We start from the raw sequence: 72,089 nt of genomic DNA on the forward strand, positions 1-72,089 counted from the left end.
CGTAGTCTTCCTTAGTTTTTTTTTCTCTCAGTGTTGGTGCTTGACACTTGAGAAATGCTCCACTTCTGGGGCTCCTGGGGTGAGTCTTACAGACTTTCTTGCTAGGCTAGCCTCCTTCTACAATCCTCCAATCTCAGCCTCCTGAGTTGTTAGGATTACAGGCTGGAGCCAGCAGCTCTGCAACTTGTTCTATTTTTGCAGTGGAATGGGACAGTTAATTTGAGGTACTGTACATGACTCATATTTACTTAAACTCATATTCTTTGGGCCCAATATCTTCATTTTATAGATGACTGAACACCTTTCTTACAGACAGAAGTGATGGCAGAAAAATAGTAGTGTACCAAATGTATAAAGTATAATCTCCTACACATTACACATATGCCCTAGAATGTAGATGTAGATCTATAATCAAACTTCTGTCATATTGCTTCCTGAATCTGATCTTAAAAGAATGACTGAAAGCTCCACAATGCCTAGGTAGCACCTTTTGCAATGAATATTAAAGTACACACACAATACTAAGTCTGTCCTTGATCAAGTTAACATGAAACAGTTCAAGAACAAAACAGTGCCAAACTATACTTATGTGCTATCTAAAAGTGTTAAAGAAGAACAGCCTGAAGTATTTGGGGAAGAATGTCAGTTTTCTTTTAGAGAGCGAGATTTCAACATTTGTTAGCCATAATATCCCTATGAGAAGCCCTGGGTGTTTGTATGGCATTTTGTTTAAATTTAATAAAAATGAAACTTCTTGAAAGAATTTTTTGTCCTGTTTAGAAGCCCAGTGGGGGATAGCCTGATAACAAATGGTTAGTTGTGAGCTGCTCTAAGGAGTTCTGCACTGACTGAGTTAACTTATTGTCATCATCTGCTTCCTAAGCTCATTTGGAGTCTCCAACTGTCAAGGGGAAGTTTTTCCATTTAACAACAGGAAACATGCATCTGGACACCAGATTTCATGTAGTTTTTATAGACATCTGTCATACCCTTTTAGAAAAGAGAAGCATTCATGAAGTTGCAGTTGTAAAATTGTTTCAGAATATTTATTATGAATGTATTTAATGTCTTTGTTTATGTGTCATGTCTTCACATGGATACATGTTATTGACTTTAATTTTACACTTAAATAACATCCTGCCCATAATTCAGAATAGTTTACTAAAATTTATATTAACAGATTTCTATACATGAAGGGCTATCTAAAAGTGATACTATGTAGGGACGGCCTTCTGTTCTTGAATAAAGAGTTAATCTTCTGCAGTGTGGCATTTTCTAATTAATATTTATATCATTGATGACAACTATCATTAATGTAAATACTTTAAATGAAGCACACACTGTGGCAGATCCTTGACATTTTCAGAAAATAGGTCATAGTACATTTGAAGTTGTATTATTTATCATGACTTTGGTGAATAGTTGGAATATCTGAATATTAAGATATATTCTAAGGGTTTTCCGTATTAACAATAAAAAAAAACAGTGTGACTCTGACTTGTGGTGCCTGGGGTCATTCCCTCTTTCTGGGTTTCAATTTAAATATTGATCTTGTTTACATTTTGTATTTCAGCAAAATGCTAAGTAATTACATAATATTGATCCTCAAACTCACTCTTAAATAATCAATTCTACAAGTGTTAAAAATAGAAGGGTTACTTTGATTCTTTCAAGTTTCTTTCCAAATGTTTCTTATTTTCTACAAGTTTGAGGTTATAAGGTCATAACTCCTAAATCATTAAAATTTTATTTCTCTAAATGTTTTTAGTGATCTAAAAATGCTTGATAGCATTTTAAATGTGAATTACTTTTGGGAAAGAGATAAAAAGTATAGTTTCGAATGCATTGCTATATGACTTGTTTAAAAGAAATACAACACAAGATGATCAGATTATCATGTATATTATTTGAATTATGATTAAATAAAATGGTAATTTTTATCTTCCATGGGAATCAAAAGTAAGTTAAAAAGTCTGCTTGGCAATGCATTTTAGTAATGTCTTACTCATTACAATTGCTCATTATAATTGCTAAATATTTATTAAGGGGAGTTATTAAATCTTTATCTTATGCTGCTTGATAGGATGACTTTAACACCCAAAGGAAATGAATTCATATTCTAAATTCAGAAGTTGTCTAGCACTGAAATTCTTAATTAAGTCCTTTAATTATCAGTTTTCCCAAGTAAACATGGAGGTTGTACTTTCAACATTAGTTTGATTAGTAATATGCTAGATGTATTATCAACACCTTCAACACTCTATTATCTGCTGATAAAATTTTCTATGCGCTACATCAGGTGCTTATTTCAAAAGAAATTTTTATTTTCTAGGAAAGGACTGGAACATTGAAATAATGTCATAACAATCTGACCAAAAGATGTAGAATTAGGTAATACATTTATCATATGCTTAGAAAATATATACAATGAAATAAGAACTAACATCTGTCTGCCTTTTGCATGCATATGACAACAATATCTTCATTTTAGCCACATAATTTGCTATTTGTAATAAGTAAAAGAAAAAATTAGTTCTCAGGCCAAAGATACATTAAGAAAGCCATCAGTAAACCAAAGAAAAGTAGGGTTATAATTCTCTCATCTTTCCCTGTTATATTTTAATTCTGACTCTTACTGTGTCATTCAATGCTGCAAAGTGAGTATTAACTCTAAATATTGCTGTTAAAATTGACCATCATCTAACCTGCTACCCATCCTTACTTGCAAGGTTCTGGAATTACAACATAGTCGTTGCTTTTGAATGATAATGAAATAAAACAGAAGCTATGAGTGGCCCTGTACCTTACTGTTATTATTTTGTCTCTGTATGTAAATTAATAGTGTGGTAGAAATGGCAAAATCTAGGAAGTAAGCCTGATTCTGCATCTCATTTGAAGCAGTCACTATGTGTGTATCTTCTTAGAATAAGTAATCATCATGATGAGACAATGAGTTATTGTACAGTATATTTCTGTCTATATAATATACTCAAATTATATAGTGAAAGTTACTATTTGTAACTGTCTAACATTCTAACACTCTATTAGGAAAGAATCTTGCTTTTAGTTTCATCAAAATTAGTTGAAGTCTTTATTTTCTTAAAAAAATTAATATATTTTTTATTGTAAAGATACTGTACAAAGGGATTACAGTTACATGAGTAAGGTAATGAGTACATCTCCTATGGAGCACAATTACTCCCTCCTTTGCTTTTCCCCTACATCCCTTCCCTCCCCACCTCCCCAACTGTGAAGTTCTATCTTGTAGATCTCATTGTTACAATGGGTCAAAATGTTTCCTTATTTCAGCATTTTGTTATTTCCCTTCCTCTCCCCAAATTAGAAACATGTATATACAAGACTCAGGGCACCAGAATCAAATGGAGTGAAAACAGGGGTTATGCTATGGGGGAAGAACATACAAAAGAAACAAAAAAATGCACAGTACATTATAATTATGCCAGGCATAAAGAAAAGTAGAAGTCTTTATTTTCATGTTACCTGTTGAGGAAGTTCTATTCTGCTTTCCATATGCCATGAAGTCTTATGGCTTGGTGGTGCAATATTCTTCTTTATAATAATTATAATATCTTTTGCCTGCCCAACATGTACCATAATGTTAAGCTAAACTCCTTAGCTGTGACAAATTATTCAACATATCCCAAATCTTAATTTTCTCATCTTCATACTATAGGTAGAATTACTGACTCAATGGATTATAATGATGGTCTACCACCTAAAACATTAGCACAGAGATACAGAATATATTTAGTCTACACTATATTATAGCTATAATTGTAACTCTATTATTATTATGAATGAGCAATGTAACATTTGTTAATCAAGTGCCAGCTCCATGTATCCATTTCACTCTCCATCCTTAGATGACTTAGCTCCCATCTAGAGACAAATCCTAACTTTCAGTAAAGTTTTATGTTACTTCTGTTTATTTCTTTATCTTAGTTACAGATATTCTTTTTCAGAACTTCTAGAATAATTTAAACTGTAATGTATCTTAATAAAAGAACGCATCTTGCATATTTGGGATCACTCTCTAATTCTGATGAGACTATAGAGTTATGTAATATGACCTTACAAGACAGGGGAATTTTGCCCTATGCTAGAGAAATGAGAGTTTATGAAGATAATTTAAGAATACTAAATCCTACATGAGAGCTCTCATGGAAAACTGACCTTCTTTTAAGTTTAAATTGTAGATAAAGCTTAGAATTTCCTGCCCATGAATCCTAATATATTCACCTTCATGTATTCTTAAATGTTCTCTTCTTTTGTACCTGACTGCAAGTCTCTGGAGTTCTAGGAGAGTTTTACTCTGAGAAAATGGAAGGAAGACGCAAAGGCATACATGTAGTTCTTTGATTAGGCTTGTGGTAAAATATCCGAATTATTTTACCACATAAGTTTTCAGAGAAGTAGTATATTCTTTCATCATTTTTATGTTTTTTTTTCCTACCAGAAAAAAAAAGCAGGTAATGTACTGTTGGGGCTTTTTTTCTCACGATACACTGACCAAAAATAATTTGAAATTAAGTGCTGGAGAAGAGTTCTTCTATTCTTTCTAGGGGCATATTTTTATAACTATATTTCTGTTGTACTATTAAAGTTATCAACCTGGCAGTGTAAGTAGAAAATGAAACAACATCAAAATGTAATGATGATTTAGTAATTTGGTGATGAAAGCAACTATCTGTCTTCAAGTGTTCTTTTCACAACTGAGTGAATAGCTCATTGTATCAAGTTAATACACCTTGACTTATAAGCTAATATTCTACCACATTGCAGTATAACACTAAGTAATCAAGATCAGATTGAATATAATAAATACCATTATTTAGAGATTTACTATGAAGATGCAGTGGATTTTGAATCTTATTTACTCAATGTATACCACATACAATGGGACTTGGTCTGTACAAACCCATACAGAGTAATACATCTCAACAGTACAGTTGTACTTAGTCAGTCAACTCTTTTAGGTGGATATAACACAACTTTAGCTACTAAAATAAGTTTTGGGCTGGGAATGTGGCTTAGTGGTAGAGTGCTTGTCTAGCATGCATGAAGTCCTGGATTCAATTCCTCAGTATCACCTAAACAGAAAAGGCCAGAATTGGTACTGTGGCTCTCAAGTGGCAGAGTGCTAACCTTGAGTAAAGGAAGCTCTGGGACAGTGCCCAGGCCCTGATGAGTTCAAGACCCAGGGCTGGTAATAAGTAAGTAAATAGATAAATAAATCTTCTTAATTAAGAAAACAGACATCTTTGACCTTCTATCCCACAATCATAAATCATATCATTTCAAGGAAATCTTGACATGTATTTAGAATTGAAAATTATGTTTAAAGTATTTATATAAATGATATATACTAATGGACATTGTAAACCTAATACATCCAAAATTCAATTTCTGACACCAGCCCCAGGTCTCCAAGCCTCTTCATCTCTTCATGGAATGACTGGCATGGTCCATGACTTCCACTCCCTCAGGACAAAAGAACTCTGGAGTCCTCTTTGACAGGTTGTTACTTTAACATTTCCATATCCAATCATTGAGAAGCTTCTGCTGGTTTAATCTTCAAATTCTGTACAAAATGTGATCATTTCTTGCCATTTATATCTGACCTAAAAATTAATCATCCATCAACTGTCTTGCTTTCATAACTTCCTAACGTATTTTCTCATTTCAAAATTGCTATCTATAATCTAATCTCCACACAGAAACTGAAGTGATATTTGTAAACTTAAAACAGGTGGTGTTATTCAAAATATTCTAGTGGCATTCCTTTCTCTCTAAATAATACTAAAACCTTTATAGTAGGCAATAAGGCCTAATATAGTTAAGATTTTCATGTTTCTTCCTACCATATTTCTAACTGTGAGTAAAATACGGTGACTTTGTTATTTCTTCAATAAATTACAGTGTCTTAGACATTACATAGAATCCATACATCCACATACATCCCATAAAACATGCCTATCTCACGTTTCCTTAGCTTTTAAATGTTACTATGTCAGTGTGGCATGTTATTGCTCTAGTCAGATGTTCTCTAACAAACACCAAATCCTATGATAATTATCCTTCTTTGCTGGAATACTCTCTCCCTACTTTCTAAATTTTTATTTACAGAGTTATTTGTTTGTTTGTTTCACTACCTCTTACTAGGATGTTAGTGTTATAATGCTAGAAAAAAATAACAGTAACAATTTCTGAGTATATAATTGACAGACTAGGTTAATGAACTCTTCCTGTTTAAGTGACATAGGAAAAGGGCTGCAGGAAATGGAATTGATAAAAAATTCTACAAGGATGTTTGTTGCCAATATTTATCTACTGAAATTAATTTTTAAAGTTGTGAATCATCCACAAACGTTGGGAAAAATAAAGCCTATCTTAGTGTAGTAATACTTATTTTGTAGCTATCTTACAAGCTTATTTTACCTAACTATCTCTGTTTTGCAGTATTTGTTTAGGCCCAGCATTTTTTTAGGGAAAAGCTTTTCAGTATTACAAAATGAATGAGTCAGGGAAAAATGACATTTTCTATATCTGACTTCATTAAGAATTCTGAAAGCAGTCTTTCTTTTGGATTATTTTTATAAATTGCTATTGGGAGAAGTGTTTGCCATTGTTGATGTGACTGGCAAGCAAGCACACTCCAAGATATTGTACAAGTAACCAGAATTGAATATAAAAGAGAGTTGATATGAATCAAATGTGCCAACAGCCACGCTCAGCTGAGAAGGCCTGTGGCTTGGTAGGGAAACCTCAATCCCTCTACACCTGACTTTTGCTAATAATGATAAGCTAGGTTATCCTCAGCATGACTGGGGCTTGCCAAGCGGGTAGAAATACAACTGTACAGTAGGTAAATCTATTCTGGGGTTTCTGAAAGAATTTCAACATGCTCCGTACTGACATCATTACAGTGATTTTTTTTTCATGTGTAGGATATATAAAAGGGCAAATTTCACTAAAAGTAGTGCTTTCCTCTTTGGAAGAGTTTAGGAAAAATATTTTAAACTCTGAGAGTAAAGTCCACAGTGGACCACATGTGGTCAGAGGGGAAAGCAGCTCCATACTGAAATATTACACTTCATAGATTTTCAGAATTTCGTGGACAATCCTATCATTTGAAACCCTTCCCAGAATCAAAGTTTTTAAGTTAAAGAAATATATTGCATGTATGATTAAAGCTTGTGAAACTGAAAGTAAAAGACTATTTTCGGAATATATTTACTAGAGTGAACACTTATTTTTCCTAATGTGCACAGTGAGCACCAAGGTTAATATGAGCAAAGAAAACCACTTTCATCACAGAAATGAGTTTTGATGACATGATAAAGAAAGTAATTACTAGACTTCTTACATTATATGTCTAATTACTAAATATTTAGCATTTCCAATAGTAGTTTGTTTCCTACAAAACTGTTTTAAAACCTAGAGAATAGGGGGGCTAAAACAAAGAACAAACAAAATAGGGCATACAATTTTGCATTTGAATTTGTGTTATCATTACCTAATCATTTTGAAGAAGTTACTAAATATTTCATAGCTGCATTCTCCTTATCTCTTTATCTTAAAAATGTGTCCTAAAACTTGAATTAACAGATCAATCGAATGTAACATATTAAGCACAATGTCTAGTTCATGGCAATAGGTATCTGAGAAATAATTACTAGTATGCATTAGTATTTGTAAGAAAATACAATCATTTGTAATTTTTAATGTCATTGATTAAGATAAAAACAAATGCATGGCTGATGTTACATGCTATTTAGTGGATCAGTAGTTTTAAAATGGATAAAATTCATGAAGATAAAAGGGAACGTGTAAGTAATTAACTTGAAAGTCATCCATATGCAGAATACATCCGTAGTCCTTGTTCCAGACTCTCACCACATCCTCCATCTTCCAGCCTCTCTTTCTGAAGACGTTCACAAGTCTATTTTACAAATGTTGTTAGTCATGTTATTTGTAAGCATATATGCTTTGCAATTAATTTACCTAAAATCACAATTTAAAAAACAAGACGTTGGTAAACACAAAAACAAAAATATGCTATTGGTGGTTGTAAATACGAGTTAAAGAAACAGATGTAAACATGCATAATCAAGACTCACATTTGAATACCCCTATTTGAACATATACTAAAGTGAAAGGAACAAAAAGATTTAGCATGGCCACTGAACAGGGACAGAAAGCACATTTTCAGATTTCATGCTTTTGAAATCTAGATTTTAGCAAAAAGAACATGAACATAAAAAGGGGATGATTTAGTGGAGAAAACAGTGGAAAAGTGAAGAGGAAAAGATAGGATGATGGGAATTGAATATGACTAAAGTTACTTATTTATTCATATAAAATGCCATAATGAAGCCCTTGAATAATAGTAAAAATTTTAAAGGAGAGGAAGATAAAAGGAAACTTAAGCACCTTAAATACATGTATGGACATAACTTAATAAAACCTCATACTCTGTACAATTAATATACATGCACAAAAACATTATAAAACCAAAAAGTCCCACTTGAAGTGCATATAGTGTGTTGGACCAGAAAGGTGTAGAATGACTCTGGCAGACAAGAGTAAATATAAAATCTCAATAAATAAATCTTAAGACATATTTTACCATACAACAAATTTAGGAGAAAACCTCTGCAACATTTTATTGATATGTATAGATCATAACTGAGGTTGAATAACTTCAAAATACTATGTAACTTGTAGGAATATGATATAATGAAGCTCAATGAAAGTTGTTGATCAATAAGGCATTAGGGAGCAGGGACAGAGTAATGGGGAGTGTCATTCTGATTAAAAGATAGTGTATGGATATCTTAAAAAGGGACGGTAAAATGTTTGGTATAATTAATACAGACTTTAAAAAGAAAAAGGAAAGAAAAACAGGCTCTGTTGGAGGTGGGTAAGAGTAAAAAACAGGAGGGTAGATGGAAAAGTTGAATGAGAATAAATATGATCAAAGTAGTTTGTTGACATATATGAAGATAAAATGAGAACTGCTGAAGCCATTTTACAAGTGGCGAGAAATTAAAGGAGAGTGATAAAATGGATGATTCTGATTCAGAGATATCATTTGCATGTACAGAAAGTCACAATGAAGTGTCCCCAATACTACTAACATATACTATTATCAAAACTATAAAAAAGATATTCAACATAAAAATGGTACTATTTGGTGGAGAAAACTTTTGGAAGGGTTGGGAAGGAAGAGAGGGTGATGGAGTGAATATGATTGAAGTACTTTGTATACACATATGAAAAGGTCATACTGAAACAATGAAATCAGTGTTTAAAAGGAAGAAAAGGGAAAGGGAATACGAGTGACAGAGGGGTGAATATTGTCAAAGTACATTAAATTAATTTATGGAAATAAAACCTCTTGCTCTTTATAATATACACCCCCAAATGTTAAAAGTTCCAACTTCCACAAGGAAGGTAAAGAATGATGGACAGACAAGAATCATTCAGTCAACAAAGAAATCTCAAGACAATGCTTTTCTATACACGAAACAAAGAAAAAACATATCTTCTGTGACATTTTATTGATATGTAGGAATTGCAGCTTGGATATAAAGGTGTCCTTATAGAATTTAGAGAAGTTATACTGACAAGAATTCTTTTTTTCAGTTCTCATGGGCAATTAGCAAGAAATTAGCAAACATTTCCTATCCAATATCCCTAATTTGCATGTATAGTTTCCATATGCCACTGCCCCCCCACCCAAAAGCAATATAGAATAGATAATAGTATCCTGGGGTCACTTGTACAGTTTTCCAAGATGGAGATGGATTTTATAAGTATGACTTACTTTAAACCATTCACATAGTTCTGTAATAATTTTTATCGATTTATTTTATAGAATAAAAAAGCAGATAAAAATGAAATGTATAACATTTTTCAGGCTTCTGACCAAACCAAACAGAAGAATTCTGTTTCTGTCAAAGCTCCAAAGATAACAAATAACTAGAGCTCCAGGAATAACAGAACAATTACAAGTCTAGGAGTTAAAGGTGGAATTAAGTAGCCAAGGTTTTCTATCTACAGGTCTTACTTGATTAAATCTTTACAAATCAGGTTGACTGTAAAGGATAGGCCAGCTATCCATCTGAGCCTGTAAACTAGTCCAGGCTCTGCTGCTATTCTCCAGTGTTATGACAGAGGATTAACTTTTGACATTTACACATCAGTTATCAGATAAACTAACCTTTAAGACACTTTCCAGCACTTAAATTCCACGATCTTCTGATTGTGAGCATTGGAACCAGTGAATATCAAGGACAAATATCCCTTGAGGAGGCTGACATGCCAGGGAGAGCAGCTGCCTGCTCACTGATGGGTACAGATGTGGGGAGATGACCTCCATCTGGAAGTTCAGCAGGCCCTCTCCCCAACAGAGCCCTATCTAAATGACTGTCTGTTTGCATTTCTCACTTGCCTCCCTTAGCAAACCTTGAACAAGGTCAAGCAAAGACACACTTGATCATACACCCATCAAATTCTACTGCTAGCAACCAAGACGAGGAGATTTCTAAAAAAGAAATGTTGAGAGACAGGCTTGACAGTCACAGTCTGAGGTTATCCCAGAGCAGAGATACTTCTTATTTAGGAACATTCTATGCTGTTTCTTCCTGTCAGCTCTTGTATTCTATCACATTTATAATTTTGGATATGCTACCTGGTGTCATGAGAAGGGTTCCAACCTATCAAGACCTTGCCTAGGTATATTCTGCCAAATGATTGGTGGCCATCCAGATTTTCATTTCACTCTATCATATACTCATTTACTTGAGGCTATGCATATGTCAGGATCTGTGTTAAGCACATTTTGTCAGATCTTTTCTTATTTCCATATCTAATCATTTACCACACTCCCAAATGAGTTTATTCCTCTGTATGAGCTCTTGCCCATCCCTCCCATTTACGATTTTTTTCCACAAAGATTGTTCTTTGACTTTCTTTTATATTACAGGTTAAACCATGCCATTCTGGCACCAAAATCCTTGCTAGCTTCTTAATTCATTCAGGATAAAGTCTAAATTCCTTACTATGAAGTACAAAGCTCCATGTGATATGACCCTGAGCTTTTTTTCAGGCATATTTCATGTTTCTCCCCCTCCATGCTTATTCTTCTCTAACCTTCCAGATCTTCCCTTTACTCCCTAAAGCCAGGAAGCACTTCCCTATCTCAGGGTCTGCTTTAATGTGCCTATCTAAGAACTATACCTTCATTCACTATCTTGGGTTTTTGCCATGTTTTGTCCTTGTCTTTGCTCTGATGTCTCCTTCCCAATGTTAAGCACAGATATAAGTCTTTCTATCTCTTTTATCTTAGCTTTATCTTTTCATATAATAGTAGTAATGTACTCAAAGTCAGAAATTTAGGTTTTATTGTTGAATCTTACATGCTGAGTATAAGCCATGCATACTAAGCATTGAATTAATGTTTAGAACAAAAAAAGTCTATTTTCATATGTGATGCATTTCAGCAGATCAAAATGGAGAGAAATCAGTAATACAAACCATTGGTCCAAACTATACACAGGTGTATTTTTTCAGGCAGGACTGAGTTACAGAATTTAATCAACTTTGAGAAGATTTCATATATAGTCAGCCCTCCATACTCATGGATTTTGCACTTGTGAATTCAGCCAATCACTGACCAAAAATATTTGCAATTTGCTTTAGTGATAAACATAATCTGCTATCATTATTCCATAAACATTATGCGTATCTTATTAGCTATAAGTAACTATAGATGACTTGAAGTATACTGAAAGACATTTAGGTTATCTTCAAATGGTATACTATTTCTTATTTTATTTTATAATAAAGATTATGTACAGAAGGGTTACAGTGACAAGAGTAAGGCAATGAGTACATTCCTTGTTGAGGATTGTTATACTATTTCTTACAAAGCTGTTCGGTGGCCAATGGCTCACAGATTCAGATAACTAAAGTTGGTTATACAGCTATCTTACTATAAATTTTGTAATGATCACTTAAGCATATTTATCTATTCCACCCATATTGCTGTTGAATATATACTATATGTTGATTTTAATGTATTTCAGTAGCCACAGCAGGTATTTTACATGGAAAATGTCTCTCCCTTAGTAATGGGCAAATGGAGGCAAAGTTCTGGGGACTATCTTTTCTAGGAAGGAGGCAGAATTAACTACTGTTATCTGCTATGGGAATACAAGCTGAGAATGACCATTAGTAAAAACTTTTATATACAACAATTTACATCTATGATCAGAATTTGGCACAACATGGCCTTACAGCAACCTTTCATCTAACCTCAAACTATAAAACCTTGTCATAGATATTCAAAGATGTTTGTGATCAAAGGACACCTGAATTGTCATGATTATACACAGGAGAAAACTTGCTTCTCTCAGGACTTCATTCTAATAGGTTGTACATTTTTTTTCCCCAGGGCTGAGAACCGAACCCAGGGCCTTGCGCGCGCCAGGCGGGCGCCGTTCCGCTGGGCTAAACCCCCAACCCCAGGTTGTACATTTTTGAAAGGCCATTTTATGAAGAAAAATCTGATGTTCAAAACGCTCTTCAAAAGACTATTCTCCTGAGAGATATGCTTAAAATAATACCAAATAAGTATCGTGAATGATTTTGTTTTGTTTTGTTTTTTTACTTTATTGTTATTGTAGAGGTGATATACAGAAGGATTATATTTACATGGGTCGGGTCATTTGCTCCCTTGCTCTTTTCCACTTCCTCTCACCTGTTTCACTCACTAATCGTATAGTTCATTTTCATCAGTGTCCACTGCGCTCCCCCCTACTGCACTTTTTCACCATTTCTCCTCAGATTCTGTGCTCTTCCCTCCACCTTTCCTTTCGCTTTGTTTCACAGGAAGAAAGTTCAACAAGACAATCAGTGCAAGCAATTAATGTTCAAAACAACATAAGAAATCCTAGCACTTAAGCTTCTAATTCAATAGAATGATAAGGGTAAAACAAATGAAGTCAGCTCAAGAGGGATATATGAACATAAAAATGGATCTTGGGATTAGAGAAATCAGAATGGAAGAAACGAAGGACCAAAAATGAAACATTATGAAAACGTCTTTTTTTTTTGGTCAGTTGTGGGGCTTGAACTCAGCCTGAGCGCTGTACCTGAGCTCTTCAGGTCAAGGCTAGCGCTCTACCACTTGAGCCACAGAGCACTTCCAGTTTCCTGGTGGCTAATTGGAGATAAGAGTCTCACAAACTTTCCTGCCAGAGCTGGCTTTGAACCAGCTGGCTTTGAACCACTATCCTCACATCTCTGCCTTCTGACTAGCTAGGATTACAGGCTTAAGCCACTGGCGCCTGGTTTATGGAAACTTTTGAAGGATTGTTACAATGGAGATTCATTATCCAGATTACTTATCAAGTACATGTACTTCTGTAAAGACAGAGATGCCTGGAGAAAATATAGTATATTTAATTTCCCTATTTTAAATTATATAAAAATTATAAATGTTCTGTTAGATATATGTATAATGCATATATATAAGTATATATCCATACATATGAACATACAGGTATATATAGATATGTATATATCCATATGTATGTATATATCTATATAGATATGTGCATATCCATATAACTATGTATATGTATAAATATACACATACATATATACATACACATATATATGTGTATATATGTATATATGTATGTATACATATATACATATATACATGCATATATGTATGTAAGTATAGATATACATATATGCAGATATGTAGATATGGGCATATCTATATGTACATATAGAGATATATACATACATATATACATGTGTGCATATGATTGATACATGTGCATATACATGTATCTATGTATTTGTATGCATGTATGTGTGTATCTATATATACATGTATAACTATATACACACATATATGTTTAAAATTTTATATAAGGTAGACCATTCATAATTTATATATAATTTAAAGTATATGCACATATTTACATTTATATATCTGTACATATACATCTGATTGCATACTGCTATACATAAATACATATATTATATATAAAACACTATCTCAGAATTAATCATATGGAAAATATATAGTTCTCAACTAAGATTAAATTTCAAAAAAGACATATTCTCTTCACCAAACTTTAATATTGTCAAAGTAGGGCAAATATTTAAAAAGCAAAAGTCTTGAACTCTTAAGATAGCATTAAATATGAATATTGTTCCTGACAGAAAATTTAAAATTGAAAAAGGCTGTTATTGAACTTCTTACAAGTAAACAGGAAACTATGGTAAAAATACAGCAAACTCTTGACAGCAATCAGTACTGCACCAAAGTTAGATGAGATTCCTGTAGCTTCCAGGTGTTTTCATAATTAAAAGACTTTAAAAAATAAATCAAAATACCATATGAAAAGAGAGAACATTTCACAGTATAGAATATATATGAATGTATATGTTTATGCATATGTATATACTTTTCCTTAAATATTAGACATAGATACCTAGAGAAAGTAAATCAGAGTCAAGTAGCTTTTATAATGTAAGATTACAAAGTAATAATAAATAAAATATACAATATAAACTACATTTTTAAATTTAATGTATATATATAAGCAGAAAATTATAGAAGTCATTTAATACAGAATTTTCCTAATAGTGGCATCCTCTTTAATAGAAATTAAATTTCTAGAGATATGAAATGTAATGCAAAGGGGAAACTTATTAGATATAGAAACAAGCTGTGCAGTAAGCATTATCAAACCCCGGTTTTTCTGATTCAAAATACATACATTACTGATAGATTGCGATGGTTTAGACACAAAATTATCCTGCCTCCCCCTACTACATACACAAAAGATCCCCAGCTGGTGTTGCTCCTGAATTTATTGGCTCATCAAGGCTCTAATTTCATCAATGAATTAATCCATAAAATCCTGGTTACTTAGAAAGCTAAGATTTGAGGACCAAGGTTCCCAGGCAGATAAATCAGATTAACTAGAAAAAATAAAAAATAAATAAAAGTTAGAACCAGAGACATGGCTCAAGTGGTAGAAAACTAGCTGTGAACACAAAACAAGCTGGCTTGGCACTCCTGAGTTCAAGCCATGTTACAGACCAAAATAATTAATAATTTTTTCTTATGATAGTGGAATTAGGAATAGAGGGAATAAAATAGAAAATACTTCTTACAATGCCAAGTATTTTCTTAAATAAAAATAATTATTTTTGTTTAAATTTAGTTTTCTTAAATTACCTTTAAAGGCTTGACAGGTTAGGTAAATTCCAAATTTCCATAATCATAGTATGAGGAATTGTGATCTCTCCAGGTTAAATGTTTCAGAATAGGGCTGGACTGTCTTTAAATATTCTAAAATATGTTATTTTCAGTCACTGTCACTTTCATAAACTACTGTATTTAATGTTCTCCAACAAATTCTTTGGAATAGTGGATAAAGGTTTAAAAAAAGAAATGGGGCTGGGAAGGTGGCTCAGTGGTAGAGTGCTTGCCTCACATGCATGAGGCCCTGGGTTCGATTCCTCAGCACCACATAAACAGAAAAAGCCAGAAGTGGCGCTGTGGCTCAAGTGGTAGAGTGCTAGCCTTGAGCTGAAGAGCTGAGGGACAGTGCCTAGGACCAGAGTTCAAGCCCTATGACTGGCAAAAAAAAAAAAAAAAAAAGTAAATAAGACTGTTTGTTAGGCAATGTGTATTCTGATTCCTGAAACATCTGATCAGTTTTGTTAGAGTGCAGTACAGTGAGAGAACCACTGTAGAGGGAGGCTATCAGCCCCAGAAGACAGTGTTGAGTGTAATCATGGTGAGTTTAACTAGGGTAAATAAGATCGCCATACTTCCTCCACACCAACATCTGTAAAGCAGTGCTAAATAGCAAGATTACCACGAATCAGGAAGGTGAAGGGTTGTTGGTGGCAAACTCTATACGATACTCCTGGACATACATCTTATTTTCTAAAATTTTCCTTTGTGTTAGATCTTCAGTTGTACTTGGTAAGCTTCTATGGATAAACATCCCATAGCAAAAAGTCTGAAAGCCAAAAGTTGTCCAGAACAGTTTCAGGGCTTTACCAGATCATATTTAGGAATCATGTAAGCATTCTACTTCTCTCCAATTCCACCCATGTTAAGAATACTTTATGAAGGTTCTCGTTTAAATTAGTATTATATTAGTTTTATTTTTGCAGTTAGTATAGCTAGTGTATATATACATAGTAATATAGTATAGTTAGTATAGTTAGCATAGAATTCATAGTTATTGACAATCTATACTGATTTTGTCAATTAATGTGAAACTGAACCCCATTCTTTATTAATGTTCCCATTACAGATGAATTGTTTGCCTTCATATTTTCAATTGTTACCTGTAAAACTTTGATAGAGTTTATTACTCCGGTGCAATTATGGACTCAGCAAAGCTGCAAATGCTCTCCAGAGTTTTCAGAATGTCATGAGCACTCAGTGACTATTATCAAAAAGCACCAGCCTGGGAGTTAGGGGGCTCATTACTTTCCAGGTGGGTTCTTGTTTTGATTGGTAACTGTCACCATCCCAGAATACTAGCATCATTGAGCCAGTTTAGTGATTATACACACAAAATGTGGGCATAATTGCAATCCCTGTGTTCTGTTAAAGTAGCCCTTTCAAAGTAGCAACATTTCAAAAAAGAGGCTCAATTCTGGTGCCATTCCAGGGTTGCTCTCATATGACACCTAATTGCCTAAAATGGCTTCAGCTTTTCAGCTGTCATTTTATCAAGTCCCAGAAAGCAATAAGGATGGAAGAATTTGTTCTGCTTTTCTAAATGAGTTATTTGTCAAAAACTCATCAGTGAGCATGACTTCCCTGTTTTATTTCAATATATTAAAATGTACTTGGAGGATTTTTGCCAGAGTAGAAAACTTCTATTGGTTGCTATAGCTTCAGAGTGAGATGGCTTTGACTTTATAGGCATAAGGGTAGTTTAAAAAACCCACATCTATAGTCCTAGAGACTGATACCTGGATGATGTTGGTTCCAAGCCAGCCTAGGGAGAAAGTCTGAGACTTCAATTCCAATTAACCAGCAAAAGGTTGGGCTGGAAATGTGAGTCAAGTGGTAGAGTAACAGCTAGGAGCAAGCAATCTGAGAGTCCAAGACTCTGAGTTCAAGTCCTGGTACAGACCAAAAACAAAAGCAAGCTGAAAACATTGCAAACTCCCTAGATCTTTGCTACCTTTGTATCTTCTATTCAAAGTTCTAAGTCCTAGCTTGCCATTTGCATTTGCAATTACACTTGTCTCTCACATCCTAAACCTCATTCCTGATGTTTCTTTTGTTAATTATCCTGTTTCCTTGCTGACAAAACACTGATGGTTAGCTTTTAGTACCATTATATTTGCTAGAATTAGCTTCTCAAGTTTTTGGGTTTTTTTCTCCAAACTTTAACTTTGACAAAGCAAGACTACTGTTTGTAATTTTCAAGTCTTATATTCAGCCAATAACAATATTCAATAACTATTTGAGATAATTTACACGTCAATGATTTCATCTATTTGAAATTGAGTTCAAATGGCAATTCTTTGGGAAGCCTTCCATTATATATCCAATACATACTTACTAAGTTCTATTCAAAATTGAGGTCTCTGTTACATATACTTATCTATGAGGAATTCAGAGAGCAATGGTTAAGACAGGATCAGCAATTCAAAAAAAAAAAAATTCTGTCAGTCACATTCACTTCCTGCCTTCACTCCAGCTTCCTGCCAATTTTGTGTTTGTGTGTGTAGGTGAACACCATGTATGCATTATACATATTTACTGTTGAATTCTTATAATGAAGCAGCCATTTTTTTCATTTTCCTCCTTTTTCTCATATTATAAATGGCACACTGGAAGAAAAGGTAGGGATGAAAGTCCATTTAAAATCAGTGTCTCCTTTCCAGTTACTCCATTATCTCCGTGGAGTAAAGAAAGCATGCTTGCTTAGTTGTTACTAAAGGTAATTCTACATTTCATTAAAAAGATTATTTCAAATTACGTCTTTAATTGTAGACTATCTAGTCATCTTAATCCAAGTCACACTTGTTTAGAGATTGGACTAGCTTCTGTTCCTAAAGAGAAATATTTTTTCTTAAATACACATATAAAGCATAAATTGTGGTCATGTGATTAGACATATGATCAATTTGAAATATCATATAACTATATTTTAATGAAAAATGCTTATGCATATGCCATCTAAAATTTTATTTTGAGTAAAGGTCCATGAAGATTTCCTTATCATTGTTAATAGTTATAAATTCAAATTAACTAAGTGGGAAAATTATACCCTACAAATATGTCAGTTCAAAAAGGCTCAGAACAAACATAAAAAATGTTGAGGCCAGAACTAATGCCTGCTGGGTTACAAAGGGTTTAAGAACAAAGTGTTTCAGTGAAGCATGTTTGTTAATTAATAGATTACAATTCCAAGCACTGTTCTTCAGAGTCCAATATTCTAAGTATCAAAAGGGTCATTTAAAGACTAGGCTGAGAATAATAATGAAATCAATTTATTTAATTTCACAGTTCACTAGTATTTCAAAACTTATGCATAAAGAAAAGACATAAAAAGGTTTAAAAGGAAGACATAAACATTTTAGTACAAGTTACATAAGTTCTATAAGATTGTATTATCCTCAGAGCAGCTCTGAAATGGGAGAAAATTAACATTGTGTGAAACTAGATAATTATTCTGTTTTCAAAGTTAGCCCAAATTTCTCAGGTACTATGGCTAATAATTCTACACATTTGTAGCTACTCATTTTACTTCCTTTAGGAAGAATAAATTCATGAAAATAATGCTACAATAACAATACAAACCCACCTTTACGTTGAATTCATACCGATGACAAAGAAAAAAGGCATTTATTTTTAGGTATATTTATGACCTTTGTAGACCAACATTGCTACAAAAACTACAAGTCTGGTATTATAAAGAAATGTTCTTGTCAGAACATTAACAGAATGGGTCGAAAATTATGAAGCCAGGGTTTTTAAATTCTTATAATTTCAAAATGGTACAGAAATAATAAATGGTATCAGCTTTGCTGGAACTCTTCTGTAGAAAAATCAAGAATATTTGACAGAAACATATCATACAAATATCAAAGGTACTCAATAGGTTGTGATATTGTACCTTGAGCAAGGTTTACTTCTGTCACAGTTGTAGTACTACTACTAATAGTATTTTTAAATCTATTAACACACAGATTTAAGGAAACTCTAATTCATTTAGAATGAATAAACTCAAAAGAAAGTTTACGCTTTAGAAAATGTAACTGGTATGGTATATATATTTCTATGCCTTTATCAGAAAGAATGACATTGCCCCATTTGTTAGGAATGGAAAGACCTGTAAAAAATTACATTAAGTAGGGGCTGGGAAGTTGGCTCAGTGGTAGAGCGCTTGCCTTGCATGCCTGAGGCCCTGGGTTCGATTGCTCAGCACTACATAAGCAAAAAGAAAAAAGCCGGAAGTGGCACTGTGGCTCAAGTGATAGAGTGCTAGCCTTGAGCTGAAGAGCTGAGGGACAGTGCTCAGGCTCAGAGTTCAGGCCCCACGATCGGACCCAAAAAAAAAAAAAAAATTACATTAAGTAAAGTAAGCCAGGCCCAAAGAAACATGGCTTCCTTTATTTGCAATAACTAGTACATGTATAGGACATGTAGAAAAGGTCAAAGGCTATATACATATGACCAGATAAGATTAAGTTAAGCGAAATGAACCCCAAGATAGGACACAAGTGCTATTGTTTCTAACGTATTTATAAGGTATCATGTGATTGTTTTTTGTTGCTTTGTATGTCCCTCCCCCATGGTATAACCCATTTTCACTGTATTTGATGTTGGTAAAATTGAGGGAGGGGAAGGGAAAAAACAAATTGTTTAAATAGGGATACAGGTGGACCCATTTTAACAATTATAGATACAGAAAGCCCAACCAACTGCAAGTAAAAACAGACTCCAAAGACTTTATAACACAGTAAGCCCATCAAATGTGGAGGATTTTAGTAAGTAGCCAAGAAGAACATATGAGGAAGTTTTGGAGATCTAGTACATAAAATGGTGACTGTAACCAACAACGATGTATTGTATATTTAGAAATTACTAAGAGGACAGATCTGACGTAGTCTCATAAAAATATGTAAAAAAAATAGATTTGTTTCACAAGACATAATTTATTACAGTATATATTCATAAATATACATATTTTTAAGCCAGGCTTACCTTAATAAAGCTGAAAGGAAAAATATTAAAGAAGAGGTTTTAGATGGAAAGCTGATTTCTCATGAACAACAGTGAAAACAAGGTAACTAGGGAATACACCTTTAATATATTAAGTTATAGTTCCTGTCTACAAATCAGTTTCTGAATAATTTTTCAGGAACCATGTTAACACAAAAAATGTTTTGCACTAAAAAAAAACAAACCTAATATATAGGATATATACACACAAACCAAAGGAAATCAGATGATATTTATTTTAGATGGTAAAATTATTCTACTTAAAAACAATGAAAAAAAGAAATGTATATATAAAGCACCATTTAAATAAAATAATGATTAAACAGCCTAAGTTTGAGAAGATAAATGGCCAGAATAAGCTGAACAAACTTATTAGTTAAGATTAGGCCACAGGGTGCCAGGAACTCAGTCAGAGGCTGAGATTTGAAGATAATGGTTCAAGGCCAGCCAGGACAAGAATATCTGTGAAACTCTTATCTCCAATTAAGCATCAAAATGCCAAGTGAAGGTGTGTCAAGTAGTAAAACACTAGCCTGGAGCATAAAAGCCCAGGGACAGCATCCAGGCCCTCAGTTCAAGTGCTAAGCCTGGCACCTAAATAAATAAATAATAAAACAAGACAAGATAAAAAAGATGGTTCATTAATGAACCATCTATGTTTTCCTTGGTGTTTAAAATGTCTTCTTTATATTTTAGATTCATTCTATGAAGCCTAACCTAGCAAAGAGGTGCTTATAAACAAGGAAAAATGAAGGAAATAAAAAGAACAACAAATAAGTAAATAAAAAAACATTTATGAATACTAAGTAGAAGGATAAAGAAAGGCTGAAACTCAAAGTTGAGTTCAAGGGAAAGATGTAACAGGAAAAGGCTAATCGAACAAGAGTTCACAAAGGAACATTAACAACATCAGATTTCAAGTCTAAAAATATTAGCCGACACAATTATAAAAGTTCAGTTGAGAAAAAAGATACAAATACAATCATGTATGTACCTTAATAAGGCAGCTGCAAATAATGTGAAGCAAACTTTAACAGAATATAAAGAAAAATAAAACAAACTCACTATCAAACTCAGAGATTTGTACATACTTCTCTCTCGGGAGATCAAATACTCAGTCTATAAGATAAATAAAATATTAGACACAATTTTGAAATATATATTTGCTCCAAACCCACATGGAAAAGATTAAATAAAGATCACACCAAAGCTACAACTGCTTCTCTTCACAAACTTTTTATTATATAGGTGTCAGTCTTTAAGCAGATTAGAATAAACTTGTATTATCTTCCAATAAGTATAGTACAAAATATAACAATTATTTTTTAATAAAACTCATAAAGAAACAATTACAGGACTAAGAATGTGGCTTAGTGCTAGAGTACATTCCTAGCATGTTGAAGCCCTGGGTTTGATGATTCCTCAGAACCACATAAACAGAAAAAGTCAAAAGGGATGCTGTGATTCTAGTGGTAGATTGCTAGCTTTGAGCAAAAGAAACTCAGAGACAGTGCCCAGGCTCTGAGTTCAAGCCCCAAGACTGGCCAAGAACACCCCAAAAAATGAAAAAAGAAAGAAAGAAAGAGAAAGAAACAACAGAAAGTGGAAAATGTCATGAAAAACTGAAAGTCAATAAATTTATAATCTTAAATGTTTATTTGAAAAAACAAATATTCCAATTTTAAAAAAAAGGAAATTACAAAAGAACTCACTTTTCCATTGAAAAACAGAAAATCCAACTAAACAACAATCAAACCCAAAATGTAATAGTAGATTACAAAAGAAAATCTTGGAATTAAAATGAATGATCAAAGAGTGATCAAGGAACTATAATGCACAAAAAGACATTCGGTCATGCTAAAACAGGTTAGGGGTGCTCACTGTTTTATGCTGCTACCTGCATTCACATCAAGGATCTTACTTGACCACATGAATCAATAAAATTGTTTTCTCCGGTCTAACCACTTAGAATTAAGCTCAAAATATCTGCCTCATATGATCCGAGCAAACAACTAATCAGACCACCCATTTTCTCTCCATTCATTAATACCAGTCCCAGCTGTTGTAATGTTAAATAGCTTTTGATTGACTGTTATTCATCCCACCATCTTATGAGAGTAACAAATAAGTAACAGAGACAGCTGGAGTTTGTAATTCGAAAAAAAAAAAAAACCCACACACTAGAAATTATAATGGTCAGAAACAGTTCACAGTCCACTCTGCTGGAGAAGAAAGCAAGAGTTACCCTTGGAGAGTCAGGCATGAGAACAATGTGCTAAGTTTCAACCCTTCAACTGTAACATGTTTTTTTCCACTTCCAAACTCGATTCTCGACTGGACAAACAGCAGACCTCAGATGGAAAAAGAGGTAAACCAGAAGCCCCCTCTCTTTCCACACCTGTAGATCAAAGACATCAAAGTCTGAGTTTGAGCTCTGAGTACTCTAGGATCCTTACCCATGTTCCTATTCCCTAGTGAGCCAGGTCTTCTAAAGACTGTGGGCTTCTGATCTCAGAGAAGTAGAGCCCAACAATTGGTAATGTCAGCTTCCCAACTTCTCTTTAAACCTGCCAGTCCCCTTTTGCACCCTGAAAGACATAGCAAGGAGTTTCCCCGTAATGTTCCAATTGTTCTTATCCTGGGGCTGAATTAATTAATAGGTATAGTCTTACCCTTAGGGAGATGAAGGTGCAGGGGCAGCTCCTATGGTAGCTTTGTCTTCAGACTCAGGGACAGAGGATTTACCCTGTAGGGTATAGAGCAGTTGGAGAAAAGTCTGGTGCCTGGAAGGAGGACATAAGTGTGAAGAGAAGGAATCTCAGATGGATTACCTCAGTCTTCAGTCCACACTCTTAAATCTCACCTCTGTAGTTTGTCTTGTTCCTGCCCTTCTTGCTGTTTTAGAGTTTCAAGTTCCTGATTCAATCGCTCAAGCTGTTGCCGAGTTGCTATCTGCTGTTCCTTTACCTCTGCAGAAATTTCTGCCAGATTCCGTAGATGCTTCTCCTAAGAGGAGTGAGAGAACATAGCTCATCAAATGATGCCTTACATCTAACTCCTAATCCCCTCCAGATTCATCTAGCTTAATGCTCAAACTAATCAAAATAAGGAGGGGGGGGAAGGAGAGAAGGAGAGGGAAGAACCTAAGCACTTGAAAATAGGAACACAATTTTAGGGAAAAGGAAGGACTCACCTGTTGCAGCTGCCACTGCTTCTGTGCTGCTCTGAATTTCTCCATGGCCATGTGTTTCTGCCAAGTAGAAAGGGAGAGAGAGACAGAAAATTACTTTCTTTTCAGGGCAAGTAGCTACAACTCAGCTTATTCATCCTTTCCTCTTTCTCTTCCTGCCTTTCCTTCCCTCAAGTATCCTAGCTGTACCTTAGCCTGGAGCTGCTCAAAGGCCTCCTGGAGCTGGATTCGCTTCCTCTGTGCCTCCTCCACCTGGGACAGGACACTTCTTATGGCCTCCACATGCTCCTGGTAGGTGGCTTTCAGCTCTTTCCATTGTTCTTTGGCTGCAATGGCCTTCTGTCCTGCGGTGAGCACCAGGAGTAAGAGCATGAGTGAAGGTGTCCTCTAGCCTGCTTCCCTAAAACTAGGCCTCAGTCTCCCCATTAGCCATACACCAGAACTAACATATATCCTCCTTCCTTACCCACCTAGGCCCAGCCCCTATACCTCAATCCCTTGTCTACTCACGGCTCATTTCTTCAGAAACCAAGGGGTCCAGGCCCTGGGCAGTATCCTCCTGAGCCAGGAAATTCTGCAGGAAGTCAACTACCTGAAGCTGGCTGCAAAGTAGTTTGTCTTTCTTTCTGGAGTTCTGTTTGAGAGGGTAGAAGCAAGGAATACCCTTACCTCCTTGTACTGTAAGCCAACAGGGTCACCTTCCACAGTCCCAGTAACTTAACAGAAGATTCTAGGGCCAGCTCCCAACTTCAGAAAACCTGGGGCCCACCTCCGACATACCCTCACAAATTCAGCCAAGATCCTGGCCGGCAATTCTGTCTCTTCCTGCAGGCCCATGGGTTCTAGCACATGTGCTGCTTCATCCAGGACCCTGGAGGAGCAAGGAAACAGCAATGAAACACAGCTATACAAATGCACATCTGTGGATGAGAGTGTCAATGCTGATTGAATCACTCTGGCCAGTCTGCAGAAGTGCATGAAGAGCCAACAGTGTGACAACAGTCATGTCCATGTTGCATACTGTGCTGTCGTGAGGAAAAGGTGAAGGATTAAGGGAGCGATGGGAGGGGAATGAAACAAAAGTTAACAAAAAGTTAAAGAAAAAAATAACTATTTGGGTCAAGATCTGAAGACATGAAGGTATGCAGGGGAACGGTAGATTAAGGGCAAAGCTTGGATGGAGCTTGAGAAGAGATCACTAGTTGTGAGCTAGGGTGTCAGAATATCTGAGAGTGGACACCTGACAGAGGGCTCTAGAAGATGCACACATTGGGTCTTGGGACCTGACAGGACTGGATCTACCCATTGCTTGGGGAAAAAAGAACTCACTGGGGCGGGATGCCGGTGGCTCAAGCCTGGAATCCTTAGCTACTCCAGAGGCTGCGCCGTGAGGATCACAGTTCGAAGTCGGCACAGGCGGTCAATTCCATGCCACTCTTCAGTTAAACACCAAAAAGCTGGAAGTGGAGCTGGAGACTGCTCCATTCCACCTTTCAAAGAAGAGCCCACTGGGGAAATGTATTGGGAGAAGCGAGACAGAAATCAACGTGTCCTTGTAGGATGGCTGTAGGGTGTGGACACTACTTTAAGAAGACGTGAGAAGGCCTACGGGTAGACAGGAATGGAACTGTTCCCTTTAGGACGCCTCTGGAGGGACAGGGGGACACCAGCCCTCGGAGGCCAACACTCGCGGCGCGGGGCCTTCAGGAACTGAATAAAACCCCTGGAAACTGAGTACAGTATCAATTCACAACGGGGTCGGGCCCCAACAGCGGATCAGGGTATAGGCACTAACTCCCATCTCAGGCAGCTCCCAGCTGCCATCCGGCAACAAACACTTACTTCAGGGTTGCGGCTTCCAACTCGGTCTCAGACGCCTCCATGGCTGCACCGCGCTCCGCAGACTTGGGTCTGTTTTGGATTCACCAGGAACTGCGCGCCAGGGCAGACGATTGGCTGCCGAGGGCGTGGGCGGGCACTAAGGAATCTCGAGGTCTCTAATTGGTAAATTCAGATTCACCGCCCGCGCCTCGACGCAGGCGCAGTGGTAACTAAGCGGCGAGACGGGCTAACGCTGCTCCTGCGCCTGCGCCATAGCTCATAAGTGTTGCCGGAAACAGGAAGTGAGTTGTTTTGCAAGCGGGTCGCTTGAGCAGCCTGTACGCATTTTAAGTTCTAAGACGTAAAACTTTCCCCTGAGTTTCTCTTTTAGGGGAAATGGCAGTCGCGCCCCCTTTAATGAAGTTACTACTGCAGTGGTAACCGTGAGTCTGTCCACCAAAAAGCTGCGATGTAGGGAACCGTGTGAGCTGCGCAGACCGCTCAGGAGCCGGACGGAGAGCAGCAGGCAGCGCCCAGCGCTCCTCGGGTTTCTGGAATCTTGAGGAAGCTTTGTTTTCTGCAGAATGTGCGAGAAAGGAGAGAACTGCTCAGAGAGGAAGCGCGGCGCTCTGCAGTTTTCTTGAATACTCACTTGTACACACAGCAGCATCTGGAGAAGCTTCCCCAGAGGTTTGTATTGATGCCTGGAGACTATACAGAGGAAGAATTAATAAAGTAAATTCATAAAGTAACTTTTGCATCAGAGATGAAATAAAAAGAAACAGGGAGGAACAATGTACAAGCTTGACTCAATGAAAATTTACAATGAAAAGAAACATTAGTGACTGGTCACTTAAATAGGTGTCCGAATCAACAGACAAGATCATTGAAGTAGTTGTCAAAACTACCTCCCCTACGTCCAAAAACATTAAACTGATTATAATAAAAAAAATAGAAGGTAAGAATGTGGAAAAGGAGGAACTCTAATCTTGGTGGTGGGAATGTAAAATGATTCATCTGCTTTGGGAAAGTTTACACAGTTCCTCAAAATGTAAACCATAATTAACATGTAAACCACAATTTCACGACTGTTTCTATATATATATCCAAAGAAAAGAAAGCACATGCAAAAAGTGCCTGGTACAAAAAGTTCATAGCAACCACATCCAAGACCGAAAGTAAAACCAACCTACCATGATCTAGAGAATGCTCAGGGGAAAAAAAGAACAGCCCTTTAATGGAATATTAGTCATAATAAAGAATATGGTAAGAAGACATAGTAAAAAGCAATGAAGTCAGATCCATCCATTATAAGGCATCTGAGTTCTTTCCATAACTTGAGTATAATGAATAATACTTTAATGAACATGGACATACAAGTTCCCCTGTTATTTTCTGATTAACATTCATTTGGATAAATGCCCAAGAAGGATATTTTTGGATCATAGGATAATTCTACATTTTGTTTTGGTGGAACCTCCAAATTGATTTCCATTATGGTTGCACAAGTTTAAAACCGTAAAAGGTGATTTCTGAAAATTTTCACTGTTTGATTTCTTGATAGTATTAACACTTTTGTTGCTGTTTCTGTCAGCTCATTAAAGGAATTACCTGTAAATATAAGCCAAGATATGAATAATGCCATAAAGTATTTATCAGTAATTCATCATATAAGAATTTAGGGGAAAAAAAAGAATTTAGGAAATGCTTCAATGGGTAAAACCTGGATTATACACATTTTCCAATCACAACAATGTGTATGATTTACATCTTTACCTTTCACAATTTTTTATATTTTTTCCAATGCCAACTTGATCAATAAACTTAAAACTAATTTTGGATTTTACTGAAACAACACTTTAGAAATGCCATCCCAGATGCCTAGCATTTAGTTCAGAAAGCTATTGCTGGTCCTCAGTGAATTATGAATCAGAAAGTCAGTGTTAGTATGATGATAGATACAGTGATGCTTTGCTGGAACTTTCAGATGAAGAAAATATATTTTATTTTGGGAAAGACCTTCATGGTAAGCATCTAAATTGCAGATCATAAGGCAATTCTTGCCTTGGCTTGCTAATTCCAGATGGATAGATTGTGATTTACACATTGCTCAATTCACCATCTAGTCTGTCATTCCTCCAACAATGCTCAGCAGCCATGCAATTTGGCCACTATCTGAACTAAATTACAAGGCTCTCCTGAGAAAGGATGTCTCACTAGGAGCAAATGCCCATGAAAGCCTGATCAATCTTCCCGATTATTATCTAACCCTCCAGCTTCCTAGCTTTTGTTTTCTGATAGTAATGAACTGAAACAATAATGAAAGACAGAAAGCTAGAGATCTGTTGTTTGGGTTTATTTCAACTGTATTTTTTTTTCTTGTTTCATACTGGGGATTGAACCTAGCACATTGCACTTGCTCGGCAAGTGCTTTGCCACTGAGCTACATCTCAGCCTGATTACTCTTTTAAGAATTAAAACACTCATGGAGACACACACACACACACACACACACACACACACACACACACACACACTAATAATTATGTTTAGGTTGCTTCCAAGGCTTCTATCTCATTTTTAGGGATATAATTTCAACTTACCTGTGCAAATATTTTTTTCATTTTAATGAGTTATCTTCATTGTACCTAGTTATGGTAAGCTATTTTGATTTGGTTTTACCATTCAATAGCCCTCACAAATCACACCTGCACAACTAATTAGTCATAGTTACATATAGTATAAGGCTTGGAAAAAGATAGGACAAGTGCACTTTGTGCCTGATTGGATGCTTGAGGGTCACAGTGTGGCCCTCCTAATACTCAAACATATGCTAATTCAATAATAAAAAGCAGTGAGATGATTTGAGGATCCCTCCTAAAATCTTATCCATTCCTGTCTACTCTTGGATATGTAATACTAATATAGAGCCAACAAATCCATTTGGAAATTTTATTTATATAAGATTAAGAAAAAATAATTCATAAAACCTCAGATAGGCTTATATTTCATTATATAAAAGTATACCATTTGTTGGTCTTTTCTTGAATATGTCGCTATGTCTCATAACTATCCTATATCCACAGCCAATGACTTAGTTATTTTAGTTTATCAGATAAGTAATATATGTTTGTTATGATAATTTACTAGACTGTGGTAATGATATTTATTTATTTATTTGTGAAACTGTACTTCCATATATTGCATACACTGGTCCCAAGTTTCTGGGCTCAAGCAATTCTATTAGCTCAGCTTTTAGATGCTTGGACTACAGTTATGGATTGCTATCTGTCCAGCTCATTTTCATTTTCAGCTTCACAAACTGCAAATTGTAGAAAATTTATCAAAAAGATTTATATTAGGGTCTTTACATGTAATCAATTTGTTTATAACACAAAGATTTTTGTCTTATACATTTTTAAGATTTTTGAGACCGTAACTTAGGGTTTACTTTATATAGATTTTCTGCTTTCAATATCCCAATGATGTCCTTTCATTATTGTTGTTAGTAGTAGACACAGCAAGAGTGGGTCTTGCTTTTCTTCAACATATTTCCTTAAACAATCTGTGTCAGTTAGAATCTCTCTTGCTTAGTGATGCTACTCAGTGTCCTATATTCTTGCTAATTTTATATTATGTCATTACCCCAAGTAAGGTATACTGGTACGCCACCCATTTGGCATAGTGAGGAAGATTCCAACTGTATTTGTGAATTTCTCTAATCCTTTTTGCATCTCTATTAGTTTTTGCCTCCTGTAACTAGTGTTCTGCTTTTTGGAGCACACATTTTGAGAATTGCCTTATCTTCTTGATGCAACACTTTCATTTGTATAATTTTATTCTAATTATTTTTATTTCTGGCTAAGTTTTAAGTGCACTGATTGAATTGACATTGAAAAACTCAGGATAAAAATTGTAAAATGTAAAAATTATAAATCCTACTTAGCATTAATGCATTTGGGAAATTAGTCTAATACATATGACACCCATATATATATATGACATATAAATTCTTATATGATGGAATCATTGCTATATAGTTTATGATTGGATTGGAACTCGAGATCCTCCTACCTCAGCTTCTCAACTGTTGAGATTATAGGCTTGTGCTACAATGCCTGACTATCACATTTTTATATAATGAGAAATAATCAACAAGTCTAAAACATAGAGGTACCTGTGAATCAAAAATGTAAAAAGTTCATTAATTTAGTGTTCATAGAAATTAAAATAAGGAAAGAAGGACAAAAGGAAAGAAAGTGCAGTTGGCAATAATCTAAGGTCATGACTACATTGTATATTGGAAAGAACACTGCTTGTATTAATAATCAATGCAGATTTTGAGATAGTGAATTTACTACTGTAAACACATTTCTTGTTGATAAAAAGTGTTCTATTAAGTCTCTAGTTGCAATTCTTTCATCAACATGCAGTCTCCTTGGAACAGCTGGGAGCAGTATGAAAAAGTAGCAATTCAATTGAATTGGTAAAAAACAGTAAGGGTTTGTGTTCATTTGCCCAAGCAATGGCATATGTTTGGTATGTGTTTAAGTGGTGAAGCTCCCAAAAATGAAAGGCTTACAGAGTTTTCACCTGTGAGCAGCTGCTCACAGAATTTTGGTTTTCCAAATATGGTCCATCTAATGGCTATTACCTTTGAGCATCAAGGACAAGTACATCAGGGATAATTTCCATCCAACTGTTAATGCAGTCTGTGCCTTGTTAGAACTTCTGGCCCGCATTGAAAGAATATTTTATTGCATTGGTACACTTTGCCCCTATGGTTAGTGCAGTGTATCATTTTAGGTACCATCAACACTTAAAATAGTTTTTCCATAAAAAAGTCATCAGGAATATGCTGGGGGTTTATATGTTAATTCTTTTGGCCCTAACTCACTCATGATCATACATAAAGAGTATTAAGCAAGTCTTGGAATTGAGAATTGTCAACAAAAATACATAAATATATCAGTGAAATGTTACTTGTGGGAATATAATACATATTTCTATAAGCACATTTTAGAAATAAATATAAACATGCTACATGATTATTATTGGCACCCATAGTCACACTTTTCAAATGGAAGTGGAAATACCATTCATACTAATATGAGATTTTTCCATAATGTACTTTTGAGCTTTTACACCCACACGTATACACTCACTGCTAATGAAATTTTTAATGCATATTTTGAACATCTAATGCAAACTCTATTCACTAAATACAGTGTGGAGTCATGGTACATGGTATACATGAAATAGATGTGAAAATTACAGTGTATTTAATGAGTATTTTATATTCAGTGCCTCTAAATAAATATCTTACAGTTTTCTATACAATATATACCTTTGTAAACTTTTTTCTATTTTCTCACTAATTTTTTATCAATTCATACCAAGTAAAGTCTGGTTTCTATTCTTTATCCTTATGACACACTCTCCTTTTTGACTGAAATTCTATCTCTTCTTCAAAAGGCAAATCCTCAGCTGTACACATTGAGTCTTGCTCAATTAAATAAGGTCAAGTATTTCAGCAAAGTTTGGGATCTGGGAAAACTTTAGCAGATACACAGGTGATAGGGAAGCAGAGTCGTGTTTTGCCATGGAAACTAACATCTAAGCATAAGGTTTTCTCCTGAAATTCACTGAAAATATATCTCACAGAATTTAGAGTTAATTGAAGTATCAAAACATGTAATAAATACAGATTAAATAGCAGAGTGTCTGGCTTATGGTGCTATCTTATGTAATGTAATTACCTACTTAGATTATATAATAAACTATCACAATTCTTTTGTATTATCCCCTTGTTTTTCTGAATGTCATGATAACCCTGAAAAGAAGTATGTTTATCTAGACTACAGTCCAAAATAACTGGAAGGACCAAGCGTAGCATATTTGTGGGTAGCCAAGAGTACTATTCGCTAATACCTAATACTTTGTAATGAACTTTTTTTAAAAGTCAATACTACTTTGAAGTGAATTGTGTCCCACTCTAGTTGAAGTCTTGTACCTCATTGTAACTGTATTTGGAGATAGGGCTTTTGGGAAAGCAAATCATGATTAAACAAGTATTACTATATACCTCAAATATGACTTCAATTAAGTGAAAAAAAGCAGAGCCACAATCCAGTTCCACTGGTATCTCTATTTTTTTAAAGAGGAAGGGTATCAAATAAGCACATATCAAGAAGAAAGCAGTCTATAAGTCAATAAAAGAGGTCTCATCAGAAACCAGTGCCTTTAGTACATGCATTTTGTACTTCAAGTCTCCAGAACAGTGAGACAATAAATTTCTGTTTTAAAAAAACAGCTAACTCTGGAGTTTTGTTACAGTAGCCCAAGTTGTCTAATAAACACATTTTACCAATATGGGACAGAGTATGATGCCATAGTTTTAAGTCATTCAGTTACATAATCACATAATTTCGGTAATAATTTTAATATTATTTTTATTCTTATAACCATTTTGGTATCATGCTTTATTTGTTCTTGAAAATTGAAATTGCATTTCCTGTTATTCAGATAGCTGGAATGCTTTGATTTCATGGAATGCTTTGATCTCATTGATCTTTCTGGAGAAAAGAACCATAGAATGGTACCAGAATTAACTAACCTATAATATGGGCAAGAATACTTTGTGTTGTAAGACTGATGGTCATATAAAAACTTTTTATTTAAGAAAAAATAAACTAGAGATAATTGCATATACTCAGTTACTCAACAGCAAGGGAAAAGGAAGCAATTGATTATGGGCTTCTGCTTGTATATATTTATTATTTAAACAGAAAAATGAAAAACATGTTTTTAAAATTAAATAATATGTAATGACACATTCAATGCTTATTAAACTACACCCTGTTTCTCATGAAGAATATAGTAGACAAATACAAAATAAATATGATAAAAATGAATAACAATGTAGAATAATGAATGTTAGTATTTTGCTAATAAAATATTGTTTAAAAATTCCAATGTGCTAATCATTTTATGCCTGCCATATGTATCTTGTATTTGTGACTGAGGAACAATGCACAGTCTTATCTTTCATGTTTATAGGTATCTAGATTAATTGAAACATAATAAAAATAAAAGCATCATGAAGAAAACAAGGGAAAATTACTGGAATTTGAAGTAGTGAAAAAAAGAGAAGTTCATCCGTTTTGAACTAGCTTTGGAGTAGAACGGGTACAGAGTTTTCTAGTAATATCCTTACACTTCTTAGATGTTTTTGGTGACTTAGTAAGTCAATTTCACTTAACATTGTAAGTAGGTGGGGCCAAGTTACAGAAAGAGAGCAAGGCTGAGTGTCAGTGACTCACACCTGTATTTCTAGCTACTGAGAAGGAAAATAGGAAGAGGAGTCTAACCGCTGGAGTCTAACTTTAAAAGATTAATCAGCAAAAAGAAGAGAGCTGGAGGTATGGCTCAATTGGTAGAACTCTAACCAACCAAGCCAAAGGCCTTGAGTTCCAGCCCTGCTACTGGGAAAAACAAAAGAAGGAAGGGAGGGAATGAGGAAGGAGACAGAGAAGGAGGGGAAGGAGAACTAGAAGAAGGAAAGGAGGGAGGAAACAATCCATTATCAGAAGACTGGTACCAAGTCTTGGCTTCACCTTCACCTAATAGCCTGATTTTGGATAAGCTGCTTGCACTTGTTGAAATGCCTTTACATTTAAAGGGGTGGGGTGAGGGGAACAGACGCAGCGACATTTATAGTACCTTAAACTTTAACAACTAATAATGTTTCACTTGTCCTTTTTTCCTGCTAACCTAACATTTTCTTTAATATTTCAAAGTGGAACCTAGTAAGTGCAATGGGAAACACATAATGACATTCTTGTGGGATTGCTGTAGAACTCAAACCAGACAACATAAAATTGTCTGCTCAAAAGTGTGTCCGCTAGCTGTGGGATATCTAATATGTTTCTTTGTGCCTCTGATTTTCATCTTTGTGAATAAAGCAATATTGTCGTTTGTGTGCAAATGATCCTCTCATTATGTTAGTACAAAGCTCAGGAAAAGCATGATGGGCCCCTCAGTTAACATTCATCAAAAAGTAAAGTCATCTGCATAAAAGAACTTGGATGATGAGCTAACTGTGCATGGGCTGACATACATAAATTTCAGACACTTAACAAACACTGATGAATGCTGTCATTTTTTCACACACACTCTTCTTTCTGTTGCCTACTGCTGTTCCTGAAACAAGAAGGCAAGAAAGCTTTAGATCATAAAGGACTTCTAATTATTTTCAAGATCTGGGCAGTTCCTGTCAATAGTTACCTTCCTGGCAAATATAATAAAAACCAGTGAAGTGTATTTTGCAATTCATCTTGTCATAATTTTCCCACATGCTGGGCAGGTAAATTTGTCTATAGAGGAGCTCATGTACCTTGTGTGGATATAATATTCTACTAGGGAATATGAAAGGTTTTGTGTATTTGGGAATTTTATTTTTACTGATTAGTAATTGAAAATGTCCCTTGGATAGGACAAAATGAATTTTTATTCCTTTTAATAAGGAGATATACAACTCTAAAATGATGTGATTAATGCATCCTGCATTAACCTTTAATGGTTCTCTACAAAGATTGCAAATATGGTGAAATGGGGGAAAATTAATTCTCTGAATAGCAACAAAACTTAGAAAAGGGACCAGATCTTAAGAGATGATATATTAGCTATATTCTCATATCTGGCTTTCTTTACATCTGAAATCTTGCTTCAGAAAAGGGAATCTTGATTGTTTATCAGACTAAAGGCAACAGAATTTAGAATCTCTTTTGAGACCTTGGGTAGCTTTGAGAGCCAGGACTCTCCATAGTAAATATGATTCAGTGTGTCAAGATGAATAGCTTATCTGAGGTGCTATGGTCTGAATATGTTTGCCCACTAAAAACTAACACGTTGAGTTATATGTTGTATATATGTATGCATATACTCCACTGGATATATATCTCCATTGTAAGAGAAGACTATGAACTTCAGGACAATGAGCCCTATGGGCAGATCTTCCATAATGGATTTACTGCTTTTATAAAAATAAAATTAAAAATACTATATCAAGGTTGTTCACATTTTATACCATGTGTAAGAGAAGGTTGCCTAAAAAATGTCAGTCCTCATCTGACACCTGATCCTCCAGCTCTTTCATCTTGTACATCTCAACCTCTAGACTCATAAGAAATATCCCTAGCTATCTAGCTTAGAGTGATGTGTTATAGCAAACCAAAGGAAGTATGTAGGTTTTAAATTTGAGTCATATTGAGCTGTGAGCTTATTTATAACAGTGATATGGAGAATATCTGTAGGATCCCTAATTCAGCCACTTAACAAATATTCATTTATCTTGAGCCTAAATTCTACTGCTTCTGACTTCTGTCATTTCCTTCATTTTTTGAAATCCCCTGTCTCTCTCATGACTCATATGATCTTTAGTTTTCAAGAAGATTTGTACATGACACTATGGAGTCTGGCTAGATTTGAAATGGTAGGAAATTTGGTTCTTTAGATTCCCCCAAGTACTATATATGTGGCATAAACTACACTGTGAATAGTGAATATTTACTTCTTACACACATTTAAAAAAAGAAGAAAAGCCAAGCATATTATAACCAGACTAAGCAGATTTATCTCATAATGTCTCTTGTGGCATGCTGGCTATTGAGATGCAAATACAATTCTTTAAAAATATTACCATGAAGTGTCCTTGAGAAGGAAGAGGGACCTTCATTCACCCATTGTTGAGAATATTAATGTGATAACTAGCACTCTAAAGCATCCTGAAATATGCATAGACTTTTAAAGGAATAACAAGTGAGAAAAAGCCGACAATACCCACTGGTGACAGCCATTAAATACCTTATTTTCTTTTTATGTAAGAATGAACATCTATTGGCCTAGGACATTTTTTCTAGAGCTTTACTACTCACAGCCTTTATTCCAAAAGTAAAACCCACATATTAAGCACATATTAATAATCTTGATAACTAAATATCTGACACTAATTTTGTGGACTATACCTATATCTAGGTAATAAATATGTGAATCTAATTTTATCAGTATCTGTTGTATATAGAAAGTAACTCCTGTGGCAATAAGTGTCAGACCTTGAATTCTGTAAAGTTTTATTTAATTCTGGTTTTAAATTAACATAAACTTTTTGTTCTTTGAGCACTTTAGAGAAATAAAAAGGATAAAAGTATGTAAAGAGTAAAATGAACATTAAAAATTACCCAACTATCATATGTTGTGCACTTGCAATGACTCCTCATAATAGTAATAAAAGTGAAAAGATGTGTTAATCTAGTCTATCTTATTTTCCAGATAGTTTTAAAAAGCACTTTTGGTCAGCATATTTCCAGGTCAGAATAGCTTCTATGGTAACTAAATTAGTGTCCAGTCAACATATATTTACTCATGGTCTATTACTCCCTGTGTACTAAGGCATGAGCTGATCTGACAAAGTGAGATAGAGACCCTATCGAAGCCATCACGAGGCATGTGATTTAGCAACAAATTTGGAGTAAGGAAAGAAGTGAATATATGAAGGATTGTAGTTAGTAAAGAGACTAAACAGGTACTATGAAAGGAAATGTCAGTAGGACCTGATTTATATCAGGCAACCATGGAACATTTCTTCAAAGTAATCTTTAAGCCCAGTCAGAAAGGATAAGAAAATGTCAGGAAAGTGAATACTGTGAAGGATGTCTGTTTCAGGATCTGAGAATAGTCTGTGTTGGGGGAAAAAAATTAGAGAGGAATGATTCTAGAAACAATGAGAATCTGAAAAAATTTCAAGGTGATTACAGCATGTGTATGGAAGACAAAGTGAATACTATTGGCTAAAAATAGGAGCTTAGTCATTAAGAGCTAATAGGGCACATGAAACATGGATTATTCTTTCAGAGGGAAATTGGAGGGCAACAAATGATTTTAGTCAAGAAGAAAAATATTTCCTATTAAGTTCTTTTGAATTGTATAGAGCTCCCATATCACTCTGGGCAAAAAAGAATTAGATGTGATTGAAGTGTCGCCCTAAATGTTGAAGTCAGAAAAATAATGATGTAATGATACTGTCTACTTAGAGAATAGCAGCAAGAGGAAGACTGGAGTGGAGAGGGGGGAAGAAGGGGAAACAGGAGAGGAGGGGAGAGGATAAAAGTGGGGAGAAGAGGAGAGGGGGAAGATAGGAGGGAAAGAATAAGAAAGAGAAAGGAGGTGTGAGAAGAGAAAGAAGGAAAGGAAGAAGGAAGGAAGGCAGGGAGAGAGGGAGGGAGGGAGAGAAGCAGACATCCTTGGCTCACTGGTCATGGAGGCTGAGAAGTCCAAAAATCTGACAAACAAACCAAGGCATTTAAAACCTAGGATAGCAGGGTTGAAGCCTAAATCCAGTCTAAAATGCTGATCTTCGGGTTGTATTGGATTATAACCAACCAAATTATGTAGCCACCCCGTTAATTCAAAGATAACTAATTTAACCAAGTTAAATGTTATTATCACTCCTTCAAAACAAAGGATAACAGTTTCATAAAAGGGATAAATGCTAAAATGGGTTTATGAATAATTAGTAAAAATTAGCTAGAAAGAAAAATATTACGTTTGCATACATGGAGAAAAAATGAACATAGATTGAGAGTAGAAATTTCTAACACAAATAAGGATATATATATATGTATATATATATTCTATTTTTGAGGTTTGTGTTAGAAGCTGCTTTTTGATAGCAATGGCATTTTCTATTTAATGTTTATTTTCCTGTGTATCCAATATAATCATTGTTGGGCTACACTTTTTTTTTCTTTTTCCCCTTTCTTTTTTATTGTGAAAATACTGTACAGAGGGGTTACAATTACCTGATCAAAGTAATTAATACATTTATTATCAAGCATTTTTGCCTCCTCCCTTGTTTCTCCTTACCATACCTGCCCTCCCACCTCCCCCGCTCTCCTCCCCAGGGCCACTTTTATTCTGAAATTAGCTCAATCTATTTTGTAGTCTATTTTGTAGTCACCAGACTGGAGGGTCTGTATGCAAAAGCGACAATATGGGATAAAGAAAAGGCACTCAGATTCCTCTTTATTATCAGAGAATTAATCCCCACAGATGGCTATGCTGGAGTTTAAATCCCAAAATTGATCTCAATCATACATAAATGCTTCTCTACTCATAATTACATCAACTTACAGCCAGTCGCAATTGGAGACGAGACCTACTGAAAGTGCATAACCATTTTAATAAATTTCACTTCCTCAGAGATAACTTCCTTTGAAATCAGCCATTTTTACAAACGTTGATTATTCGAATGACATGACAAATAGGCACTCTTCAGTGTGGCTCTTTTCATTTTTCTACTTCTCTCATTTCCTTACAAAAATACCTTAATCTTTCCTCAGGGGAAGATACTGTTGTATGGTGAATCAGATAAGCATTGAAACTTCAAAGTACTTATACATGTTTTCTCTGATTTTTATGAAAAGTTTAACAAGTTCCCTTAGTGTAAAATGCCTATTGTAGGAAACAAACAAACAAAAAAGATAAGTAAATAAACAAAAGAAAAAAATTCTGCATCCTGGGAAATCTCACAGAGGAATCACCTTCTTGCTTAGTGTATAAAAGTACTTATGGAGAGTCATTTTGCAAGATAGAATTGAGCCACCATCTGTGAAAAATCTTAATGATATGGCATCTGTCCCTTTATCTCAGGCAATTTGGTCCCGAACATCCATGGGCAAGAATATGCAACACAAGTTACTAAAGTTAAGATTTCCTGACCATGTACTGAAAAATAACTGGATCATGTCCAGTTTCTCCTTTCTTCCTTTTAGTCCTTTATAGTCTTCAGCAAAGCTCTCAGTAAATAGCTGGATGGATATAGACTTGTAACAGAGCTGTGAAGGGCTCTTTGAAAATACTGCAACAGACAAGCAAGCTCATAGCACATACAATGACACAGCCAGTGCTGAGCCACAATTGTAAATAGGAGGTGAAATGCCTGTAACGTGATGTACTCATGTTTGAGGACTGTTTTCATTGCTCATGTGACTGGTTCCTTTTTATATTTCCAATCTCAATAGACAATGTTCAAGAGATCCTTACCACTGTCTTATAATGTTTATGTCATGATTAATTGTGTATGTCAACTTGACAAGCATTTTGGTGATGAATTTCTCTAAAGATTATTTGGGATGTGGCCATGAGGTATTTCTATATATAAGATAACATGTGGATCAAAAGCCTCCATTGAGGTAATAATACTGCTCTCATCTATCAGATGGAAGCTTGAATAGGCCAAAAAGATCAAGTAAAGAATTCACTGTCTCTGCCTTCTACCCACCTAGGATATTGTCCTTTTATCTACTCACACAGGAACTGCATTACAAGCACTTTCAGGTCTTCAGCTTTGGTGACAGATTTGGGGCTTCCCATAACTGCATGAAACAATCCTTATAATTCTCTGTCTGTCTCTATATCTGTCTCTGTCTCTTTCTTTCTCTCCCTCCTCCCACCCTCCTCCCTTCCTTTTTCCCTTCTGTGTTACATACATATGATCTTCAAATCATGCTGTCTCCCTAAAGAATCCTGACTTTTACTCATAATACTGTTTTGAAGTTTATAATTATGTATTTGACAGTTTGCGTGTTATCATCCACATCTCCCTTTACCATGTGAAATAAGTCCTGTTAAGACAAATGCCTGTCTTCTTTCTATATATAAACTATCCATTATACAACTCAGAACACAAAAGCTACTAAATCAATTTGAGCTAGTTAAATAAGTGAATAGATGAATCAATTATATTAAAATATGAAATAAAACTTTTCAGTATTGGACTGGTTAACTTTTGAACTTTAGTTTCCCTGTTTGTATAAAGAGGAAATTATAATTTAAAAAATATATTTAATGGTTAATGGGAAGAAGCACTTTGAAAATGTATGAGAAAGTATTTGGAATTTCTCATCTCCATCGAGAAACAGAGGATACTGTAAATATGATTACATGTAGCAAGCTATAAAGTCCCAGCTACAAATACTATGGTCTTAGTATCTAAGTATCAATCTGACTTATCAGGATTTCTCTATCTGTTATACTTTTCTCCTCTATTTTTTGACCTCATTAAATACAAGAAATGCTCAGGAGTTCAGTTGCTTTCTTAGATGAACCGGTTCAAGGAGCTACGGTCTATTCAACCTTCCTAGCTTTTAATAAATGGCAGTCAGAAACACATGTTGTACATCATGGCTCTGTTTATCCATAAGTATAATACACTAGATGGAAGCAGTACATGTAGTCACAATCCTTAAAGATCTGACAGAAGTTTTACAATTTTGGGAAGCAGTTCTATGCTTACTTATTTAATAATAGAAAATTCAACCAAGTGTTATTGTGGATTATTAATTATACATGGTAGAATTCTAAGCCAAAATAGATTTCCCTTTTCTACAACATCCTTCTAAATTCTATCAATTGGTTCATTGCCCATTTTTAAAAAGGAGTGAAGTACAATTTCAGAAATGGTTGATTTTAACCACAGATATTGAAACACTTCAGATGCTACCTGCCTCACTTGTAGCTATACAGTTCCTCCTTCAGCCATGCTTTATCAACTTGCCATTCATGTTAGTGCTATCCACTATTGCTTTGCTGGAAGGAAGGAAGGAGGAATGAACAAATGAATGATCAAAGGAAAGAAAGAGGCAAGTAAGCACAGGATTTTCATTTTCTTGATGCAAGTAATTTGTGAGTAAATTTAAGATTACCTTCCAGGACTAAAATTTAACATGGAGTTCTTATGCTAAAATTATGTATATATATATACACATAAAATTATGTATATATGTGTATATATACACATACACAATACATATATGTCATGTATATGTAATTATGTCATGACATTTTAAAATAAATAATTTTAGCACAAAATTATGTATATATGTTTATATATACACATACACACATACATTTATGTCATGTATATGTGATTATGTCATGACATTTTAAAATCAATAATTTTTAGCACATTGAGAGAAAAACATACTGAAAGAAAATACCTCTTGACAAAATGTCTTATTTAGATGTGTGCATGGTTAGAGAGGACCAAGAAAATACAGGTATGTGGTTGTCTATAAAACAGTGTTTGTGTGTGTGTGTGTCTTCCTGTCTTTGACTTTCTAGGTAATACAGAAGTAGTTGATTCACCTTCAATACAGAGTTATCATAACCATAAATAACCATTTTTCTAGTTACCTTGATATTCTTAGTGGAGCACTTTTGGAAACAATCCTGACACATTCTTCTACTAGCTTACCAAAAAGATGTAAAATTACACTGTAAGTAATAATAAAATAAACAAGTAAATAATAAATAAATTTTTGGTAGGCCAAATAATGTCTCCCAAAGATGCCATATCTTAATACTCAAAACTTGTGCATTTTTTACCTTCCATGGAAGAAGGGACTTTTCATAGATGATTAATTAAAAGGATCTTGAAGTGAGAGTTGATTATGGATCATTCAAGTGGGTTCATGGTCAATGTAAGGAGTCTCAAAAGGAAAGCATGAGAGGATCACAAATAGGTAATGTGAGGATGGAAGCAGAGACTGGAAATTGGAAGAACTTGTGGTGCTGGCTTTGCACATGGGCGTGCCAGCAAAGATAGGCAGGCCACACTTGAAAAACTGGGAAAGGAAAAGAAACAGATTCTCCTCCACAGTTTTAGAAGGAGGGCAGCCTGCCTAACATGAAATGTTTTGGCTCATTTAAACTCATTTCAAATTTGTGACCTCTAGAAATGTACGATAATGCATTTATGGTATTTATTCCTTAAACGTCTTTCTGATTCAGCGGCTATGAAAAATTCACTAAATAGTATAATTAATGAATACAAAAATCATTTTTCACAGTTTTGAAGGCTGGGAAGTTAAAAGATCAAGGTTCTGGCTGACTAGATACTTGGGGAAGGCCCAATTTCTGGTTGATGGATGGTTCTTTCTAGCTGTGTCCTCACATAGTAGAAGGGCAAGAAAACTCTCTGGATCCTCTTTCATAAGGACTTTAGAAAAGACACTGTAAAACAGCCACTCTCCTGAGCAATCACCTCTGAAAGACCCCTGCTTTCTACTACAGTCACACTACTGATTAGTTTCCAAATCATGTAATTTGAGGGAAGAGGGCAAAAAACATTCTGATTAAAGCAAGCAGAAAAAGGGAAGTCATCTGAAAAGAAATAATACTTGACGTTTATCCTATTAGAACTTTGATTTTCTTCATTTATTTTATCAATCACATTTCTACCAAATACTTAGTATTGAACCTGACACTAAAAGAAAATATTTTATCAACTATTCAATAAATATTTACTGAGAATAAACTAAATTCCAACCACTTACAGATACTGGGAATAAATATAAACCCAAACAATACTAAATCTCAGCGATAGGTACCTGCTCCAGAGAAAGGGCTGGAAAATATCACCCATTATGAATGTCTGAGCACAATAGGCTGGAAGAGCCATGAGATTAAACTCACATTTTACATAGGGTAAAATTCATGACAAGGTTCAAGGGAGGTTACCTTTAGTAGTATCTATAATTCAAGTAACAGCTTTTGTGAGTTTCAGTAACAGCTGAAATTCATTCATCATTCCAGAAAGAAATAGATCTCCCAGAGAGTATCTCACCACAAATATTTCTAAGGATTGGCTCTGACTTATGGTTTCCTTTTTTGTATGCAATACAGAAGTTTGACTTTTGTACTGGACAAATGATGTCAAAGTATCTAGGTAAGTTAGTCAACTATCTATTTGAATCAAAAGCAAAACAATGACTCAATTTCCTTAGTATGAACAGTAAGGTCCTGACACTTTTCAAAGTAATAAATTGTGCGTCATTTGGTCACAGCTGTATTGTGTTCTTAGTAACTATCTCCTTAGAGTATCACCAGTATTATTCATATAATGTTTGCTACAGTGCCTAAAGGAAAAGGGATGCATATAATAATTGAAGAGATACATTTTTCTAATTCTGTTAAACTCTCATTTTTAGGGAAATCATGGAAATTACTACAATATTTTCAATTCTTTCACTAGGATAAACTTTAAAAAGTTGCTTCATTTATTTTAAAAATTATTAATTTAGGGCCAACTTCATTTCACCTATACCGCTGTTTTTTTTAAAGCAAATCCCCATTGTTTTGTGTGCATTGATGTCTGAGCATCTGCAGAAGGTTAAGAGGCTTAAAAAGACACAGCAATAATATTTGTAAATATCTATAAATGTAATTCATTTTAGGTAAAGTCTCAAAAATCTGCATAGTAAGTCTGAATTTCCTTAGCATATAACACTATCTTCTATGTTTCTGAAAAATAGTAGAGAAATTAGGATGGGGAGTTCAAAGCTAGCCTGGGTGACATATTTAGATCCTTTCTAAAAAAAACAGCCATAATGGGAAAAATATGAATTATTGATTTTGCATCATATGATTTGCTCCTAGGTGTTGATCTATTCTCCCTAAAAAAATTTCTCTGAGATTAGTCAAGTCCTTTTTGAAGATAAGGAAACTTAAGCCCTGGAAAGCTACATTTATCTACATTAATAAACTCAGTTAGTGGCAGAACTTGATTCTCAAAAGTAATAATACTTCCCCAAGCCCATTCTTCATATATATATATATATATATATATATATATGTATGTATGTATGTATATTTCGTGATTTAGCCTCCAGTACTTTCTTTGCCATCATTATTACCTATGCATAATGAAGCTTTCATTTTTTGTTAGATTTCTATTACAACAAAGGAATGCCAAATATGCATTTTCCCATCAACATTACTTTTAGGGGAACATGTTTTACAAAAGAGTTTTGAAAAATCACATGTGAGAGGTAGGAGGTAAAACTTTTATTTTGAAATTGTTTTTTTCAAGTTGAACTTTAGCGGTGGCCTTATTTCATTTCAGATTAACTGCTTTTTAGAAAGAATAAAAAGCTGAGAAAGTTTGTGAAAACTTCACTGAGAGTCTTACAAGCGTCAGTTACAAGGTATGTGTCTTAGGTTACACATGAAATATACTTTATTTTTATTTTTTGTCACTCTTGGGGCTTGAACTCAAGGGCTCTGTCCCTGAGCTCTTTTTACTCAAGGCTAGCTCTCTACCACTTTGAACCACTGAACCACTTCTGGTTTACTACTGGTTAATTGAAGATAAGGATCCCAGTGGAGTTTCCTGCCAGGGCTGGCTTTGAATGGTAATCCTCAGATCTCAGCCTTCTGAGTATCTTGGATTACAGGCATGAGCCACCAGTTCCCGGAAAATATAATTTAAACTACTAGAGTTAAATCTGTGATTTTTTTTTATTCTGCTGAGAAACTTTTATTTAAGTACTCAATTTAAAATAATTCTCATAGCACAGAATGTCAAAAATACAATTTGTAAAAAAAAACCAATTAAAATATTTTGATTGATTCACAAAGGTTATAATTTTTTTTAATTAGTAAGGAAATAAGTGGTCACCAGCTACCAAAAATGTAACAGAATTTCATTTGTTTATTCTAAGTATAAAAACTCAGTCATCTGAAGGTGGAAAAGCACATTTGGAAAGTACAATGAGCAGGAACAAGACTGGGCAGCAGGAAATTAAACCCTCATGCAACACCCAGTATGACATTTTAGAAGTTAAATAGAATGCAATTCATTTCAGATTGGATGGTCATTGTCAATCCAGATCACTGTTTGATTTGCAATTTATATTGAGATGAAGCAAGAAGAATTTTTCTGCCTCAGCTTCTTGGCTTTTAACACAATGTTTCACAGATGTCTGACCTTTGAGTTTTAATGTGATAATTCGGCTTCCGGAGAACAAAACTTAAAAGTTGATTGTCAGAACAGAAGTTGTTTTTCAAAGGCGAATGATCCCAAGTTGTGTACAAAAAAGATGCCATGTACTTTTTTAAATGCCTAGGCACATCAAATGTCAAATTCCTGGGGCTATTTCAAAACTGGTAGGTAAATATAAAAGACAGCATATGTTAAGGCTCTGCTTTTTAAAGTTTTTTTTTTTTGTTAAATCAGTGAGTTGCTTGAGAAAAACGCTAGTTGTTTTTAATTCTCTCCTTGAGAGGGATACATATTCATTATGACAGCTGCCACTTTCTCTTTAAGTTTTACAGCATACATCATTGTTGTCACATACTCTTGATAGTTTGTATTTGTTGTTCTGCCTATTTCTATTTCACATCCCTTTTCTGCATATTAAATTCTCAATAGCTATTGTTTCCTTATCTATATTCTTTCACTCTCTATTACAGGTTATATGCTCAGCTTTGTTGATAACTTTTGTTGTTGTTGTTTTGAAGAGATTTAGCAAGGGTTTATTTTATTATAAAAGGTAAAAAGTGGGGAGAAGTGGGGGGGGGATTTCCTTCCTGAATGCAAGAAATGTAAGTTAAAAACTCATAATGAGCTTTCTTAGTGTTAGGTTTTTAGAAGGAGGTAGCCGAGTAAGAACTACACCAGCACGCACTTGGTATTCAGGTAAGGGGTAGGTTTATTCAGTAGACCTGCTGGGACCAGGCAAGGTTGGCACTCCACGTGGCTGGGAAAGGCCTGGGAATGAGAGAGAGAGAGCTGGGAAAGAGAGGAAAGAGCTAGAAAAGAGCAGAGAGAGGGGTAAGAACAGTAGCACTCACGTGGTATCCAGGTAAGGGGTAGGTTTATTCAGTAGACCTGCTGGTACCAGGCAAGGTTGGCTCTCCACGTGGCTGGGAAAGAGAGGAAAGAGCTAGAGCAGAGAAAGAGCAGAGAGCTAGAAAAGAAGAGCAAGAGCAAGAGCAAGAGCAAGAGCAAGAGCAAGAGAGCGTCTGGGCCTGGGCTAGGCCTTATGTAGGGTATGGGCGGGGGAAAGGTGTGGCCACACCAAATTCAGATATGACCTCTTCCAGGTGTCCCAGTTGCCTAGGTAATGCAGGTACTGGGTGGAGACTTTGCTGCGAGGAGGGTGGAGTCTGCTTCCATCCAGGGGCGGACCTTACACTTAGCACTTCAGTCTGCCTGACATATCTTTCATTCTTTCCATATCTGCCTGTTCCCAGACTTTTACTCTTTTAAAATAGAGGGCAGATGACAAAATGACATTGCATATATATTGCATATATGTGTGTGTGTGTATATATATATATATAATAGAGAGAGAGAGAGAGAGTCCCTCCTGGAGGTTGAACTTTGGGTGTGGGTACTATCCCTGAGCTTGCTTGCTTTCTTTTTTCTTTCTTTCTTTCTTTCTTTTTTTTTTTTTTTTGCTCAAGGCTAGGACTCTATCAATTGGATCCACAGCTCCACCTCCAGTTTTCTGGTGTTTAATTGGAAATGAGTCCCAGAAATGGCCATTTTTATGTCTTTTAATCTTTTAAATTGACATCTAAAAGAAAGTATGGATAAGAAGCTTAACTTCTTTTCCTTTATTCCCAGACCTGGTCTTATTTAGATTTGTTTAAAAATAGTATAATTTACCTTTGTCCTCAGCTGTCTATCCTGCCTCATTGCCCTCTTAAAATGGCTTTAGTTCTTTCTAATTTTAGGAAGATGTGTAAGGGATCAACAGTCTGTCTTCAGTTGCTACTTCAAGTTGAAGGTGGTTTAAAGGCCATTCCCAGGCAAAGAGAGCCAAAGAGATATTTCCTGTCAAATTTAGCAAAATAGGGAAATTCAGTTGACTGGAAATTTGATTGACAGGCTACCTTGATCAGCCTGTCAATCCTGTAAATGATTAAGACCAGAAGATACCAAGTTATTCTCTTAAGTGAAACATATAGAAATTAGTGAAAACAACTCTTTAAAAGTTAAGCAAGTAACTCTGAAATGCAGTGCAAGCTTTGTTGATCTCTTTCTCATACTTCTATTCTCAGATTTCCAATCATTGTTAACATTTACAAATTTCTTCTCTGTTTGTAGTTCCTACTGCTATATTGAGGACAATTTTCCTTATTGGTTATTCTCTGAATTCCTTTTGCATCAATTAGATATATTTTCCCTGCACATAAGGGCTTTCATTTTCTTTTGTTTTCACCAATAATAATTTAGAATCTCAAAAGCCAACTGTCAATAAAATTGAGCTTTCAACAATAGCTGAACCTGTGACACATTGTCTTCCTTTCTTTTGTACTCAGATGAGATGGTTTCAATTAATTCTTCTGGTAAGATCAGATCTGCCATATCTCGAGTCATTTGTGCCAACTTCTATTTCCCTACGTCTTTCTCCACATCTATTCTTTACTGTGAATTGATGGCTTCCCTGTGCCCACTTTCCTCCCTGTGCCCACTTTCCTACTTATCTCTCTTACTGACATCAGCGCTTTCATTCTCTCTGACATTTTAATGCACACTTTTCCTACCTCTAGACTACCTGAATAGCTTTGATCTACTAGATGCTCCAGTACTTCTACTGATATAAAGTGCAATCCTGTCTGGTGGCATGGTTCAAATGGTAGAGCACCTGCCTGAAAAGTACAAGGCCACGAGTTCATGTCCCAGTATCAAAAAATATAGAGAGTGTACACTGGATGTATGTCCATCTTCTGTCCCACTCCTAATATGCTGTCAGTCTAGAAGCCATATGACAGGGAATACCAACAATCCCATGTGCTTACTAAAGGTATTTTTGATTGCTATATGACCAGAATCTAATTAAAAAAGAAAAGATTTCCTCTTTTTCATTTTCTTTTTTGATATTCCTCAACCAAATTCAGATTTTCCGTTTTTTATCATTTAAGTGTTCCTTATGCTTAATGTTCTGTACTAAGTGATAGCCATTTTTCTGACTTACTGATGGTACATCGCTGATAGTCATCAGCACTCATCCATTCTGTACTACCTCATCTCTACTTCAGGTTGTTCGTACAATAACTAGATTCTCAGTGTGGTTTACATTCCAATTATTTCACCTCCATTTCCTTAATGTTCTCTCTGTCTCACATTATTTCCCTCTTGTACTATTCTATTTATTTCTGTGTATGACAGATTTTATTTGAAGTTTCCTCTTTTCAGGCACATTATACATTTTCACTCTTCTCTAAGGATTTTCAAATGTTACATCAATTCTGGCTTATTATAGGAAATCTTAACCATGAGATGTTGTCTTTAACTCTCCTCTTTTATCCAGATGGCAACTATCATTATATATCTTTAAAACATCATAAAAGCACTTGTATTCTAAATACAACATATTTTATAAAACCATGTCATTTATGTGAAATGAAAAGACTATTTGGATACTCTTCTCTGGGAGTGCATGGTATATTGGGATTATAAAAGAATAAATATTATATTTACATTATTTTCATAAGAGTTCAGACAAAAGTTATGCACAGGATTGCTGGGAAGCTAAGAATCAATCCAGGGGAGTTGACAATAAATGATTGATTAGTTTCTGGAAGACAAAGAATGTATGTGTTCCTTGCTTTTCCCATTCTAGCACTTTCTGTGCATGTTGAAGGTGCCGAAGAAATAGTGAGGGAGTAAATAAAGAATATGTAGTTTGTGTAAGTTTCTATAATGTGCTTATGTTAAGCCCAAGATAATCTGATCAGTGACTGAAAAGCCATGGAGGACAAAGAAAGTGTGGGGAATTTGACATGACAGTTTTCTGTATGCAAGTAGCTCACCTTAGTGAGTTCAAAACTCATAGGTGATCAGAAGCCATTAAATAATGTAGGTAAGAGGGTGATATGATCAGACAGGTGTTTCAGAAAAGCAATTTTGACCTGCAAAATGGATTTGGTTAGAAGAGAAACAATATAGAGGGTGTGAGAAATGTCTTAGGTGGCACGGTTGGAAAGCACTGTCATCAAATGGACTTAACCAGGTAATAGCAAGTGTCCCTTTATCCTGAGTGCCATAATGAACTCACAGGGAGAAAAGGGAAAGTTACATTTGTTGTCCCACTGAAAGACTTGTTTTGGGTATGAATAGAGGTTTGAAGGGGTTCTGACATAATGTCTGTATTCATCAGGAAAATTCCATTTCCTTTGTCCTGTGTCAGGTACTTAACAATCTTCAGGTATCCTTTACACAACACACGGAGATAGGGATGAAAGTGACTTTGTTTACAGTTAAGGATGCTTCTCACTGAGTTGTTTCTTCCCATTTTGTTGCCAATTTGGGTAATAGCCCATTGTATTTTACTTTCTTCTTCTTCTTCTTCTTTTTTTTTTTTTAGAGGTAATTAAGTCCTAATCTTCATCCATTGTTCAAGGAAACCCTTCTGTGCCTTTTCCATTTCTACATAGCCATTAGAACTCACTAGGCCATCAGTAGATTTCTTTAAAGGGTTTTCAATATGTCAATACCCATTAATAGAATGCTTTTATATCTATTAAGAGACTATGTGAATAGAGTAAATATAAAGCACTAATTCAAAATATAACAAGTATACTCAGAATTATATCCTCCAAGTTAAATTCATGTTTCAAATTCTTATTTTATGTAGGTGGATAGGTAGTTATTAAATGTTAATTGTTCTACAGTTTTTTCACATACATTGATTGTTTGAAGTGGAGACGAATTATAATTGTATCTATACTATATCACTAATATAACACTGTTGAGTATCACTATTTTATGTGAGGGTAATATTTTATTAATCATAGAAATCATGTGAGGACTCATTTACTTCCCCTGAACTACAATAAAAGAGTATTATTCATCAAAGGGAAAAACACAAAGATAATTTTTTTTGTTAAGGAACTCATGTTTTTATAATTCAATCAAACCAGAGGAATTTGTTATTAATGTGCCAACAAATATCTTTTGACTGAACATTACATTAATGAGAGAAAAGAAAAACAATCTCATCAGTCAAAATAGATTTGGAGGAGATATCAAAATAGGTCATCCCTTACTTTGCTTCAGAGAATCTGAGATCAAAATGTTCATGTTATTAATGGTTAAAATTAGGACATTCTTGAGATTTGCATATGTAAAGATAGTAATAGAATTTTAGCTACATGGGCATAAAAACATTTGCTTTTATTTTCTTATAGAAATTCTAGGAGTGTTCCATTTCCATCCTTCTGTAAATAAAAGAAATAGGCAACCAATATTTTCTCAGATTTATCTCCAATATATTTCTCTTCAGCAAGTGAAAACCAACAATCTTACTCTGATAGAAAATGTATCTATCTTCTAATCTGAGAAAGTTGAAAGTAATGATAGTGGCATTCTTGAGTGGTTACTGTTTTGTCATGATCTGCCTACCTGAGCGGAAAAACACAGATAATAAGAGGAAGAGAAGCTGGTGACTTACACATAGATTTCTGATTGAGATGCCACTCCAAACGCTTCTCCACATATAAAAAAGCATTATGAAAATAGAATAAATACACAAAGCTAATTGCTTCCGCATAGGCTATTCCTATGTTCCTTGTGCTCGGGCAGTTTTCATTTACCCACATTACCTGTATGTCCAGGTGTTATCTAAGCAAATAGCATGTCGCCCCTTTCAACATTTTTATCCATCCCTTCCATTCCACCCTTTCCCTCAATTTCATTCTTCTCCTCCTCCTCCTCCCCCTCCCCTTCCTCTCCCCCTCCCCTTCCTCCTCCTCCTCCTCCTCTTCCTTCTTTTATTGGTCCTGGGTCTTGAACTCTGGACATGGGTAATGTCCCTCACCTCTTCTGCTCAAGGTTAGTGCTCTACCACTTGAGCCACAGCACCACTTCCAGTTTTCTGGTGGTTTATTGGAGGTAAGTGTCTCACAGACTTTCCTGCCAGGACTGGCTTTGAACCATGAGGGCTCCTGAGTAGCTAGGATTACAGGCATGAGCCACTAGATTTCCTTCAATTATCTTAATTTTAGGTTATGTATTGATATTTTTGCCATTCAACAAAACAGTAATGCATCTTGATCTTCCATCACTTCAACATCTTCACCCTCCTTTTACCCACCCCTTCCTTTATATCTTAATTCTGTGGTATATACAATTAAATTGTAACTATACTCTTTCCCACCCCTCTTTCATTCTTCCACACCTCTCCTTTTTATCTCACCCTGCTCTGTTGCAAGTGCCCATATCCTGCTACTTATTATCTTGATCCATTTATCCATTAAGGGGCATCTGGAATGACTCCAAGCTTGGTTATGGTAAATAATTCTGCAAAGAATTATTTGTTGTGTTGGTAGCTTTAGTGTGCCTTGTTTGTGCTCTGTTGGATAAATGTCTAGGAGTGAAATTCCTCAATATAAAATTTCTATATATGACAAAACTACAGCCAGCATTATACTTAATGTTCAAAATCTAAAACCATTTCCTCTATAATCAGGAACAAGGCAAGGATATGCCCTGTCTCCACTCCTCTTTAATATAGTACTGGGATTTCTAACAAGAGCAATAAGGCAAGAGAAAACATAAAGGGGATCCAAATACAGAAAGAAGTAAAAACTATCCCTTTTGGCAAATGACATGATCTTATATTTAACAACCCTATCAACTTCTCACCCAAGCAACTAGAGCTGATCCTAACTTTGGGCAAAGTATCAAAGCACAAAATCAACCCACAAAAATTAGTTACTTTTTCATATGTCACCAATGAGAAGATGGAATGAGAGAATGAAATCAGGAAAGTAAGCTCATTTGTAATAGTATAAACGAAAGCTCAAGTAATTGACCAAAGAAGTGAAAACTTAAGAAGGAAATTGAAGAAAATTTAAAGAAATGGACAGACCTTCCAAGCTATTAAACTAGAAGAATTAACATCATGAAAATGGCCATAATGTCCAAAAATTTACAAATTCAATTCATACCCATCAAAAGCCCAATAACATTGTTAATGAAGTAGAGAAAGCAATCAAAAAATTCACATGAATTAATAAAAGCCTTCAAATAGCAAAAGCAATTTTTTATAAGGAAGAAAGAAGAATATCAATATCAAACTACAAACTCTATTACAAAGCCATAGTAATGAAAACAGCTTGGTATAAGAATAGTCCTGAGCATATCCCCCGTTGTCACTGAATTTGATTTTGGTACCCTGCACCTGCATTAGACATATACATGTGTCTACTCTGGGGAGAGGAAGGGGAATAACAAGACGCTGAAACAAAGACACAGGATCACCCATTGCAACAAGGATACCCACAGAACAGTGTATTAGAAATAAACTTTACAACTTTGGGGGAGTGAGGGGAGGGGGAACAGGGGTAAGGAGGGCAGGGAGGAGTGTGAGAGGTGGGGGAGGGAAGGGATAGTGAGACCACAACAAGGAAGGGAAGGGGTAACAATGAGCGACAAGTAATGTACTCACTGTCTTACTCATGTAACAGTAACCCCTCTGTACAGCATCTTAACAATAAAATTAAATTTAAAAAAAGAATAAGCCTGAGGACCTATGGACTGGACTAGAAGTTTCATTTGCATTTAAAGAGTCTCATTTTAAAATATGGGTACTTGTACCTTACACTGGTAATCCTAGCTAGTGTAGGCACAAAAAATCATTGAGAGTGTTATCTCCAAATAATGACCAAAAAGCAGAAAGTGGAACTGTGACTCAAGTAATAGCGTGCCATACTTGAACAATGTAGCTTAGAGACAGAGGCCAGGTCCTGCGAACAAGTCCAGTAATGACATTAAAAAAAAAATCCCAGTTCAGTTAAGAAATTCCATGACCACTCTAGAAATGAAAAGCACAATAACTTTAGTTTTACACCAATAATGAATTTTAACTCTAAAATTTGATAGCATAAAAAGTTATCATTTTAATCAAATACTTGGTTTGAAAATGTTAAAAAGAAAAAACACTGAGAAACAGGAGTAACAGAATCACTTTCCTTACAAGTAAAGGATGAAATCCCCTGTGAAAACTGCTTTTCCAGTATACATTTGAAAGATGCAAAATCACTATCCTCAGGGACATGCAATCAAGAGAATTCTCAATGGACTTTGTTAGAGTAACTCTCACCTATTAAATCTCCCCCCCAAAAAAATTTAGACACAATCTCAAAGTGTGTTTTCTTTTGTCTAATTAGGTGTAAAAAGTAACTCAGCACAATTGTGCCCTGTAAAACTAACATGAAGTAAACTTTTATACTTTCTTCCTTTTGATCCATCTGACCCTGTTGTGATTCTTTAACCCAGCTGAAATCTGAGGAGGATGGATGTTCAAATTTTATGCTTTTACAGGACTTTTTTATGCCTCTAATTAAGTACATTCTGTTTCAATACTACCAAATATGGAAGTCAAGGTATTCTGTCCATATCTTCTTTAAAGTATTTTTCCATATTACTTCAATATCAAGAAAACTATTTATGGAAGAATAGAGTAGAAAATAGCATACATAATAATTTTTGGCACATTGTATGGAAGATAAGTAAAAGACAATTGTTCATTTATTTTCTGTCAGTCCTGGGGATTGAATCCAGGGTCTGGGTCTTGTCCCGTAGCTTTATTGCTCCAAGGCTGGTACTCCACTGCTTTAGCCTCACAGATCCATTTCTGGCTTTTTGTTTTGTTTTGGTTTTGGTTTTGTTGATTTTGTGTGAGTGTGGGTGTGGGCATGGTTTGTTGGAGAGTCTCATGGGCTTTCCTGCCCAGACTGGCTTTGAACAGTGATCCTCAAATCTTAGCCTTCTGAGAAGATAGGATTACAGGTGTGAACCACAAGTTCACAGCTGCGATAATACATTTTAAAGATGTTTTTCTCCTTGACAGCTCAAAATAGGAAAACTGAATGACAGATATAGTTCAATGACAGACAATTTGCCGCCAAATACTGACAAAATATAGATATGTTTCTTAAAACTAGAGGTCTACCAGGCCTTTTAATCATTGTCCCCTCTTAAAAATTGCTCTAACCATAATTATAACTTTCTGAGTATTCTGGCATCCTAACTAGAAGAAACGACTTCTACATGATTTCATGCTTTCAGGTTTTTGCTCTCTGATCTTCATTATAGTACCTTCACAAAGAAATCACAAAGGCATTTGTTAGATAACATTTTCTTTCTTTTCCTTAGTATCTGATTCTATTTCTACTGGCAACCATAAATAGCATCCTACCTCCACAGCACTGTTGATTTTGTTTTTCACAATCTTTTAATGAGTCTTTACTCCAGAAAGTGATACCTATACAATCTCAATTTTATCATATCATTGTGTTTTCTGAAACTCAATTCACAAGTTCTTTCTCCACAAATGTGTATGCCTATAAATATGTGTTGAAAGTCACTTCCTGCACACATCCCAGTACAATACTGAATAATCTATGTTTTGAAAAACTTTGTATTTTTTAATTGTTTTTATTTATTTTTTCTTGGTTGTGGGGCTTGAACTGAGAGCCTGGGCACTGTCACTAAACTCTTTTGTTCAAGGCTTGTGCTGTACCACTTTGAGCCACAATGCCACTTCTGTTTTTTGAGTGGTTAAGAAGAGAGCTAGGAGGCACAGGGACTTTGTTGCCCAGACTGGCTTAGAACTGCGATCCTCAGATCTCACACTGCTGAGAGGCAAGTGTGAGCCACTGGCTACCAGCTTTATTTTTCTAAATTTTAATTCTATTGACCCATGTCATCTGCTAGCAGATCTACCCAAAAATACAGATATAGCCTTATAAATATTTATGCTAAAGAGAGTTCTGTAAATCTTTGTACAATCACATTTTATCCTTATTTGTTCATTTGTAGGTTCACTAGGTGCTGTTAATGGCTTTTTATTTTTTGCAGGGGGGGGCGGCGGGGAGTAAGTCATGGGCTTGAACTCTGGGCCTGAGCACTGTCCCTAAACTCTTCAGCTCAAGGCTAGCACTCTACCACTTGGGCCACAGCACCACTTCCAGTTTTCTTGTGGTTCATTGGAGTCTCACTGACTTTCCTGCCTGAGCTGGTCTTGAACCATGATCCTCAGATCTCAGCCTCCTGAGTAGCTAGGATTACAGGCACAGGCCACTGGCGCCCAAGTCTGTTAATGGCTTTTTGTTCACAATTTAATATGGAATTTTCAGTTATATTACTGAATCATTAATATTATTTAAATATTATAAATACAGGAAGATCTATATCTTTACTCTCATAATTAATATTACTTACAAATAAAACAATGTGTTATACAAATGTGGTTCTAACTTAATATATACATATACTGGAGACAGACAATGCTAGATGAACCAGAAGCAAATATTTGGAAAAGACAAATGAGAAAATCCATTGTCCTTGAAGGATATTGACTCCTCTCAATATACTATATTCATTTAACATCTCACAGAGTAAGAAGAGTATATGCATATGATGATAATAATAACAATCTTCACCATATTCCAATTAATGTATATGCACTGAAATTTTTTGAGTTACTATCACAAAGAAAGTTTCTCAGGAATATTTTATATCAAGTTCCTAAATATGCAGGTCCTACAGTGGAGAAAAACAAAAACAAAACACAATTTCCTTTAAGCAAAGCAGGTGTTCTGGCTGTGGCCTCAGACTTGTTGGAAGAAGATGAAACTTTTTGAGGACAAAACCAATATTACATCAGTTTTTCTACCATGCCTTGCAGATTCAAGAAGAATTTAGTCAACTGAATTAAATTTACTGACAGTTTCCAGAGAAACAGCTTATCTTCTCAATTCTTAAAACACAATGGAAAAGTTTACCTACACACAAAAGCAAGAAGTAGACTTTATTTTTCATTCTATGAGAATATAAATGATCAAAAAATAACTCATTATTTAATTTGAGGAAGTTTGTCATTAGATCGTGCAGCCTTGTGTCTGTCACATTGAAGCCTGTGATTAGAGAAGGAGGAGAGGAATATGTGTTTATGTGAAATGAGAAGGTAATACAGGTTTCTCAGAATTTTATGTCTTCTACATCTTTGTTTCACATTGAAGAAGTAGGCAGGACTGCCCTATAATTTCCTGAATACAGCTATCAAAATTGCCTTTGAAAGTCTATTTAATTTCAATAAGACTGGATCCCCTCTTCTTTGATTTTTAACATCTTTGAAGTTGCTCTCTGACAATAATGGAGGAAGACAGATATTCAATATTGTATGTCAACTTCATAAATTCTTAGCATAGTCCAACCCCTTTTCTCCTACAGAAAACATCATGCTTTTGAGCGCCTAATCTAAAAAGTTTCCCTCCATTTCCCAACTTGCTTAACTCCTTACTTCAGAACAATAATCCATTTGGAGAGAATGCCAACAAAACAAAAATAATAATATTCAGCAGAAATTCATTCTTGCTTTGGGATTTAAACAATTCTCTAAGATACTTCTGTTCTTAGGAAAGTGACAGGACTCCTTAGTCTAACAGCCCCAGTTCTGTAACTATGATCACCAATAAGACATGTATTGAAACTGTAAAAAGAGTGCTTTGTGACTTTTCCCTTTTTCCTACATTTTATGTAAGTACTATGACCTTAAGAGTACTCAATATCATCATCCTCATTCTGACCTAATAGTTTGAGTAGATTTTATTGCCACTTGCTAGGATATTGTTCAGATTCATTTTTGTTTCCCAGAGCATAAAGACTTAAGAAAACCAATATGAGAAAAGTCACTGGTTAGTAGCAAAATCAACACTAGGAACTTTTGCTCAAGATTAGTGGCTACAAAAACATGCTTTCTCTGAAGCAGCACTCTACTTGGAAATATGAAAACCCACCTCTGTTGTCCTTCAGCTAAAAGGAATAGAATCAAGTACTTTTTGTAATTTTAACCTTTTTGTAACAGGTGCTAGATGAGCTCAAGTGGAACTTTGACTGCCTTGAGAGCTGAAGGCAACATCCCACCAACCATTGCTACTCTGGGAGGGCATTAAAAAGAGAGAGAGATGGAATGAAGAGGTGGCAAGGCGTAAGTTCAGCAGTGTGAGGAAAGCAAGCACAGTGGGAGGGAGAAAGCAATAAACACTCTTAATGTCATGAAAGTACAGAAAGCGAAGGCAAATGTAAGCAGCCCGCTAAGGCTATAGCACCTCAGGAGCCCATTTGTAAGAAGCACAATTTATAATAGTTAACTTGCAGTACAATCTATGACTTTTAGTTCCTTTTCTGCCTCAAACTTGTCAACATCATTGACCATTTTCCTTACAAATATGAATTGCTGGTACAATAGAGAGTTGAATTATTTGTATTTTTCAAAGCATTAACACAAAGCTACAGTACACTTTACACCTGGTGTAAGTACATGGATTCCTAATATTCAAGTGGTTTTAAGGGGCCTATATAATCACTCCCCTAGTGCATTTTGCCAAGGCAAAAAATGTTCCAATTCATAGGTATGCAGTTAAAACTCTCATGTGTTGCATTTTGTATAGGGACTTCCATATCCACACATTGATTGCTATGTCAGCTTTTATCTTCATCATAAGAAAAATATGCAGGTTTTAGTTAGCTTTGTTCTGTAATCATTTTTGTGAAAGAAAAACATGTAATCAAAAAAGAAAAACTGTGATCAAAAGCCTAAAATTAGCATTGGAACAGAAGCAAGAAAGTTCTGTTGTTTCCTAAGTGATTTGTTATTGTTTTCCAGTGTTTATTTTTTTCCATTTAAAAAAAATTTTAAGTAGGTGTAGCAGATGCTCATATCTCATATTTTAATAAGTTCAGATATCTGTGTATACCTGTGAACAACAAATCACTGCAACACAGGCACTTAATATAACCTTGGCAGTCTTTTATGCTAGTAATGACATTTTCTCCTTTCTTTCTTTCTCTTTCCTTCTTTCTTTCTTTCTTTCCTTCCTTCCTTCTTTCCTTCTTTCTTTCTTCTTTCTTTTTCTCTTGTTTTCTTCTGTTTCTTTTCTTCCTTCCTTCCCTTCCCTTTTTCTTTTCCTCCTTTCTTTTCTTTCTTCTTTCCCTTTCCTTTTACTTTTCTTCTTTTTCTTTCTTCCCTTCTCCTTCCTTCCTTTTTTCCTTCCTTCCTTCCTTTTTTCCTTCCTTCCCTTTTTCCTTCCTTCCTTCCTTCTTCCAGAATTAAACCTATCACCAGAGTATTAAGGACCTTACAAAAATGAGAGTGTGTAATTTATTGAGTCTACATAGAGGGTTAAGTCTCAATGAGAAAATGAAGTTATAATTAAATATCCAAGGAGCTTACAAACTATTGATTTCCAATTTGTTTATCCACGGACATGATTTTTCATTCATTTATTCATTCTTTGATTCTCAGAAGGCCTTTTTCTTGACTTCACTGTGTAAATGATCATGTGGTCAATTCTATTCTCCTTTGCGATAAAGATATTTAAGGGATGATCCTTGAACTGAACGGTTGCATCTTCTCTCATTTTGCTTCATTACCAAGATAGTTATTAGGGTCCAACCTTTTTGTTTCTAAAAACTGGCATCAATTTCTTCACTCCTTTAAGAACACTTTAGGATATACCACCCAATGCCTGTTAGATTAAATTGTTAGATTTGTTGTCTAGCTAATGTTCCCAAAGAACAAGACAAATTAAACAGATTGGATTGTTGAAATTATTTCAAAAGATGAACAGTCATAGAATGGAAATAAACCACAGAAAGTAGAGAACTTGAGTTACTAAATCTCCTAGGAAACATTCACAGCAGATGGTAAAGTGTCTAGTCTCATTGTTATAAATAAATTCCAACGACACTCAGAACAGCCTTACAAAGTTTTACTACAATAACAAACGGCAGCCAACCTCTGCAGCAAACACAAAATGCTCTGCCACCCTTTGTACCTTCTTAAATTAAGCTCATTTCTGCTTACACAGAGAATCTGTCTATGGAAAAGAACTGCTTAGAATGTGCAAACACATTAATCTAGAAGATACAACAAGAAAGCTTGTATCAGAAAAGTTGGTAATATTTTCCTTGTGACTTATTTTCCTTTGCTTTTGAGATAACAATATTAGGAGTTATTATAATGTGTTTCAATTCACTCCCAGAATATGAGAAGACTCTTATTGATGCTGAAAACCATGTATATTCTACTTACACGTTTGGATTCAGCCTCAGAGACCTGGGATATCTACAGCCATGAGACTGCTAGAACCCAAACCAATCCATTGGCCATGTAAATATAGATACATTAACTTACACCCCCTAAGGTTGAGTGGAGTCACCTGCTAAATGCATCTATAGCTACCATATCAACAACTGGAAAGATCCATTGACAGAATGAGCTGAGAATAGTTTTGACTTATAAAAATTATATTTATGGATGTAATATTTATCAATAATTGATTTTAAAATAATGTCCTAAGTACTTAATATTTAAATACCAGAATTAGAATTAAAGTTTTATCCAATAATATTTTGCATTATTGATTAATAGACACACATATTAAATATTTACATGCATATGTATATATACAGAAATATATATGTCTATATATGTGTGTGTATATAAACATGCATGCCTCGCTGTATATGTATATGTTTATTTATTTTACAGTAAGTTTTTTGTTTCACTCAGATCCAGGCTTGAATTTGGGTTTCTGGTTGTGCCATGTAGGAGCTGAAAATTCTTGAGCATGTTGCTTAGTGGACATCTCAATTTCCTACTGTGTCTAATGGAGTAAATAAAAATTGAAGTGCTTTGTTCAGAACTAGACTGTGAGCTCCATATGAAATAATTTACCAAAAAACAGTTTAGGACACTCTATGGTGCTAATCACACCTACTTAAGGAAATTTTAGATCTCTGTATATAATTAATATTAAATCCCCAAATGAATGCAACCTCTAAGAGTATATTTCTTTATGTCTTTATAATATTGACCATATAATGTATGTTATAGTAATAGTAAGCTTGCAATATATTTTCTTCCAAGTGAATCTTTCTAAATGAATATTTAATTTTATTTGTAACAAATATTTCCAATTGTGAGTTTTCCAAACATGTGACCAGTTTGATTTTGACCCATATCCTCTGATAAAAATAAACCAGTTGCCTGGGTGTAGGAAAAATGACCTTTTAATCTTTGTTAAAATTTATAACAATTTTATTTTAGGTGCTGTAATTTGGCATTTTAATATCAACAAAAGGAAGATTTTTGTTTATTATAATTTTTCTATCCCATGTTTCCTCTTTTATTTGTGAAACACTTAACTTTATAGCTCACATTATGGTATTCACCTGTTTAGAAAAACGATTTGTAACATAAGTAAGGGAACGCTTTACTTATGGAAGTATAAACCTGTTGTTTATTGATTTATCAGAAAAAGTTGGATTGTATACAGTAGTTGATAAAATTTTCTTCCCTTTCCAATTAAATGTCTGTTTTGGATTACTGTTGCATTTATTGAATTAGACAGTGAGAAGTACTTTCTTATTTATGTTATTGTTACTTTGGTTGGTTGGCTTATTGGCTTTTTATGGTAAGTGTGAGATATTATGAAACAGCATAAAGTTTAAAAGTCAGGTACAGATTTTGAGTGATGAGGTACAATGGAAACGATGAGTTTGATTAAGGTTCATTGTACTCATAAATTGAGTTAAAACTCCTTTGTATAACTACTTAAAATTAGAAAAAAAGGTAGAAAGGTGGAGGTGAATACTATTTTAGGAGGTAAATACTATTGAAGCGTGTTATATGCATATATGAAAGTGCCACAATGAGACTCAATGTTTCATGCTATTAATATACATGACTTGAATCATAAGGAAAATAATACTAGATGGAGGTTCAAATTGACAGAGAAGTTATTAGTCTTTCTAAGCTCCTACTTTCCCTACCTCCCCCTAGTAAATTTAGAATGAAGTAACTACATTTTAAGGCTGTCATAACAATTAATGAGATAATTAAACTCTTTCATCTTATGAAAGAACCTGAAATTTGTCTGTGCCAATAAATATTAACTATTATCATAAGGATTATTCACCTTAGTACCTAAACCATTTGTTGGAAATGAAGTTAATGACCATTTCCTTCCAGGAAAAGTACAAAATAATCTAAATCACAAGAACAATTTTTAAAATTTAGTTGTCAGATTCCCAGTATAAAATAGCCTGTGGGAAGAAATTTGTAGATGATTTGGGAATTGTACAGAGGCCCTTATTATTCAGTTCAGAACAGGAAAGGATATGATATTAATCAGACAGATTGTGAAATATATATTGAAATTATTTTACTATTCATTAAATTAAAATTCTGTAATTTTTTTTCAAAGCAGAAATGACACTCCTCAACCTATCTGTCTAACTCTGGGAATTTTTTACCAATTGATTTCTTCCATTGCCTTCATATAAAATATATTTAACTTAGCTACTGGTAAACATTTCCTTTTGTGTGTTAAGGGAGAAGAGGAGGACATATGATTAGTTCTGAACTGTGGAAGGACTTCTAAGAAAATGACTGGTTTTAAAGAATAAAGAGCCAGCACTACTGGACAACCCAAGACAGGGCAGAAAGAGCCAGAAGATCTGTGATCACTTCAGGTACCCAATGACCTTCCCAGCAGTGGCTAAGCACATGGGACCACAGAGTAAGATGACTTGGATAAATCAGAATTCCTCCACAAACACTATATTCTGAAACAATATAGGTAACTATCTGTGTCTTAGTTTCTTGAACTGAAAAAAACAGGAACAAATTATATAATCATAGAATTTCAATGATGAAACTCACTTGCATAAAGAATAGAGGTTGTCAATATAACAGATTATTAGGGAATTAAGTCAGAACAACAGCTACTTTTGTTTACCTGAAAGTAGTGAAGTATTTAGGATTAGATTTTGTGAACAATTCTTCATCATGGAAAGCAGATCAAAACTATCAAAGAGAGCTTAAAAATACACAAATATGTGAAACATTAGGATGTTAACACAGATCTAATTTGAAATTTCCCATTAAGCCGAGGGAACATGTCCCTTTAATACATGTGACTATACTCCCTATGGACATTACATGATCTCCTTTTCAAAGGTCTGAAGGAAAGCCTTTTATAAGTGCAACCACACTCACTAGTCATGCTCACATACTTGTATTTTTTAATGTGAAATTTGTGCATTTCCACTAAAATTTTAAAAAAATGATAATGCCCGACTATTGAACAAACATCATTTTGTAAAAAGGCAGATCTTGTTTGCATTTTGGCTCTACCACTGACTAATTTTGCATTGCTGGCAATTTATATACTTTGTGAGCCTGTTTTTCCTCTCCAATAGGGGGTAATAATTTCTGCTGTGCAGTGTTGTTTTGAGGTTTAAAGAGAAATTACTTTCTGGTTCATAATTTTGGTATACAGTACTCAATGCCTCATAGTTAATATTATGAATATGATTTTAACTGTAAGCTATAGAAAAAATAATGCAATACAGATTCTTAGAATCCATCAAAACAGGTTGTAAAAATGACTGAAAGAAGCATTCACCATAGCAATGACTAACATTTTGAAAAGCTTTATTTTTCCATTGAGAACTATAGCCCGACACAGAGTCCACACTTCTGTACTCCGCCTGTCAGGAAGGATAATATCCATGATGTATTGACTAACTCTAATGAAAATTTTTATTCTTAAGACACAAAATATTTCTCCACAAGTACAGAAGGTATTTGTGCTTCTGTCAGCCCTGGAGATGAATTTCTGGGGAAGAAGGAGAGGAACTGCTCATTTCTACATATTTCAAAACACTAAAGTGAAAATGAAAATAAAATTATATGGCAGAAATTTTTTTTGTAAATTTTGATTCCTAAGTATCATGAAACTTCTAATGGGTGAATTTCTAGAAACATGTTTTTAAACAGTATGTTCATTCCATAATGACATTCACACAGGAGATCTGACCTCTCTCAGTAGTTGCTTTGTAGAGTGCATTGCCTCCAGGATACAGCCTAGAACACTATTTCCTGTTGTGCTTAGTGACAGAAAAACAAGTTGGTCATTTCTCATATGAACCTTAGAGGGTCTCCCTCAGTCGGCTTAGTGACTAACAAATTATGTCAAATAAGACTTGTGTGTGTGTGTGTGTGTGTGTATTTGATGTAATATGATTCCAGGCTGGCAGTACCTGAGAATTCCCAGGTTTTTAAGTCAAACATAAATTCAATATATGCTAAAAGACTTAAACTATTTATCCCAGAATTTTTAAGTCTATGATTCACTTTACACACATTTGAGATATGATCATCTTTTCTCTAGAACTATTGAAGTAATAGTAATAAAAGTCTTGTAATTATATATATATATATATATATATATATATATATATTGTATGACTGGTGTTTGAATTCAGATTCATGCTGGCTATATTGGTCCCCTACTACTTCTTTTTTTTTTGGGTCCGGTTGTGGGGCCTGAACTCTGGGCCTGGGCGCTGTCCCTCAGCTCTTCAGCTCAAGGCTAGCGCTCTACCACTTGAGCCACAGTGCCACTTCCGGCTTTTTTCTTTTTGCTTATGTGGTGCTGGGGAATCGAACCCAGGGCCTCAGGCATGCAAGGCAAGCGCTCTACCACTGAGCCACCTTCCCAGCCCCCCCTACTACTTCTTGAACTCTGACTTCACCCCTGCTTTGTTGCAGGTTATTTTTCACTACTGAACTTTTCTGCCCTGGTTCACCCCAAACTGTGATCCTCTCAATTTTAACCCCTTGAGTAGCTAAGATTACAAGTTTGAGACACTGTCACCTGATTAAAGTCGTTTTTATATTTCCTATGCTCTAGAAGAGAAGATTATCTATCCTCATCATTAACCAAAATTGAAATGATGACAACTTGTTAGGATTTGAAAAAAATACTTGAAATAAATCTTAAGGGAATGAGGTAAAATGTTTTTCTTAAAATTGATTTAAATAAAATGTTACATCATTCTTTTGGCTATGTTTAGTTTCAAAATTGATCCATAAAAAGTATGACTAGAAATACTCTACTTGTAACTAGTTGCCAAGTCTCTTCACCATTGCTTTTAAGTTTGCACAATGTTTTTGTTTGTTTGTTTGTTTGTTTTTGTCGGTAGTGGGGCCTGAACTCTGGGCCTGGGTGCTGTTGCTCAGCTCTTAGCTCAAGGCTAGTGCTCTACCACTTGAGCCACAGTGCCACTACTGGTTTTTTCTGCTTATGTGGTGCTGAGGAATCGAACCCAGGGCCTCATGCATGCAAGGCAAGCACTGAACCACCCTCGCAGCCCCTGAACAATGTTTTTTTTATTATTATTTTTATCTGAACTCCTGCAAATCTGACCATAGATATAACTAGGTCACCACCAACAGTTCATGGCTCTCATAGTTACAACACAGATGGCCTACCTAACAGATTCTTTAACGAAAGCTACACTCCACAGATTAAGCTCTTTCCTTTGCAGATAGTTCTAAATCGGAGTCAAATATACACTTTGTTGTAGCACTCACAAATCTCTGGATTTTACATTGCAGGTTATCTAAGACCAAACGAAAACACCTTTCCAAATCATAGTGATCCAAATTTTTATGTGATTTATATGTGAAAATGATCCTATCTAACAATCCCTTCTCTCCCTTATTTTGTTATTTTTGTTGGTCCTGGGGCTTGAACTCTAGACCCTGAGCTCTTTGGCCCAGGTCAGTGCTCTACCACTTTGAGCCACACCACTACTTTTGGTTTTCTGCTGGTTAATTAGAGAGAAGAATCTCATGAATTTTCCTGCCCAGGTTGGCTTTGAACTGTAAGCCTCACATCTTAACCTCCTGAGTAGCTAGGTTTACGGTTGTGAGCCATCAGCACTTGGCTTCATTCCCCCTGTCTTTAGGAAAAATAATGTTTCAGCCACATTTTATTACGTTGCTTTGGCTCCTGTGTTCTCTACTTCTTGTTTTGATGTCATATAATCTTTTCCAGTGTGGACAAATGCGTTTGTTAACCTGGTTCAAAAAAACACTGAACTTTAAGAAAATTCATCATTTTACATGTGGACAAATAATTACTCTGCTAATTTGACTTCCAGTAAACTTTTACTATAAATGTTTACTGGAGCTAACTATTCAGGCTCTGTTAGTCACTTGGTCCCTAATTCAACCATTCAAGACAGCTACTGTAGAAACAACTTATAAGTAATACGTAAGTGAATTCACAAGCTTATGTTATTTATAAAATCAGGGTACAGACTTGAGTTGGCCTGATGCTGGAGTCTTTTTTTCTCTTTTGCAATTCTAGGGTTTGAACTCAAGGCCTTGTATTTATTAGATGATAGCAGAAGCTTCTGTTACAGCAGAAACTACATCACATATTCTAGCCATGTTTTATTTTTCAGATAGTCCCATATTTTAGTCCTCTTTACTGATGCCTTCCATATGGTACCACCTTGTCTGGCCTAGAAGATACATAATTTGAAAGGAGGTAAGATTTATTTTGGCTCATGATTTCAGAGGGTCTGTTTCAGAACAGGTATTGGAACTGAGAGAGGAAATCATCGCAGTGAGGTGTGTAGCAGAGGCTGATCACTTCCATGCAGAAGAAAGAAGAGAGACAAAAGGAAGGGGAGCTAGAGAGGAAGAGAGACTTATACCCAGTCTCGTGGATAGTGCCTGCTATATTCCAGTCTGGTCTCTCTCCTTACTTCTCTCTGGAAGCACCCTCAGACACATCCACAAACTTGCTTTACATATCTCCCAGGTACTATGCATACCAACTATGTTGACAATCACAGTTAATCATTTCAATCATGACCATTAGTACTGTTAATGTCAGAGCTAGAAAAGTAACCATTGCTTGTAATGGTCATATATTAGTTTTTAAAACAAGACCATCTCACTCCAGATTTGTATTTTATATTCCATACATGTTAGATCTTCTACATTTTTGTTTCTAATAACACCTCTGATTTCTAATTAATTTTTAGATAGGTATACATGATAGGCCTGTTCGTTCAACTCAGGTCTTCATGCTTCCTAGGCAAATGGTCTACTATTGAGCCACATGTCCAACATTTTATATTTCAGTTTATTTATTTATTGGACAGGGTATTTATCTCAGCCAGATCAGATCATGATCTTTTTACCTATGTTTCTTGCAAACAGACATACTGAACTATACCAGGTTCACTTGTCAAGATGGGGTCTGATTTTTTTCTCTCTGGCTGGCCTTGAAATGTGACCTTCCCAACTTCCAGCTCCCAAGTATCTGGAACTGCAGGTATTATCCACCATATCCCTCCTCCATGACCAATTTGAGCTTATCAAAATAATATCATTTAATGAATATTTGGAAAAAGATGAACACCATATGGTCTTATGAGCTAGTGTCTTTAATTCAAAGGTATGCACTAGGAATGCCACTCCTTTCCTGTCATGGGACTGCCCTAGAGAGAGTTCTTACTGAACAAGAATCTTCATTTTTTAAAATGTTATCAAGTAAGTCTTATAATATTGCGTTGGTAGGTAGATTTTTATATCAATTTTTGTCAATAGTGCTTTATCTTCTTTTCCTACATGTATACTTTATTTGCAATTTTATTTTAGCTACAGTTTTTGTTTTGAATTAAGAGAAGAAACTAACTTCATTAAATGTACACCAAGAGAAATTCTGAGTTTAATATTCACACATTTCATTTAATTCCTCTAAACATGCTAAGTTAAATAGTAGTATTTCTGATTTGTATCAGAAAAAACATGCACATATTAATAAATTGCTTGAGTCAGCAGGTAGGTAGGTAGAAAATAGATATATGGTAGATAAATATGCATAAATACACATCGATATCTATGTACATATGCACAAAAATATACACATAACTATTTATATACACACACAAACTAATCTGTACGACACCACAGACTGAAGCTGTGCAAACAAGCAATATGTTGTGCAAAAGGCATCCATCATAGATAATAGACTATCTCAAGAAAAAAAATGTGGCTTCAGTTGGGTTTTATAGAGGCAAAAGACTTTCTTTGGCAATAGTGTAAAAATTATGGAGACATATTCAATTACAAGATGTATAAGAAAATCTGCAATTGGAATGTCACGGTTGTACAATAAAAGATTTGATTTTGCATAACCACTAACACTAAATCATCATTTGCTGTTAACTAGAAAGTTTACCACATTCGGAATTAAGTATCAACATAGCAAAACCGTGGGAAACAATGAAAGTAACTGCAAGGTGCAGTTATCCTTTGACCCTCCAATCTGCCTAGTCCCACTGCAAATAATTGAATGTACAAAAGGAAGAGAGGTTGGATTTATCAAAATCTTTCATTTCAAAGGAACAGTTTTGCTGCTCTGGAGTTCAGACCACTGAGGAAGGCTTGTAATCCAACTGCTAGCTCTCAGAGGCTTTCTGCTATGAAGAGTAGTATGCTGAACATCAGTTGCCGGTTTGAGGGCACAGGGCTGCACTTGAGAAAACATCCAGGGGAACAAATAGAAGAAAGAGTACTTCCACTTTTTGGGCTCATAGAGAAGACTTGCTAATCACCAGGGAATAACATTGGACCAGGTACACAGGTATGTTTAAATACTAAGATTATTGGTCAACTGTCGATTATCCTACTTCTCTTTTTACTGGCCTTAGTTACTGGCAAGAGAACACAATACCACTTTTGATTTATTTGTTGGGATCTAGTTTTCTTCCAGTAACTATTTCCCATTTTGTGAGAGACATTGGCCTTTATCGCTACCTGGAGTGGTAAGTATATGTCTCAGGTCTGTCCACAAAAAGATTTGGCAGGGGGAGGGTTTTAATATGCTCAAGATTCTTGCTAGTCCAGTGAAAAACTCTTACTGGAAATGTTTTGAAATTGTGGCTTAAGTAAATTCTATTTTTCTGAAGCAGTAGTTAAGTACCTAGTTGCATGTGGATATTGGATAATATGAGGTATTTTGGGGGAGGAACATGAAAAGCTGTATGCAGTATAAAGAAAAAAGAGAAAGTAGCTCTAAATCAATATATGATTGATAATATTATCAATAATAAACAACACTCACATAACAAATCCTGTATGCTAACCACTTTTCTATACACTTCATAAAATTTTGTGTGTACATCATAAAAGGATCCTGTGATAAAATAATTATATAATAATATAATTATTATTGAAATTGACATATACAAAAACTTAGGTAAGGATATATTCGATGATTTGTCCAAAGTCATTTAGCTAATTAAGGAATATATGCTTTTATCCATTTCAATGTATGGTTCAGATTGGACCAAATCAGTGCTTTCTACTTTAGCATTCTTTTCTGTGTTCTGTTTTATGGTCTAAAATGTGTTGACTGATCATGTCTTCTCAGCCAAAGTATTCTCTCATTTCTCTAAAATCAACACTTATTACTTGTTTTATATTATGTCTTTGATTGCTTAAAATTTATCCTGAATATAAACATCGTGTCTGCTATTGAAATATGGAGAAAGTTTAGGCTTAATTCTCAAACATTATATCAAAGCAAAAGTTATATCCAATGATACATACAAATTTAAAGTCACACATAAGGAAAATCTTATCATTTAAAGACACAGAGATGCCAGTTTACGTTGATTCTGTCCCATGAATATTTCTGAAGCAATTAGTTTCCTTATGACAAATTCTACGAGAGTTTGGTAAACCAAGGTATTTTATTGCAATCTGTTTTGAAGATGGTTTCTTATTTTTACCATTCCCAGTACATCAATTTTTTTCCCTAAACCAAGAGAAGAAAAGTAGCTGCATGTGTTTATTCTGTTTTTGAGCATAATGGTTAATGGCTTTTTCTGCTCTCAGAATTTTTAAGTCGTTAATTTTATCTTAGCTCTTCTTGTCTTCTACACCCTCCTGCATACTGATTAGGTGTGTAAATTTCTCTTCAACCACATCTCCAAATCAATTTATCTCTCCCTTTCCACACTTATTCAGGCTCTGTGCCTTCCTTTATTACTTCCATGTCAAGTTGACAAAATTCAATGCCTTCCTTCCATCATTTATATCTGGTAGTTAAAAAATGCCACAATAGATTTAGATTCTCATTTTTGCCACCACTTAATCATGAATGTATTGGCTCCAAAAGAATTCAGAGGTCTTCATCACCTAGCTTCTGTTGTGTGCATGGAATTTATTAATAGAATGAATTCCTAAGTATTCAGGTAAGCTATGTCAAGCACAGAGCCAGTGTGTTCTTTTTAAGTTATATTGAATGTCATCCATGAAAGGTTGATGAAGGTTGGGTCAGAACTTTCAAATCTAAACTGTTGCTACAATATATATATATATATATTTTTTTTGAAACTGAGAGATAAGACTGGAAGCTATTCTGTTCTGCTTTCAAAATATCAGACATACAAACTCAATGTTTTATCATATAGTTGAATATCATTGTAGATGCTTTATGAACCAGTGAGTAGTGATTGTGTAATTTTCCAAACATGGATTTCTTGGTCAAAATTTAGTTTGAAGTTTCCAATATAGATGGAAAATAAAATAAATGTCTATGCTTCTTTGTTAACATCTCATTACAATAATAATAAAGATATGAATAACAGATTTTTTTCTGTTAAGAGAATGGAAGGAAAATGATCAACCAAAAAATTATTTTACTGAATGTCTGATGGACAAAAAGGAAAATACTGGTAACCAAAAAAGCAGGCCAGAGAAGTTATTTAATTCCTGATAACCTATTCTGAGAGCCAAGAGATTGTCTATTTTGGCACAAGTACTTTCTTGTTAATACTTGAGATATGCATACAAAATGCAAATGCTCATTCTTTAAACCAAAAAAAAAGATCACCATCATTAATGTCCAAGGAAATGTAAGTCCAAACAAACCACATTGGCACTTTTCCTCAACCCAGTTAAAATGGCTTTTAGCCAAAAGATAGAAGTTCACAGGGTTGACTAGAATATGAACAAAAGCAAGTTTTTGCATTGTTAGTGAGAATATGAATTAATCCAGCCATTATGGGAAACAGTATGGTAGTTCCTCAAAAAAATTAAAAACCAAATTTCTCTGTAGACTTGCAGTTCTATTTCCAGTTATATATTCAAAAACAGTGAAAACTGTATGTCAACAAGAAATCTAAACTCTTGTATTTAGTGTTATTATTCATAGAGGCCAAGAAACAGAAATGGGCATAGAAAACATGGTGCCTAAATTCAAGTGAAATACTGACAGACCATGAAAATGAAGCTGTAACTTCAGTTGCTAGGAAAACAGGTGCAGGAGGATCAGATCATTTGAGTCCAGGAGTTCAACACCAGCTTTGAAACACAGCAAGACATGTCTCCAAAAACATAAAGAACAATAATTTTGAAAAATGGTGGAAAATCATGAGATGAGGAGGCAAGAGTCAACTATAAGTGTAAAGAATCTAATATAATTGTAACAACAACTTGGAAAAAAACAAATAGCAGAAGACAAAATCCAAACAAAAATATGTGAAATTATTCAAAGTAAAGTGTGGGTCTTCAGACAGAATACATTTCGCAAATGATGAAAACAAAAGATCATCTGCTATTAAGACATTCTTGAACCTACAATAATGAAGTGCTAAAAGGAGATTATGACTGATTCCATGGTGGAAAAGAGTGACTTTTGCCTTGAGTAATGGAAAATCGAATTTAAACGTGCCAAACTTCTTATAAAAAGTAATTTGTAAGCCTAAGATACTAAGGATTAAACACAGGGCCATGCAGAATAAATCAAATTGTCAAGTGCCAAATGCCAAATCAAATTAACAAAATACTCACCTCCTGAAAACATGCATATAGGCAACAGATTTCATAGTCATTTCTTCTACATTTTTTGTTAGTGTCTATCTGTTGGACAATGTGGTTTCATTTGACATGTCCATATATACGTACAATGGACAATTTCATCAGTCTCATCCTCCACTTTTATTATCCCTCAGTTCCTTTCCCCTTTCAAACCAACCTCAAAACTTCACTGAATTTTCTATTAATTAAGTAGTTACATTATCCAACTCTTCTAACTTTGACACAAGATGGTAATTATAGTTCCCACCTCTTGAAGCAGCATTAAATTTATATGTGGATTATATGATTTATGTACCTGTTCAACTCTTCATATCTGACTGGATATTTGGAATTATTTATATTATTTGCATTTGCTTTCTATTAATAAAACTATTACTTTGTACCTCTCTTATGATTAATATTAATTTTCCTCACATAGAAATTTTTATCATTAGTTACATAATATACTTTACATAGTATTAAGTGGTGTCACAGTTGTTTTAATTTTATATGCAGCTGGGCTTAGCTTCACTCTTTAATATCTTAATTTGTGCAAATTCTTCTCTCTCTTTATACTTGAAGCGTTGTTTTCTTGAATAGAGTTACTGGCATGAGTTCACATGGTTATGGCAAAGAATCAGTCTTGAGTTTGTTGTTATTTCCATTTCTACAATGTTTTGTTGATTGCCAATGTATTAGAATGCATCTAAAATTATTTGTTTTCATTTCACATATACACACATACATATATACAAATATAATGTACATAAACTTTTGTAGGAAACATAACATTAGCTTTTCCCTTGACATAAAACATAATTGTCTTACTATTGTAGATCTTAATTTAACATTAATTACTATACTACCCATATTGTCTTTATCACTTAACATCTAAGTTTATCTACTTTACATACTTTTTTAAATTGTATTTTTATTATTGTTAAGTAATTGTACAAAATAGTTACCTTTCCATATACCAGTTTATGAGTATAGTGCATTTCTTTTTAGTAGTACTGGGCTTTAAACTCCTGGCAATGAGCTCACTAGGTAAGTGCTTTACCACTAGGTAAGTGCCTCAGCCCTTCTTTACTTATCAGAAAGGCTTATCTTTCTACCTATGCTTCCTGAGTAGAATCACAGGCATGTTTCACTACCACACCTTATTGATTGAGATAGGATCTGTGTAACTTTTTGTCTGGGGGCTTGGTTTCAGATTGCATTCCTTCTACTTTAGGCCTCCTGTCTAGATGGGATGATAAGCATATGCCAGCATGCCAAGCTTTGTTTGATGACATGGAGTCTTGCTAACTTTGTGCCCTGACTGGCCTCTGTATCACCCAGTAGGACTACAAGGGTAAGTCATCATAAGTCATGATACCTGGCCTTGGCTTTGTAAAAATGTGATTGCTATTTTTGTTCTATTAGTCAACTTCTAATGAAGATTTGCATTTTCTCTCTTTTTAATATGATATTTTTTACAGAATAGTTCTTTCCTTTTTGTTAAATAATTGCTTCCTTAAAATACTTGATGCTGCTTAGAATTTAGCATTTAGTTTAATAAACTATTTGCAAATTTGTAAAACTGATTTTAAGTATTTGAGTAATTGAGGCAATTTTTCTGTAACATCATTAGCAGCATTATGTGTTTCTAGTGATATCTTTTATAACCTTATAAATTGCATTAATTTGCACTTATTCAGTTCCTCATGAACATTTTTTTTGAGTAAATAGTATTAGCTGTAGAAACAAAAGGATATGATTTTGAAACCTGGCTTGGTCCCATGAATCCTTCAAGACCTTATACAGACATGTCAATCAGGTTTTGAATATCAGTGTCATATGGAAAACAACAGCATCTACTTCATAGGACTGACAATATTACAATCTAATGCCAGTAAATGGCATGCACAGTCATTTATGTTTCAACTACCACTGGAAGGAAGGAATAAATGGAAGTGAATAACATATTCCTGTGCTTATGCTTGGTAATTGGGCTATTGAACATATAACTGCTGATATTCCATTGGTTCCCATTCAGGCACAGAATCCCCTGTGTAGAGAGATTAGCCACCTGTCTATAATGAGACATACATGTCACTAAAACAAACTTTTCTGAGTAATTGTACATAATGGAAAGACATGTTACTAGTTGTGCTTT

General features: G+C 34.8%; 1 protein-coding gene across 5 annotated transcripts; it reads right to left on the minus strand.

The window, feature by feature from the left end:
- Window positions 1-7,759: 7,759 nt before the first annotated feature.
- Window positions 7,760-25,423, minus strand: Zwint (ZW10 interacting kinetochore protein). Of its 5 annotated transcripts, none has more exons than XM_013017250.1 (8): window positions 25,356-25,396; window positions 24,294-24,384; window positions 24,024-24,147; window positions 23,703-23,857; window positions 23,517-23,573; window positions 23,187-23,329; window positions 22,996-23,106; window positions 7,760-7,963 (listed from the first exon to the last, which is right to left on the minus strand). In XM_013017250.1, the coding sequence occupies exons 1-7, from the start codon at window positions 25,394-25,396 to the stop codon at window positions 22,998-23,000; spliced, it is 720 nt and encodes a 239-aa protein (XP_012872704.1). In that variant the 3' UTR covers window positions 7,760-7,963; window positions 22,996-22,997. The 5 variants fall into 5 exon arrangements, with proteins under 5 accessions (XP_012872704.1, XP_012872701.1, XP_012872699.1 ...); XM_013017247.1 differs by having other exon boundaries at window positions 7,760-8,025; XM_013017245.1 differs by lacking the exon at window positions 7,760-7,963 and adding an exon at window positions 22,254-22,721 and having other exon boundaries at window positions 25,356-25,423.
- Window positions 25,424-72,089: the final 46,666 nt, after the last annotated feature.

Source organism: Dipodomys ordii, unplaced genomic scaffold, assembly GCF_000151885.1.
Source record: "Dipodomys ordii isolate 6190 unplaced genomic scaffold, Dord_2.0 Scaffold34, whole genome shotgun sequence".
NCBI classification, from domain to species: domain Eukaryota; kingdom Metazoa; phylum Chordata; class Mammalia; order Rodentia; family Heteromyidae; genus Dipodomys; species Dipodomys ordii.

Bases quoted from the DNA above. Each gene is read 5' to 3' on its own strand.
- Zwint (XM_013017250.1), bottom strand. From the start codon at position 25,396: ATGGAGGCGTCTGAGACCGAGTTGGAAGCCGCAACCCTGAA. The intron at 23,858-24,023 runs GTGAGTAGACAA...TGCTCACCGCAG, and splicing joins GGTTTCTGAAGAAATGAGCC to GACAGAAGGCCATTGCAGCC. The intron at 23,107-23,186 runs GTGAGATTTAAG...TCCTCCTTCCAG, and splicing joins GAACAAGACAAACTACAGAG to GCACCAGACTTTTCTCCAAC.